Source organism: Mugil cephalus, chromosome 15 (genome assembly GCF_022458985.1).
Source record: "Mugil cephalus isolate CIBA_MC_2020 chromosome 15, CIBA_Mcephalus_1.1, whole genome shotgun sequence".
In the NCBI taxonomy this organism is placed as follows: Eukaryota; Metazoa; Chordata; class Actinopteri; order Mugiliformes; family Mugilidae; genus Mugil; species Mugil cephalus.
In genome coordinates this window covers 2,488,761-2,552,901 of record NC_061784.1, presented here as the reverse complement: position 1 = coordinate 2,552,901, position 64,141 = coordinate 2,488,761, and the positions used below count along the sequence as shown (strand labels likewise).

The window sequence follows — 64,141 nt, the reverse complement described above, 5'->3', positions numbered from 1 at the left end:
AAGGCTGGGCAGGATCCAGTACACTGTGGACTTGGGTGGACTCTCCCTCACACCCTCACTCCAGCACAAGCTCTGTCTTACAAAGATGGGCGCCGGATTATTCCTGATTGTAACACATTTGCGTGTGTGTGGTGGAGGAAGTGATTCAGGCTGATTGTTTGTGGTGGAGATGTGGCTGAACGACCAATTTATTTCATGTGGTCACGGTTACGGCTGTCGTGGATGATGATCTCAAAAAATACCAACTGTCAGACAAAGCGATTCGACCACTTCCAGAAGCCTGACAGGAATGAGTGTGAGCATGCAACTGATATGTAAACTACACAGATTAGTAGATTTATGTTACTGTGTCGTGTTTCGCTGATGCAAGAGGTGAGGACTCTTGTCCTCGGATAAAAAGCATCTTCAGTCCGATGTGTTTTTCCTATTCTCAAAATGTCCAACTAGGAGGTACATGTGCATATGTTGAACATGAATCCCAATGAATTGAAGTAGAATTTATATGCTTTAACAGTAGATTTTTTAAGTCCTCAGTGGTGGTGACATTTTGGGGTTTATCAGTTGTCAAAAAAAACAAAAAACAAACAAAAAAAGAACAAGTGAGGTCACAACAAAACATACTAAAGTACGACAAAATATGAAGTTGTGATTACTGTAAGGACTCTGTGATGCTAAATATGTAAATTGTCCCCAGTATGTGTAAGGTGCTTTACAATATTTATGTCTATCCCCAGCTATGGTGTCCCCTCCACCACATTTAAATGACTCAAAAAGAGAGAGAGAAAAAAAAAAAAAACAGAACGTCAAAGGGGAATTTTTAAAACATGGCCCCAGTAAGTAGCATGCAGAAGCAAAACTGCCACACCTACTACAGCAGCAGCAAAGCTGACAAGCCTCAACTTAGATCCACTGACTTTTTGACCTCATCTGGAAAGACAGGAACTCAACAAAGGCTCTCTAGAGCGCATGTTACTGGCTAGCATGGCAACGCCGCTTTCCAGGGCTTTTGTAAGCAGTGTATTTATGTGCATCTCGGGCAAATAAAAGCATGGATTTTCCTTACTGCTGTGCTCTAAGTGTATATAAGCAACCTATAGCAGATAAATAATACTGCAGTTGACATTACAGTTAAGTCATACTTAACACTCTGTTTGCTAATAAACGACAGAATATAGTAAACAATACATTTCCTATTTAGATTTACACTGAATACATCAGAACCTTTGCTAAATAGTATCATTAGGTAAAAGTTATTTTTTCCTCATTCAGAAAGTTCATATTAACATAATTATGTTTGGATAAAGCTTTAATTGAGGAATCAAGGATTAATTGACTACTAGGAAAATCAGTAGATAAAAATAATTATTTCTTGCGTCCCTAGACGATCAAACATAGATAGAGATGTATAAAAACTCACTGTGGCATCATGAGATTCAGGAAAACCACTCATTAAATCCCTTTAAAGTCATCACTACGGAGATCATAGGAGTCTGCATAGACATAGAGTACAATCTAACTTGACAGACTTGTGGGGCATGCAGCATTCCCATTCATTAAATAAAGATATTGACGGATGATTTAGAATGTGCTACTGGCAGATTGATAGATGCACACCCTTTTTTTGTATTTTTGCATGCCGCAAATGTACTGTTATTGAGCTTGTTAAATAAGTTAATCACTATTTGTTTGCCGTCTTACTTTGACATCTTCCTTTTAACCAACTACTGTCTCATTGATTCAGATCATGGGCTGCTTTATTCCTCCTCCACAGCAGACATGTGTAACAGTCTGGTAATGTCTGTGTAATGTTTGGCATTTTCCAAACCAGAGTTGTCGTCTAGTTGTTTATTAAAGTGACTCAGTGACGCAGCTTCCCGTGAGTGATGTCCAAAATGAAAAAGAGTAAGTTGTTCGAGGTGAAAGGCGTGACCGCAAGCTGTAGACGCTACGAGGATGCAGTGCCTGTGACATCAGCCACATCATTGTGAAAGCCAGGATCTGGGCTGATCTGATCATGGCTTACTGTGAGAGGCTGAGAACCCTGTCTGTCTGCAAACACAAGAGATCCTTTGGTCATTATCTCTCCATTTTTCTATTATTGAGTGTATGTTAAAGACATCATTCCAGCCCAGTATTTAATAGTAACGCTGATCAGATTTAAAAATCTGACAATTCAATATATCTGACATTGTTTTATGACATGGGTTTGATAATGTTTAATAGTGCAGTATGTTTATGGAGGCAGTTGGGTCTGTTGTGATAAGATGGTTTAGACTGTATTCATACAACCTGTGTTCTTCTTTAATATTAAGAAACATGTTGAACAGTCGTCTCGATCAGAAATGGATAAGCCTTCATTTAGCCATTCACATATTTTATGAAAGATAGTTTAGCTTCTGTGTCATTTGAAGAGTAGGAAGTAATCCAGTTCTACTGTGATCATTTTACTGCATGTGCCATTTCACAACATTGAGTTTGGAAAGATAATTAGAGTTTTGACTTAAATTTCAGCTGACCTCCATATTTTGTTATTATTGTGTTTAGTATTCAGCCAAATTACCTTTAATTGTTTGCTGCTCAGTCGCTCAGTCTTTCTGGACAGTTCACTGAGACTTAATGCAAATCAAGCCGTGGCACAAATATGCCCCTAAAATAGTTCTTGAACAGACCAATCGAGATTCAGCCACAGTTGAAACATACTTTGCACACAGATGGAATGGTCTCTCCCTCACATGCTTGGCTGGTTGGCAGCGCTGCTTGCCGAGGTCCTGCAGCAATAATTACAGCCAAATGGAGCAAACTCCACAATGTTTGGAATGACCAGCACAGTAGAAAAAATAGCTCTTGTGTTTTAAAAACTGGCAGAGCTGTCAGTTGACAAAACGTGCAACTGAATATCACGTATTCCATACACGGCACCTCTTTCAGGTGTCTGAAGTATTTTGTAGTGATGTGATGATGTGAATTTAACAGGAGAAATAAAATTAGCTAAGTTTGATTATTTTCATAGGTTCTTCTGAACAAAACGGGCTCATTCTCTGCAGCAATAATGCTAATTGCAAAACAAATAAACAAAACAACTTAAATGTCTTAAAAAGCTGCTTTTGTCAAATGAAGTCTGTCTATTAGACCAGCCACTATGTAAAGGCTGGCGTGAGTCTTGTGGCCAAGTACACCATTAAGTGGGGAATTAGAAATCCTGAGAAGTTGTTAATCACCACCGTCATTCACATTCCACATAGACTCTGCTCCGCTCAGGACCTCTATGAGCTGGGGAAGGGGCATGGTCTGGGGGAAGCAGGGCCAGTGCTATTGGACCCAATAGTCTTTAATTAGAGGGAGAGCTTGGCAGGGACTGATGGAGGAGAAAGGCTCTCAGGATGTTGGTCCAGGGTGAGAGGGTTCACACACAAAACACTGGCTTTTCATCACTGCATGACTCACTCAGTTTGTGTGTAAAGTACGGTGTATGTGTAGATGTGTGTGCGTGTGCATACGGCGGAGAAAGTGAGAAAATGTGTGTGTGTGCTTTTGCTGTTTGCTGATATGTGTGTGCACATGACAGCTCGTGCATGTGTTTCTTACCTCACTGCTCAGGCATTCCAGTAGAGAAAGTGGTGTGAAGTGAAAGAGCTGCTCTCACAGTGTGGGTATTCATGGATCGGGCCCCCGTGGGCCAGTCCGGGCTCCAGTGTTCAGAGACAAAGCCTCTCCAGCAGGACCCAGACACACTCACACAGAAAGGGGAGGAACATAAGGAGAGGAACGCAGGACAGGGGGAGACAAGGTAACAAGGGGAGAGAAAATGGAGAAGTGGCGGGAGGGGCCAACGGGAGAATGTGTGTATGGCAGCTCCTTTTCTCCCAAGAATGCAGGTGTGATGGACTGTTCTCTATTACTGGACAAACCCAAACCTGCTCTGTTCTGTATTATGATATGGAGTTATACATACATATATATATTAGAAAATCTGATTACATCTTTCTGAATATTATTTAGCAAATACCAGACTTAGTTTTTAGTGACTCTCATCTGTGTTGTAACTTTACTTTTGAGAAACTATCACATTGGAAGACACTTGCTCACATTGCACTTATCGGCACCTTTTTTTTTTTGCCTTGCCTTGCTGCCGGCAGAGTACATAAATCTATCCTCTCCTCCACTGGAACGAGCTCCACCTCCTCTTTTAACATCAGCCAATCGTGTCCTTCTTCCAGCCCTCTCTACTCCCTCTAGCATTAAGCCAGCAGCGTGAGCTCTAAGGATTCCATGAGAGTTTATTCCACTTGGCCGTCCTGTCACTGTTCCCCCTGCCCGGCCCCTTCCCTAGATCGGGTAGCCTGGTTCACTGTGTCCTTAAACAACCCGTGTGCATGTACAGGAAAGGGGCCCCAAAGTGGGGAGGCCCATCTCTGATTCTTAGTTTTTGAAGAGACACACTCACACTGTAAAGTCCCTATACTGACTTTTCTTTGTCGGTAACTAGCTTTGGTGTGTGGTTACTTTTACAGTCGTCAAACACAATGTGATTCTAGTCTCTGGAATGCACATGGACATACACCGTATGTATGATGCCTATAAGGCATGTGTACAACAATAGATGGAAAGCATTTGAAATAGTTACAGACAAATCCATGATTTGATAAAGATACACACACGTGTTCTGTATTTATATGGCATACAATGTTTTACAGAATGTACTGAAGCACAGAATCCTGAAACCATTTGTGTGACTTTGTGAAAGTCTGATTTTGGCCATGAAAATCGTGGATTCAAGTTTTGTAGAGAAACTAGGGAAATCATGCATTCATTTCAACCTTAACATGTTGAACTTTTCATTCCGATACATTCCCATGCAATCTTACTATCGTATGGGACTGTAGGTACCTTAAGGTGTCACACTTCTCTGTGTTGAGGTGGATGAATGGTTGACGCCTGCTCGCATGAAATGCTGACTTTGTCTTGAAGGTGTGCAGCTGCCAAGAAGTCGATAGAAGACTGATGATGTTTCAGTTTAAGTTAAGATTAGGTAGTGATATGATATCATTGTTTCACAGTGGAATCCAATGAGTCACACTGTATTTACATTACTGTGGCTAGCTAGGCAGTATGTTAAACTTTTCCATGTGTACATATATGTTAGTTTATGTTGTTTTTGTAATTTATTTTATACTAAATCATATAGTATGAAGTCATCAGTTAGGAGTAAGTGGGAAAGTAAAGGTAACATTTAATCTAGTGGATTTTAAGTAGCTTTTAAATGGGTGTGTGAATGTTTACTGTGAACGTAGTTGGCAATGTGGAAACTCAGAGAGGAACCGGGTCTAAACAGCTAAAGGCACAGGCTTATTCAGTATTCTGCTGAAATGCTCAGTGCACCTTATTTGTTAGAATTCCTTTCCAGTGCAGTTTCTCCATCCATTTCCACACAAATAACGTCTCTGTGAGCCATGAAATTACCAAACTGTTAGAGGTTGTAATACGAAATAAAAAAACAAAAAAACATCAAGGTCACTGCACTAGCACAAAGGTAAGACTTACAGCCTCATGTTAACCATTACAGCTTGAGTTGCACTCACTCACGGCCTCAAACACATTGTAATACGAAAAAGTTTTTAGGGAAAGAAATGAGTGTATATTTGACTAATGATGAATGATGGACAGTCCACTGGAGGATCCGTGTTTATAGTGTTTGTATGGACCAGACTTGTCACTTTTGAGATACAAGAAAGAAAAAAAAAAAACATTAAAAACTTCAGCACTTGAATGTTGTATTCCTTGGCTTTGTAGTGGGACTGGGTGACATGTACAGTTTGAGAAGAAGGTCATTTCTCCCTTTGTCACCCAAACATCAGCCAGAGACGGAGGTTGCTCTAGTTTCATTGGAGTGGACGGTATGTCTGGGTTTTGCCAGGAACAACAGCAGCCTCTGAAGACAGCGGAATAATACCAAATACTTTACTGATATGGAAATGGTTGGAGCTTTCAGTGTCAGGTGTTGAACAGACCACTGTGCTATGCAAAGTTTATGAACAGTGACAGCAATTGTTTCCATCAGGGTCTCAATTTATCTGTAGTTTTTTTATTGTATGTGTTTAGTTTTTCTGCTGCAGGAAAAGGGTTCATTCACTTCTCAAGGCTGAACTGCAAAACAAGCGTGGACCTACTCAAACGAAGAATGAAAAGAGCTGGAGAGCTCCACTTCTGTGGGTTTGATTTGTAGATGTTTTGAGGTAGGCTTGCACTGATTAGATTCATAGTTCTTTTTGATTTGTCATACAAATCAATCTGGATATGTATGTGCAGAAGCCTTGAACTAACTAACAGAAGCCTTGATTTCAAACTCTCAGATCTTAGCTGAATACATATTATAAAATAGGGTTAGGGTTAGGTTAACAGAGATAGGCAAAAAGAAAAATGTGTAATGAGCCTACGGGTGGATGCTGGGGTGGAGGCCCAGCAGTAATGGGGATGGTGCAAATGAGCAAAGATTGTGTTGGTTCTGTGTTGTGGTAAGCACCGTAAGAAACTATGCTTGATCTGGCTTCCAATCTATAAGACATGAATCTCCAAATGCAATTAGAGATGCAGTTCCAAATATGGTGTGTTCTATAAATTCAGTAAAGTCAGAAACCACAATTACAAATCAGTCTATAAAATAGGGATGTTCCTGCCCAGACATTTATTGCATCACTACATAATATCCAACACATCAAATTACGCTAGCACACACGCTAGCACTCATCATCCCAATTTCATTCTTCTGATAAACTAGTCCCATGCGAATCAGTCTTTATTTGTATTCCCCTAGATCACTTGTGTGACTGTATTAAATCCAATAAATAGGGCTGTCAAAGTTAATGTGAGAGGGCAGCTCAGAGCCAAGGTACGACGCCATAAACTCCCTAAGCCTCTCTGTCACGTTTTTCACATTTTTCAGAAACTTTTCTCTTCTTTGAAATGTGGCGTTCAGTGTTTGTTGTTTTTTGTTTTTTTGGTGTTGTGCGGTGCAGAGTGGACATGGATTTAATTTTGTTGTCTTTTTAATGGTATTATTGAAATACAGGAGACATGTTTAGACATGTGATTTTATTTCTTCTTCTTCATCAGTTTTTGGCAGCTTTGATGCTAACCAATCGCCTCTAAAACAGAAGAGGAAGAAGAAGTTTTGGTTTTGGTTAAAGGCAGATATAAAATAAATGACTACAAAATATCGGCCTTGGTTGAAGTCTGATCGGGTTCGATCATCTTAATGTGTTCATCACATTGGTGAAGCTCAGTGGTGGAGCTCATTTAAATACTGCCAGGTAGTTTGGCAATTTTTTCCGGGTATCAGCACAGTCTCATCACATGATGCTTTACTTAAAAAATGTATATTTTTTCTTGTTAGTCCGAATTTGCAAAGTAACTAAAGCTGTGAAAAAGTGCAGAGGTATGAACTGTAGAATATAACCTCTGACATGTAATGAAGTGAAAGCAGAAAGTAAAGACATAACCAGGGATAAAGTCAGTAAAAAAAAACACAAATATAAGGGGGAATTTCCCAATCACACGCTGTCCCCAGGTAAAACTAATCCCGTGTGAATAGGGCTTTAGATAAGAAAAGCTTTATGAATCTCCAGGGGATGAAATTTTGTTTATTTTACCTAATCCCAAACATTATTAAAAGATTGGTATCAGATCGGGGAGGCAAAAACAACTTGATCGGGGACATTCCTTTTTTAAAACAATGGCCTCATGCAAAAGTGCAACTACTGTCAGCCCTTTACACTTTTCACTGGAACATGAATGAACAATATTCAAAATGGGGCTTGCAGTAGTACAGTAGAAACAGTCATATGGCTTTATTTGTCCCTTTGACTCCCCATCCCCTCAAATCCCTGGTGATCTGGAGGCCATGACCCTGGCATCTGCCAGCACTTGCAGAAGGAGCGGCAGCCTACATCTGAGTCACACCTAGACAGATGCTGTGTAAGATGAAGTCTCGGCAATAAAACCGCCTCTACAGGGCAAGAGGAATCATTAAACATTGATCCTGACTCTGCTGGCTCCAAGCCGCGCGTAAGTCTTTGAAACAGATACTTTGCATTTCAGCATCACCATATAAGGCTGCTGTTTGGTCTTGAAATATCTGTCTCAATGTAAAAATATGAAAGTCAAATTTCTCTTCATATTGGGATATTTTTGATTTTAAAAGTTACTCAGAGCAATGTTTTACATTGTTGTGTGAGAACTTAACCTGTGTCAAAATTCTGCGGCTGAGAGTTTTTGTTTTTTACTTGTGAACTATGAGTCCAGATGTTATTTTGTGGAGGATTTGCCTCTGATGGAGTCAAATTTTAAGTTGAGATGGTGTAATATAATTGATAGTGTATGTGTCACAAATGGAAGGAGTGGAACAAGTAAGCATCATGCTCACGCTTAAAATGAGGACTGTATAAGGTGCTTTTGAATGCTGAAATGAGTCGTAACCCCAGATATCTACTGGGGCATCTTTGGTGCTGTGCCCATGATACACAATATACAGCTTCATGTTGTTGGATCGATCAGACGTCGTGAGGATGTCTTTAAACCGACAAAGAGACTTGTTGGGAAAAAATCTTGAATCATAAGATGAAAAAAAATAACTTGAATTTGTATTTAACGTTAGTTTTATCACACATGCTTGCCATTAAGGCACACCTTTGTTGTAGCTGTTTGACTTTTAAGCTCCTGAGGAAAATGAACAGAAATGATGTTATAAGTTCTTGTAAAGGTCAGGACGATTGTAACCACCCCAATGTGTCACACAGCTGTGGTTGTCATCATATTTTAACAGGATTCAGAACAGATTTTTCTTTTCTTGCCAGTATTTTACAGAAAGTTTAATGTACACAGTGTGGACCCTTTGGGCAGTTTTGTATATTGTTCTAAACGTAATGCTAATATGCTGTCACAATTTCTGCTGTCACTCATGAACAATTTGACATTTGACACATGGATTTTGTAAATAGGATGCAGAAATCAGTTTGAAGACAGTCATTAATGTTGTTATTGAGAGTAGCTATGCGTATTCTTAACTCTTGAACTAAGATTTTAATGCACGCTTTATGTTCGTGAGTATTGGATATATTTTTTGTCGTCTTGTGTGCAGTGGTGCATGTACGCAAGCAAAGTTTGATGTGCGTAAGTGAAGCTGTTTGCCTCGCTCCATCCTGTGTGTTCTGAAATCTCCTTTGCTGCAGACAGCAGTGTGGGGTGCAGAGATGGTGTGTGGAGTGGGGGAGGCAGGCAGCGGACATGGCGGCAGGCCAGAATCAATTGGCAGTGTAATGAGATGGCCTGGTGCCAGGTAACCATGGAGCTACCCTCTTTGCCTGTCTACCAGTACAGAGTTCAAAATTAAACTGAATGAATGAGAGAGAGGGAGGAGGGAGGGGAAGGAGGGCAGGGAAATAAGGGTCTGAAATGGCAGGAGTGTAGGGTGAGAGAAAGAAAGAAATGGCAAAAGAGGAGGGTTGCTGAAGAGGCACTGTGGACTAGTTCTAAGCTGTGCTGTAAAATCTAACTTGAGCCCTTATTTGAGAAAAGAAGAGAAGGAGGGGGTGAACTCAAGATCCAGCACGGGTTTTTATACTCTGGAATATCTGGAAATACTGTTTCTGTCCATCTGCATTTTCACTCTGTTGTGTCAGATAAAAGTGGGCATTCAAGGAAAGAACAAGTGCTCTTCACAAAGAAGAAAACTAGACTGCCTGAGTTTTCTTCCTTGATGTCCGCGTTGAGCTGCCAGCTTTGATTGTCTGGTGCCATTGGTTGCCTTAATATCCTGTAAATCTCTGTATTTCTTTATCCCCCTCTTAGACCCCACACCCTTCCTCCTGTCATGGAAGATGTGTTAATATTAAGAAATTGGCTGCATTCTTAAAGCGATTAGTCCAAGCCTGTGGATCCTGCCGATGAATAGAAATTAAGTAATTAATACAGTAGTTAGTTCTTTTTCTGCTTCCTAAAGCCTTACCCCTGCTATGTGCTCGCTCAGTTTTTACCCGCTCATCAGAGCATCTTTAAGAACTAGTGTACTGCTTAATGAATGGATTTTCATTTATACTGATAGATAGAGTTTGCTGGTATGCTCTTGAACATGACAGTACAGCCCATACATATAATATTAATTCATATAAATAAAGGTTATTTAAGTGAGATTAATATAAGTTGGAAAATGGAAACTGATAATTGTATTGTTTTCTTTTGTTTTTGTAGAAAGATTGCTTTCAGAATCTAATCAAAACCTTGATTAGAGTAAGATAAACTTACATGCGCCCTCATTGGCAAAGATTTTATTGTTTTCTGACTCAGTGCCATTGTATTCAGTGCATTTAGAAACTGGTCAAACCTGGCTGAAACAGGGCAGAGCCAGCCTGACATCCCAGGCTGAGCAGACCTGGCTGCAGCAAGCTATTAGTTTGTTTTGTGCTGATTCTCCTGTGGAGTTGAAAGTAAATGTTAAGCATGGATGAACATACTGGTTAGATCCGCTGTGTTTGCGTGGATCTGCTTATCCTGGAGTGACCTTTTGCTTTAACTAGGATGCCATTGCCATAGGTTTTCTAATAAGTGGTATTTAGAGGGAGGAAGTGTGCGATGCACTACTGACTGTACAGTCTGTCTGTAAAGCGAAAAGCATGTTCAGCTGTGAGACTGGTGGCCTGCGAAAAACGCCCAGGCACTCTCTGCTGACACGACCCAGACTTTGAGACTTTTGAGTGCACGTTGACAGAGAGACGAGACAGTGGGCCAAGATGTCTGTGGTTTGGATTAATGGGGAGGACTGGAGAATGGGTGCCGCAGTTGTGCGTGAGCAGAATATTTGATGGGGGAAGCGAGAGGAGGGAACAGTGAGGGACAAGCAACTGCAAGAGATGGGCGAGATGAAAGGGGGGAAAGAGATAAAAATGGACCATCAAGAAGCAACGATGGAAATGTACACTGATAAATACCGTGTCTCTCTTGTTTCTTGTCTGATTTCAGTCCACAGTGTAGCTTTTACTCGTTTCTTTTGTTGCACTGGGTTGAATATGGGGATAAAATCTACAGGAAGGCCCTCATCACACACGTCTGAAGTATAAACCTGAATCAAATTCACTGTATCACTAAATACAGCATAAACTATATGTAGGAGACAACGCCATGCAGAGAATAAACAAAGCAAGAAAATATTTTAACTGAATTTAATCAACTGCTAATTTATTTCCATATGTGCTTTAGACCAGAATATTAATAATACATAGTCATTTTATTTCTATGAGTATTTTAAGTCCCTGTGAGACGTACTGCAGCCTGTACTCCTGTATCTATTCAGTAACTGTGGTCCAGACGGATGCGTACATACGTCAGGCCTTTGTGTTTTCACAGCAACAACTTTACTTTATGTATGGATAAAGTATTAAATACTGTGGTGTTATATGCTGCGTCCTTTATAGCATGTTTTAGTTAAATCTTTAAACTTTTATGCTACTGTTGCTTTTTATTTATTTATTTATTTTTTTTTCTCTTGTAGTTCCTCAAGAAAAGGCTTGTGATTTTCTTTAAAATGTCAGTAGGTGGGAATCATGTCTGACATCACTGGACCGTGTCTATTTGGTGAAAACTTAGCTGCCAAAAAGTCACTTAGTACCCATGACTTGAATCAGCCATGACGTGTATAAGTTTTTGGAACTTTTGGAATTTTCTGCAAATGTAAATTTAACTGTGACTCAACTGTGAATCAGAGCCTAAATACAAGAAGAAACTAACCAAAAAAAATAAAATAATGATAAATATTTATAATAATAATACATATTTGTAACTGACAGTTACAAAAGGATGATAAATTGTTGTTGTAGTAATTTTTGGAAACTTCCATGTGACAGATTCCATATAATTTGTCCTTTTAGAATTTAACTTGCTTAAAGATTTTATTATAAATATAATAATTAAGAGTCCTAAATAGATGCATATTCACATTTTAATCCACTATTTTAATACTATTTAAAGAGTTAAACGCAGTAGCAGAACAGTTAATGTGTGAAATAATTCAAGCTGAAATGATTGTTCATGATAAGAGGTGAAATATAGGATGATAAGAGATTGAATGTGAAGGTAACTGTTATAACATAACATCTCAAGTGTGTATTCTAGTCGTGACTACCATAAGTGATCTCAGTAGTAGATACAATTTGTGATTGAGGAATGGTATTTGATTTATCGTGTACTCTAGTCTGGTGACTACACTGAACTCTGCCAGTCTGTTAAGTGTCTGTCCTAACAATAACACAAACCCTTGTGAGGACATGGAATAAAACAAGAAAACAGAGGCTACCTTACAGGAAGACAGCGAGCACAGTCCTGAATATATTGTAGTGACACCCCAATAATTGAGTTTTAAGACCAGTGAATAACGCGAAATACAACATATTTATCATCGTCTGACTTTACTTCAAAAGGTCATCCTGCCTAAATAAAGGATGATTCCTAGCATGCAAGAAAGGATGCAATCCATTTTAAAGCTCTCATACAGGCAGCTGGCTCTGAGATGATGGCTGCAGGTTTTTGGACCAAGGTTGAAAATAATGAGAATATATTTATTGAGAGAAGACCATGAACAATCATAAGATCTAAATAAAACAATCAAGTGCAATGTTTGTCTGTGTTTCAGGATTCTTCAGCCCAATTGTCATTGCGCTCCTAGGTGAAAAAAACAAACAAACAAATAAAAAAATCGCAGTAATGAATTTTGGCTATTGTTGGCAGCCCTCTTTCTCTTCCCCACTTTCCCAGGCTCTGAGAGTGGCTTTAAGGGGTTACCTTGTTAGAGGTCTGGGGTTATGCCCATGTCGGTCACTCTGTTTTCTTCAACCTTCTGTTTTTGGAGAGGCCCTTCTCTGTGTCGGCACTGTGACATGGTTCTTGGCAATATCCTGAAAGTCAAATCTGTTCATTTAGATTCAAGTGGTGACCATGGAGCAGACTGCAGCCCATTGGCATGCTGAGGCAAAACTAGTACCCAGGGCTTTTAATATCCTGAAGCCAGCATTTGTCCTTTTTTTTGTTACAAAACTTAACAAGCTCGTATTCATGGGTCAGTCTATGTGTTAAGGTGGTCCTTGATTTTCTAAAATGTGGATTTGTGTGTAAGTGCATAAATAATAGCCTAAAATGTGTCTTCTTCTTTGAGGGTCAGACATCAGGGTCAGAAAGATCAACAGGCTGGGACATTCATGTCTTGCTCAAGAACATGATAGTAAGTGTCTGTTATTTCACAATATGAAACAGCACCCAGTGTTGGTGGAGGGTTATTTCTCCAATATAGAAGCAAAATATTATGGAAATGCTTAGAATAAGTTGTGCACTTTATAAAAAAAGAAATCACGTTGCAATACACGAAGGAGGTTATTATGGTCAGAAAAATCAGAATGGAGTTACTGCAGTAATTGTAAGAGCTACCGTGTTGTTTTTATTAAATATTAAATATGGAATTAAATATTTTTACGTTTTTAATGCTGCCACTAGCTTTTTTTCTTCAAGAATCTAGCTTCAGAACGGAAGCACTGCATGTTCACCCACACAGTGTAGTAGGTAGTGTTTATAATCATAATTTCCGTAATTTTGTATCATTTTTAATTGCAGTTGCAGACCGTCTTTGGCCTCGTCTTAAATCCTGTAGGGCTTTGCAGGAATCGTTGCAGCCAATATACAGAATCGGGCCGTGTATTGAGCCTAGAGACACTCCACTAGAAAGACGTTTGTGAAAATGGTGCACAATGGAGCAGCAGTTCCATTGTGCAGCCGGGCTATTGAGGCACATACTGTACTGTTGTGATGTCAAAAGTGATGCTGAGGGTGAGTACAGAAAGAGAGACACCCGCGATAAGAGGCCATTCAGGTAATAGACAAATATTTTATAATGATTTATGCAACTACGAGCTAAGTGGAGATTTAAGCATTTAAAAAAAAAGAAACACGAAATTGTCGAGATTATTTCCTGAAAAATCATAACAAACTGCAAACTCAAAATTAGAAATTACGATGCTGATATGCCGTGCTGAAGACATCCCGAAGGATCGCATTAACGTGATTAACATATTAATAATAAACACGTATCACTTTAAAATAATTATTTTTTCTCTATGTGAATCAATAATAGAAAGAATGTGTATTCTGTAAAGTGTGCAGACGACATTCGAGTAAGAATATAAAACAAAGGCAGCAGTGCAGAGTGTCAGGATGTGAGCATGTGGGAGACAAACAATAAGCCGTAGGAGCCTTACTCGTTTACAGTTGTAGGTCTCTCCTGCCTGGTGGGCCAAGTAGACTTTCTTATGGACTGACAACACAGCTGTACACCATTCGTCGGTCTGAAAGACAGCTAATGGGACAAAAGGCAAGCGTGAGGAGAAGGAAACGAGGGAAAGATGCTTACTGAATCGGCCAGCCCTCCCCTGAGCAGGACGGGGAGCACCTCTCTTCCTCTCTGCTCAGAGCTGCTTTCTCCCGGCCCTCAGCCATTTTGGAGCGGGGAAAAAGTAGCTGCTTTCTCTCTCCCTCTCTCACTACGTGGCATAGCTTTGGAAAGGCTTCGGCTGCTGTTTTCTAGCAGCAGAGGAGGCGCACTTTGCAGCTTACACTTGGGAGATAATATGTTTGCAAAGAAAAAAAAAAAAATCTGACGCGAAAAAACCTTCCATTTTGATCTTTTTAAAGTGATTTTTTTTACCCCTTGCATTCAACTGCCAAGCGTCTCCTCTGTGCAGTTCCACTCATGCTGTTTCCTTTTTGTCTATAACTTGAGCTGTAGTTTTTTTTTTTGGCCGGTCCGTTACCTCTTGTTTCATTTAAGGTATAGGCTCTCTTATCTTTTAATTTGATTTCATGTAAGTTTAAGATAAAAGGATATGTTCAAATTTTGGCAGCACTAGGAAGAGACAGCGCAGCAGCCAAGGATCCTGCTGGGATCCAAAAAAGCCAAGCAGAATGAAGCACCAAAAAAAAAAAAAAAAAAAAAAAAGAAAACACCACCCTTTCCTTTGCTTGGTCACAAATTCCACTTTCTCTGTAGCCAGCTCTGCGCTGCGACTCCTCCTCATCCACATCTTACCGCATTCAACCTTTTGCCATTTCTCTCTTGCCGTACCTTTTTTTAAAGCCGATTTTAGGTTTTTGTACCCCTGAAAAATGGGGACTGGACAGCGGGTTATAAGGGCGTAGCAGGCAGGAAACGAGGGGACGTTATCTTCTTACTTTTTGTTGTTATTTATCCTTTTTTTCACTGATAGTATTATTGAATTGTTGTGCTGCTTGTATTTTGAAGTCGTTCATGTACTTTAAGGGCGATCTCGGATTACCACGTGTTTGTAAGTGTGGTTTTGGGAACGTGTGTACATGGGTGTCTTATCTGTGAATGTTGGACTTGCTGTTCATTCACAATTAGTTTGTGATGACTTGTATGTTTGTTTTTATAGGTTTCTTGATTTATGCTTAAGCACTGGCCTACAGTACTCCTCAAGCCTGACTCCATCATATTCTGGAGGACATTTGACCATCAGGTCCATCCAGTGACCTACTGGTATGTTGGCGATTTAAATGCTAGTAGTTTTCTGACTTTTGGAGTGTTTCATGTTATTTGGTCTGGTGCGATTAGATTCACGGTGCATGCCTTTTGATGGTGTCTGTTGTTTGTTTTGTTGCGTTATATTTTCGGTCCACAAAAACACATTAGGGTAACAGAAAATGTCAGAATTTTCAGAATTAAAGCTGGCATTATGTTCAGTATTGTGCACGCGGCATCTTATTTCGGTTGCATAGTCTTAATTTAGTTCACAGTGTTTGATGTATAATTAAATATTATAGTTTTTAAACCTTGCGACAATAACTGTTCTTGTCGTTTTTTACATTTTTTTTTACCAAGAATATAAATGGTCTCACCATATCGCATTCATATTAGGCTATTTCCTCAAAACAGCATTTTATACAGAACAAATGTATTTTCTTCACTGAAATCATTCATCAGTATCAGCCATTTTATTTTTTTATTATGTTTTTCATGTCCAGTTATAAAACTACACAATATTCTTTTTGATGCCTCAAAAAATGATGTTGACGTCAAAAGCATGTGACCAGCGGGTGAAACATCACCAGTCATGTGCTCTGGCCTGTACCATAGTTTAATTTAAAGATTCGTCTGTATTTGATACATGAAATATGGATGAATGGATTAAAATAAATATCAAATATAAATAATGCAGTACATACAAAGATCAGTTTTGTATTTTATTGCCTTGGTTCTGTCGCGTAAGCATTTATTTATTTTTAAATTTTAAACAGACTCTTGGTTCTTGTATTAGTTGCATAAAGATATAACAAACACTGTGTCATACTGAAAGTTATCAACATTACAGTGTGCCCATTGTAGCACATTGCTTCAGCGCTCAATCAGAGGAGTGGTATGTTGAATGAACGGAGCTAAAGGTTCAGATAGTAGAATGACTCGCTTGTTTGAAGGTTATGTGGGTTTTGTCTTCCTTATCTGCTTTCAAAGGGGTAAAGCCAGCTGCCACAAACCCGTAGATCCGAACTTGTGGTGACTGACTGCACAAGCTCGTATCTATAGGTATGTGTCTTCCTGGCAAATACTGCACCAGCCCGATGCCTTTAAGAAGTGTTGCTATCCACTGGAATTATTCCTGAAACAGGTTTTGGCCGGATAGCTATAAAGACTGGAATTTCTCTCATTGTTCCCGTGATTAAACAACGCTGACCCTGTCTGACCCTGAATCCTGGGATACGAGATCTTGACCGTACTCATCCCACGTGTCCTGCCTTTATGCGGTAACCCCACCCAAAGCTGAAGGGCTGGGCTATGACACGATTGTACGTGACCTAATAACTCTGGCCACTGGGTCAGTGTCGCAATTCAGCAAACAGGTGCTGCTTCATAGTAAAAGTAAGCTTAAGAAAGGACTTTTGGTAAATATCAAGAGCAAGAAATAGATATTCCCGTCACGTTACATGAACTGTAAATTTCTTTTTATGTTTTCATAATATAAATCTCTATAAAACGACTTTCAAATGACATCTAGAGAATGATTCGATCCTTTTCAAAGGAGTCGTCCTTCAGTTTCCTCCGGGGTTCCACAGGTTGAGGTAGTAGGTTGTATAGTTCAGAGTGACACCACAGGAGATAACTGTACAGCCTCCTAGCTTTCCCTGAGGAAACACCACACACCACATTGACTCCTTATTTAACTAAACACTTGATTGTAAATACATTTGGTTCATGTAAGTTGTTTGAATGTTCACAACGTGTTTATTTTTCATGTCACACAGTGTGTTTTATAGGACGCAGGGAGAGATGTACAGATTAGATGACCATGGCACAGACTGCCTTATAATTCGACAATATTTGTGACACAATTAAAACAATCTCAAAGCAGAGGACAATGAGGGAGAAAGGGTCTGAGAGTCGGGGAAAAGCACCAACATGCTGCTGCAGTGAGGTTTGTGGGACGCCGTAATGAAAGAGATGCCACTGAAGGGAAACACCATATAGCCACAGGGGGAAGAACACGGTCTTAGCAGCCAATTATGTACAAAGTTCAGTTTCACTTAACCAAAACGATATATTTCCTCTGTGCAGCTATGTGGTGAAAACTCTGATGTGATCAAAACAGCCAGTAACAACTTTCACTGCTACAAACCAAGAAAACCACAGACCCCTGAAATCATCTAGGTTTCTGACAGCCATCTTGAATACAGTAACTTATTGTTTAGTTTGGGGTGTATTCAAATGAATTTCTTATGCTTTGTCTCAAACCGTGTGATTTTTACCGTAGCTCCTCTTCTGAGATGTATTTTAAACACTAAACTCTTTTTTAGTTATGGGCTTCTAGGAATAGACAGCCTTGCCAAACAGGACATACACATTGCAAAACGGTGCTTTTTTTAAAATATAGATTATAATATTTGTATAGTTTGTAAGTAAAATTGCTCTTCATGGTGTACACAGTTGTGAAAATGAATTCTGCCTTCTACGTCTTTAAGTGCACTGCCTCGTGCATCCAAGAAATAAAAGAAGAAATTGGACGCAGCCCTGGTAGGAAGGGATGGTATCCTAGTAGTGCGGTATGCTGCTGTGTGCAGATGTGTAGAGCAAGGAGTGTCATGGTGATGAAAGACTGTTTCCACTTAAACTCTTTGCTCTCTGTCCCAAGGCCACCGAGTTCGACAGAGGTGGGGTAAAGAGCTCTGTGGGCCAGAAGGAAGAAGGGGCCCTTAGTGTGGGGCAGTTTTTGCGAGGGAGCGAGCATTCAGTTACAGTAGATCCATTTAACATGAATCTACTGTGTTTATTTTTTAAGTGTACAATTACCCCGCTTAGTATTTCTTTATCCTCGTGTAAGTAAAGTGTTTTTTTTTTTTTATTTGCATGTCTTTCCTGTGTGAAGTGTTTTGTTGTGGCCATGGGGTAGTGTATTACAGTATACAGCAGGAGGCATGCAGGAGCTCTCCCTAGTGACACCTCAGCACGCACAGCCCACCCTCCTTGTGGAATCTAAGGTTTTTATCTTCATTGAAAATGTCTATAAATAGTTAAGCTGAAATGTTAGAGAGGAAGTGGAAATAAAGAAGGGCACTTTGTAATACTGAGATCCTATGAAGGGACCTTTCACTTCACTGAAGTGCACGTGATGATGAACACATCACAGCATGTGACGTCTGTAACCCAGAGAGATGCATTTGCCAAAAAAAAAAAAAAAAATGCTGAAAAAGACTAGTCTCTAAAAAATATTTAATTCAGAAATTAAGAAAAAGGTCAATGAGAGCTGAAAAAGAAGGAAAGAAGGTGTCGCTCTCTTTCTGTTTATTATTCTTTAATTGGCCTTGAAATTAAAGAGACTGTATTCTTAGAGGAATCTTTTTAAATCAGCAGAGGGAAAGAAGGCAGTGTGTGGCCACACAGGCCATTTTTCTGCTGTCGCTGATTTCAGCCCATTGTGCGTTGTCCGTAGGAGGGACCCTGTTCCGGTAATTCCCTCTTCTCCTCATTTGCCTCGCTTTCCTACCATCTTGTCTCTCGTCTTCATTTCACGAGCCCTTTCTGCTGCCTTACGGTGACTAATACTGATAAAATATAAGAGTACCACACCACCAGGCTTCCAGTTACATTTCCTTTACCGCTTCCTGAACTGGAGCGTTTTCTCTCCGTTGCTCCCTCCTTTTCTGTTGTTCCCACCCTCCTCCATGAACGCACGCTGTAACACTCAGTCACTCTCACAGACACAGAGGGCAAGCGAGACAGGAACAGAATACTGGACTTGCCGACTGGAGGAGGATTTTTTTTTTCTTTTCTTAAATGAAAAGGAGCATGAAAACAGACATTGTAAGATGAAAACGTGACTGCTTATTTGCCTGTCTTTGCCTTCGCTCTCTCTTCACTACTACTGTATGCTCTTGTTCTGTCTACCTTTCTCCCTCATTCCTCTACCTCTCCTTATCTCTCCCCTGCATGCAGCAGGCCTTTAGAGTCTGAGTGTTTTAAACTGTGGGAGGAAATGAATGGCGATATTTGTTTTCTCTTTCCCCACTCTGCTACTGCTGTTCTGATGCTGTATGTAACAGGCAGAGGGGGCAAGCTGAAGCTCTACAGTTTGTCTGCCCTGGGGACTTGAGCCTGCAATCCATGAAGCGTGCACGGCAGAGGAGGGAAAGAAAACGCAGAGAGACAGAATCAGACAGGGAGGTGTGATCTGGAGAGACTAAGGTGCAGAATAAGAGCATAAAAAATGTGAGACAGCCAGGGGACTGACAGACAAATCGACAGACAGGAAGAAAAAGATGGGTAGTAGTGTCACATGGTGAAAGAGGGGTGAGTAGCAGCAGGCAGAGGCACTACAGCAACAGGCATTACACATTTTTTCCTATTATTCGCTTCTGTGGCAGTTTTGTCGCTCTGTGTCTGAACCTTTTTGATTTGACCGTACGTGTGAAATTTAAACAACAAGAACTTCCGCTGGTTCTGTTTTAATATCTGATGTAAAGCTATGATTCACACGACCTTGTGATATTGTTGGCTTATTGGATGTACAATATGTTTTTAGTCTGATTTACATTGGATGCTACTTTAAATACAGACATGATGCTTTTATTCTGCTCCTTCTGTCTCTTTATCATTTGCTCTCCCGTACTAGTCAGCAGGCGTGTGCAGTAGCGGTAAAGGCCCATTGATAATGTCTCCCCAGTTCATGCTTTGTGCACTACTCTTATGCTTACGACAGATAGATTTTGTGTGCACTGTCACCATTTTCTGTTGATGCTCTTTGTTTTGAAAAGTGGGCTATTCCCCCTTATTTACTCAATTTTCTGCTGTCACTCAGTTTTACTACTATTTTATTTAAACCCATCTCTATAATGTTTCTTGTTCACTTATTTTAACCTAACACCTACCCTCCCTTTCATCTTTTTCTGTGTCTCTCTGTCTCTCTCTCTCTCTCTCTCTCTCTCTGACTGCACATGGTACAGTCTTGCATGTCTGAGCAGCAGACGGCTAGACAGCAGCAATCTGCTAGAGCAGAGCCTCATGCGCTACTCCCAATGATCCATTCAACAAAGCCTGAGCTAGCAACACTAAAGTCTTCCTCTACTTTTTCTCTCCAGTATTTTTTATTTTTTTTTCTCGCAGCTTTCCGTTTTTGTCTGGCCACATCCGCTATTGCTCTGCTAGGCTGACCGGCGCAGACAGACAGACAGAGAGAGAGAGAGGGGACTGCGGCAGCCTCCGCCACCTCGGTCAGCTGGGTGAGTTGTCTTCTTTCCTTTTCTCATTCCTCGCATCTCGGCTCAGCGCTCCACCCAGCCCACCTCTCTTCATCTCACCGGCGGTCAGATTTTATTCTGTCCACCTGACGAATGAGCTTTCCCTCCAGAAAGTCAAAGCCGCATGATTGACAGGTGCAGTCTCAGAGGACTGGCTGTAGCCTGGCGTGTCAGGAGATCTCACTGAGACAGAGTGAGTAAGTGGTAAGGAGCTTTGGATTTTTAAGTATTAGGGATGGATTTATATTCGCGTAAGACCCTGACAGTTCATTTTCAGCCTCTGTCCTTGTCGTCTGACTAGTACTGCTGCATGTGTGCAGTGAAGGATTTTGGTATTTAAAATAAAAAAAAATCAAAGATGCTTTACAATTGATTATCGTACCAGGTCCAACCCAGTTAGTCTGTGACAGTGACTCCAGCCATTCTTATGAACATCATGTGATAGTAAAGTGCTGTCTGTCTGGGTGTGTGTGACCATTGAGTGATGATTATAGCGCAGTTTGTGTAGTATATGTGTGTTCAGTTGAAATCAGATTATGTATGGTCAGCTTTTGTGTTAGAGTATTCATGCATGAAGTGAAATTCTTATGGTTTACGATGAGCGACGGTATTCGACTCATGCGCAAAATACCAAGATACGTAATGTCTTACCAAAGCATTGCTTGGGTGACCAAATGCCGATGTATCCCGACGTTTTACAACTTGCCGAGACCAGACTGGACTTCGAAGCAAAACTGAGAGTTAGGGTACAGCCCAGCACAAAGCCAGGGATAGGGGAAGCTTCCATTGTCTGCTCCAGCCTCAGCCATGGTGCTCATGCAGCAGATGAGTTACTGTATGTTGCGTAGGAAAGGCCAGACAAAAAGCAATCTGTACCTCTCTCATTCCCTGAGACCCTAACTTGTGACGTTTTGCTGTAATGTGCACGGGTTGGGTTCTTGGGAGCTGCGAGGGGCACTCACACATCTCTGTATCCTAAAACAAAAAAGGAAAAGACATAACATGGCGGAATGAGACAAAGCGCAACGAAGAAGGGACAGCTTTGCTTTTTTTTTTGCTAGACACGATGACAGCGAATATGACCCACCCCCAAAGCGAAAAATAGCGATAGGGGAGCGAAAAGGAAGAACGTTGGGTTTCTTTTAGGATATGGAGGGATTTAGACCCAGAGGCAGACACAGCGTGGGGCATGGGTGGGGGAGAGGGGGAGATGGACAGAGGAATGTGGGTATGAAGGACATGTGACCAGAATGGAGGGATGTCCAGACGAGGTGGGGTGACTTGGCAAAACTCTGTCACATTTACAGTATTGTTGCTCTCAGTTTTTGGGCAGGTACAATGAATGAATGAGGAATATCCGTCTAAGGTCACACCCATAGTGACTAATTTTGCACACGCCAACATAGACAAGCCACACAAGGACCTCACTCAGGCTGTAAAAGACAACTGCGAATACACTGTTTTGTATATACTGTATGGTCGTTTACGGAAAGCTGCAGACAACAAAGTCAGACAAGTATAGTAGAAATAAATGCTCTAAGACTTAATGCTAGTTTGTAAAGTACACATTTTGAATGAAATGGTGCTTTACTATATTGCAGTTGTCCTCATGACTCCCTATTTAGACTACTCCGTCTAAGGCTCTTCATGCCTCATCTTGAGAGCAGCACAAAGTACTGGTAAGAGCGTGACATTGAAAGCTCAGTACACTTGTGTTTGACCTCATGAAAATGATCATCTTTCCTTTTTATATGTTACCTATACTGATACTCACTATGTGTCTTGTTATATGTGAATGGAAGGTACTGAATACATTACGGCACTATACACGGTTGAATGGGAATTGTAAGATACTTGTACATGTGTGCTGCAGGGTGCCTCCCTCATCAACTATGGATGAAGGCAGAGCAGCAGTGAGATGCGACATTACATTAAAAGACTATTATTGTGTGAACTACATTTTAATGTGTGCTACAGGAGGGCCGGATCGTGACAGTGTTCGACCCTGGCTTTTGATGCAGTACTGCATATGTGAGGCCACTTAAGGTCTTCACTGGCTGAGTGTGTAGGACTTTGGTGCTTATGGTTCTGCTTAAAACTACCATTCGGTGTGTTGGACTGTGTGTGGATACAAACATCTGTTTCTCTAATTGGTTGGTAATCACAGTAACAGCTTCATTTGCAGCTCTCCCCTCCCTTCGTCCACACTTACAGTATGTTACCCTTTGCATGTCTCCCACTTCTTCCTCAGACACTGAAGTTTCTCTCAGTCTGTCAGCGGCATTTCAACATGTTACTGTTTGATGTTTTTGTCCGCATCCATTTGTTCTTTTGGATTCAAAGTGATTATCTGGTTGACGGACAAGTAGCTTTAAGCTTGGATTTTTGTAACTTAGATGTGAAGGCGTTTTTTAGCCGTATCAGATACAAACATCTGCCATTTTTGGTACTACGCGGCATCCTTAAGGAATTTAGAGATTCATTAAATCGGCATTTTTATTATGTGGTCTAACGTTCCTAATGAGCAATGACTTCTGTAAATCTGCAACCCATTCGCATTGTCACGCACTTCATATCTTATTGAGAGCTTTTCCCCCCAGTCTGGTTTCAGTTTACTTTGTGTGGATGAAGCCGTAAAAGAGGATGTAAGCAGCATGTAATGCAAGCTAACCTAACAACCAAATAATAACACAACTTGCTAACAGATAAATGACGACTGAATGAATGAATGAATGACAGATTTCTGTAAGATTACCAACTCTAAATTCATTCTGCCCAGAGGCTGACAGCCACTTTATGATCATATGCACACTGAGCAGTTGTGCCGTTTATGTCTGTGATTGTAATTCCTCCTTAAATCACATTTTTATTCTCAGTTACAGTACGCTTTCTGAATATTTTTCATCTTCCCTGTGTCTTCATACTATGCAAAATTCTTTTCTTTTTTCTATACGGGTATTTGGCTTTTAAAATGTAAATGGAGTAATGCAATGTTGTCCTACTTCGATGGGCTTTGGAGCAGCAGTTCCGCAGCAGTAGGTCATGGTGTCAGTGTTTGCCTTGTTCAGCAGGACACATCCATACAGACAGTAAGGAGAAAGAAAGGAACGAGTAACATTCTGAATATTTGTCAAACAATTGCAGATCTGATTTGTGTTTGATTTTAAAATGTCACCTGTGGTCAGACAAAAAGTAACGGCTATGAGTCATCAATGAAAGCAGCTAACTCCAGTGTGGTATAACCTTTTCATTTAGGTTTATGCTTCGTCTGCAATTCAAGCGTACACGCTGTATTTCCATTATCGTCTGTTTGTATGTGCACACACACAAGACATCACTAAGACCTCACACTACAGCCTTGCCCCTATGTCCCAGATTTGTTTTCCTCCAGCCTATTAAATGGCCATTAAGACCATTAAAAATACATCATTCATAACATTTTTTGGCTGCAGTATGTCTTTAAATTTAAAAGTCATCACTGAGAAGTGTATGCACATTATTCGGTGTCAGTCACTGAACAAGTAAAGAGGTAATGGAAGTAATGGAAGTGCATCTGACACTAACCAGCCTGTCATTTCATTAACCAGGTTCAGAAAGATGTTATTATAGCCTTTGTGAATTTGTTCAGATTTAATCATAAAGCACGACGGCAGATATTATGCACTAAACGAAGAGGTCATCCTGTGAATTTAACACAATGGGAGAAAACCTCAACATTGTAGATGTATTGTTTTTTTTTTTATCACATCTAAATGTATTAATAAAAACATGAATGTGAGTCTATAGCACATGGCAGTGGTTGGTTTTATCAGCTTCACGTCCTCTTCGCCTGTCATTTCCTGCCCTTCCCCTGTGCTGTACCCTCGCTGATGCTCTCCTGTCCTGAGATGCCATCTGATCGCTGGATGCGTGGCTGGACTCTCGTTTGAATCCAGCCCACCCTTTCTCTGCCTGCTTCTTGCTACTGTAGCTGCTGTTGCTCCAGCAGCAGGAGCAGGTGTGTCTACCTCCTGTGCCGCCCCCCTCCTTCCTGTTCCCTTATCACTGCAGTACGGCAGCTCTGTCTGGGAGGCAGCCATTCCATTGTTCTCGCACCCCCTTCACCTATCGGTGCTCCCGTGGGTGCTGGCGCCGCTCTGCCCACCCCACCCCATAAAAGTGCCTGGCTCCAAACCTCTGTGATCCTTGGCACTTAGGTGCCCTGAGGAGGTTACACTTACGCCTTTCTGTCTCTTCTCTCCCTGGACAGAGCTTACTACACTCACTGCTGCAGACCGCCGCCATCTTGTTACTGCCTGTGCTGCCAGTCTGCCCGCCTCTGCTGCACTCAAACCAAACCCAGCCTCAACTGTTCGCCAGCATCTCTCGCCTGCCGCTGTTATTATGTTCCATGCCAGTCCTGTCTTCGCGCAGCTTTATCACAACACTGCCCTGCACCCCAGCTAATGGACACTTTTTGTTGCTGCGCAGGGGCAGACACACCTGGGATGTTTAGGTGGGCATAAAACTGCCATAGATAGCCTGGGAGCTGTGGACACTGTCGCCAACATCTTACAACACATTTCGACTTATTTATTCCTAAAACAATCGCTCCCCTACAAATGCATGCAAATGTCGCCGAAATATTGTATTCTTATTCTTCCTTGACATGTACCATGCAGCACAGTCATTTTACTAATAACTATGAAGAGTAGCATCCCTTCTTTGCAGGAGATAATGAAATGGGTGCTTCTCAGATAAAAATAGGAACCACAATCTGTGCCTGACTCTGCAAGGCTTCGTTCTGCTCATCCCATATACTGTTATATGCTATGAGTACATACAGTATAGGAGCTCTCTTTGTGAGGCCGCGTGCCTTAATGAGGAGAAGAGAGAGGAAAGGAGGTGTGGAGAGAGAGAAACTGAGCAGTGGTAAGAAAGTGCTCCTAATTCTGTTTGGCAGAAACTGTGCTGTTTACCCATATGTGCACAGAGCAGACTGTCATCATAAAATGACTGCGTTGCACATGCTCACGCTGACTCTTAGTGGACTATTTTCACTGAGATCAATAATTTAAATGATTAAAAAAAAAAAAATGGTGTGCTTTTAACATATTTTGTTGAACTTCAAGGGAAAGCTAAAAGTGGAATGTTATCTCATGGAAACGCAAATGCTGTATTGAACTGTGCTTTTGTGAAAAACAAATGAATGTGAGTAGGTGGAGGCCAGAGTGATACAGCAGTGAGTTCAGAAGGTCCTCGATCCTCTCAGACATGCTGCCAAGAAGACAACATACTAATGAAATCATAAAGGCCTTGAAGAAACTAAGCTGTCCCCTGAGAATACATGCATGCATCTGAGCCGGGGTTTTTTTGTCTGTTTGTTTGTTTTTTTACTACTGTCTCTGGATATACATGTACTGCAGTACAATGCTGTAAAATGAGTGTTAAATTATTGCCACCTTTTAGCTGATGTTCATCTTTTCAGTCCAGCTGAGTGGGACAGAGCTTTTCTGAATGATGAATGTATCATTTTTCTTATTCGGACAAACTCACCACAATAAAGCATGCTGTAAAATACCAAGACACACTGTTAACAGAATTAACAAAGCAACAGGAGTGATTGACGGCATAGAGCTATAAATTCCAGTGGTATGACCAACCCTGTTTTTACATTTGATTGAATTGTACTGCATTGTTAGTGCTGCCTTTTGGATCATCCTGTTGATCATTCAAAAAAAGATAAAGGGAACAGCTTAAAAAAAACAAGAAAACATAGGCCCTGCAATCTGTTTACAAGTGACTGTATCATAATTAGTCAGTTCACAAGACTTAAAAAATATCTTTGCAATTTTTGACGTGTATGGTGCCCTGAAGATTAGTCCTGGTGACTCCTGTAGCATATTCCTGTAGTCTCACGTAGACAAACACAGCTGGAGAATGGCCTTGATGACCTCCTTATTATTAGGAGGAAAATATGCTCTGACTTGGTTTGATTTCTTTAAACCAGCCGCAATCATTTAAGGAAGTGCTGAACTCAAGATGTCAGAAAGCAGCAATGAACTTGTTCACCTGGGGAGGCAAGCACTCTCGTTAAAATGGCTACCTCCCAGCAAAAGAGAAAGGCACGTAAAGATAACAGATGATATAACTCATAAAAAGACCTAGCAGTGAAGTCTACCACTACGGTTCTGTAGCTCTAGTTGAACTTCTAGTTGAAGGATTTGTTAAAACCACGGGCAGTTTGCTAGCTGTTTGTCTTTTTCCCCCAGAGGCTCTGATCAAGCCGAACAGATCAGTACATTGATTGAGTTAAAGAAACTGATGTGTGCTACTGTCACTGCAAAAGCATGAGGCGAGAAAAAAAGCTTTAAATGACAACCGCCATGTCAGAAAATAGATAATCCAAGAACATACACGTTAGATGAGGTGATTTTTAAGTTACATTTGTCAACACATACCAGATGATGATACTCCTAGACAGTGGCTTATTTAACTGAATAACTACAAAACTAGTGACCAGTGGCATCGCTTTTCATATTGTAGTCATGCACAAGTGCAGAGCCTTGCCTTTCTTGGTACTGTAAGACTGTAGCGAACCATCTTCACTGCAGCAAAGCAGACATAGATTGCATGACACGGTGCCGTTTGCACATGGAATGCAGAAAGATTTCAGGCACTCGGTGATGAATGCCAGATGTTTGAGCTATGCATAGGAAGTGGTTGTGTACAGTTGCTACTGGGTACTGTATAAAAACGATGCAGCCAAGCACTAGCACGGGTATAATCAGATTTAAGAAAAGCCCTCTAACTTATTATGGTTTGTATATGACCAACACATGCAGCAGGTTTGAAAGGCAGTCATTAAAGGAAATTACAGAAACAGAATTGCACAAATAAAAATAGACATGGTATATGAGCGAGTAAGTGAGAGGAGCTACTTATGAATCACCTGGTTACAGTTTTCATAGCAACTAATCCAGTTTCTAACATCAATACTAACTAAAGAGTGTTGATAGAGATTGGTTACAAAAGTAAGACATTGTAAAACCTCAGTGGGAGAAGAATGAATTTTGAAATTACTGGGGATTTTTATGTTTTTATTGTGTGATAAAACAAAAAATCAGCAACTGGTATAAAAAGAAGTACATGCTTTGGAAACGTTTACACCAGGACAGTGACAGAAAACCTGTTGACTGCTGCCTTCTTTTGATTTTGCAGCACATTACGGTTATACGTTACGTACGGTTATGGTTACAGTACGACCGAGGAGGAATTTCAAATCTATACAGCAACGGTACATTTTAACAGAAACTCATCTCCTTCTCCTACTGTAGAATGTTTCCCTCATTTCTTCCCCCTGCGTTTTACTCCTCATCTTGCACACACACACACACACACACACACACACAGACACACACCCAAACACTCAGCCTCACACACATGCACGTACGTACACATGCATGCTGTCTTTTGTTTGGAGTCAGACGGCATTGAAGGCAGATCCTGTGGCCCTTCTGAGGAGAATGTTAATATGCCCGCTCTGGTCTCTCTGGGGACACAGGGAATGGACTCTGGCTGCTAATGCACTGTCACACTAACCCTGCTAACTCTTCTCACACAGTTAGCAACAGCAGCACTACCGCCAGCGCTGAAATGTATTTAACTACGCTCATAGCTTATTGAATCATTAAGAGCTGCTTTAAAACAACTTTTCATATAAGCGGCTAACTTGCCCATGCATGTGTGTCCGCAAACAGTTCCATCCAGTGGGCTATTTATTGTGTGTAATTAGGCTTATTTTACTTTCATTAGCATTATGTCTCTGTGCACTCATTAGGGGCAATTTGTTTAGTCATAATAACATAAGCTTAATGGATTATATTAACAACGTCATGATAAACATACAGTTTTAAGCTACATTTAGGGCTCAGCCGAACGGTCTTTGCAGCGATCAGACTCAGTGTCTTTTAAGCAATTCAAATAATTTTCAGTTTAGGAAACGTTTGGCTTGTTGTTCAGTGGAATTACTCCACTTTAACTGTGATCACCAGACTGGAAGAAAAATGCAGCCCACTTATCAAGCCAAACTGCTCCGTGTATTATTATCACTTCATTCAATTATTTCATTCTAAACAGAAAATGAAATAAAAGCTTTCCTCTTTTTTTTTTTTTTTTTTTTCTTACAGTGAGTATCCAAAATTGGAAGCACAAGAAATGGGAAAATAGTAAGAGTTTAGCTCTGCTGAACAGACGTTGATGTTGAGGCTGTGTTGGAGACACTGAGGCTCATTCACTCCTCTCACACTAGAGTCAGTCATGCAACAATATCCAAATGAGCTCCGAGGAACTGAACATGATTACTTTTGCACTTAAAGGATAGTTTTACACAAGTTTTGATTGAGTGAAAACACTTAATCCAGAGACGCTCTTTGATCAAGTGCAAAATAAAATCCCAACTGTCATCAGGCTCCACTTATTCTGGAGCGACACGATGCAGTCTTCATCAGCAGACAGTGAAAAGGATGGGCCATTGTTTTATTTTCCGGTGTCAACCTGCATCATCATGGGTCAACGCTTTAGAAAAGCAACATTTGCTCCCTGGGTCTTGACTACTTGTCCCCTCTGCGTGGCACCTGTTTGTCAGACCTAATTTAGCACTGAAGCTTCTCAGACAAATCAACGTGAATATGAAGAAAACAAAACAAAAAAAAAAGACACATTTTTACATGGGCATAGTGATCATTTCACTATGTCACTGAACTATGGCGAATGGATTTTCAAATTTTTAGGCCCTCCTGTAAATGCTGTACAAAATAAATCAGTAAGTCAGGAGAATGTGCAGCTGAAAAGTGACTTCCTTGATCAAACAGAAGAAAAGCAACTCTGCCAACCTACAATCTTGCTCTTTTATATGTCCTTTTACTAAAAGCACTACCCAAACAAATGACTGCAAACGCTATTAAATACGGTTGTAGGTTTAAGACACTGTGTTTTGTTTTCAAATTACCCATTAACAGCTCTGACTGACGTAGATGTAATGGCAAACATGTGAATATGCACGTTTAGCTTTAAATTAACGTCATTAAATCTTTTTCAGTCTCACTCCTCTTATGTTATACCCGCTCAGTCATGGCTGAGCAACAGAAAATCCCTGGCATTATTAAACTCTTATGCTGTGTCAGTGAATTTGCCTGCACTACGCTGCGGAGTTTTTCTTTACACCCATTCATTACTTTTCCTCCTGTTTCACAGCTGAGTGCAGGGAAATGCAGTGTACTGTCCAGCCTTCTCCCCACCTCATCTCGCTCCCCATCAACTGTAATCCTTTCATAATGAAGGGCAAGGTACGATAATAGCATTCAGGTTGCCATAGAAATGAGGCCGGGGCCCTGCATGTGATTTTTTTCCCCCCTCTTTTATTTTGAAGCATGAAGACAGAGGACTCTGAGAGAAACTCTTTTCCCCCATACTACAGTAAGCTCTGCTTCCAACTTTTCCCCATCTCCTGTATTTCCCATATTATTGTTTCCTCTTTTTTCAGGCTCATCTTGATTTATTTATATAAAATAAATAATAAAAAATGGGAATAGGTTGGCAAGTATTTAAATGGTAACTGGTCTTGTACTAATACCTACTTGCACTCAAAATGCTTTACATTCACAGTGTACGTATGTACCCATCTGCACACACAATCACACACATTCACACACTAAGGTCATGCACTGGGAACTACTGGGCGCTCAATGTCTCGCTCGAGGACACTTTGGTATGTGGTATGTCGGGATCGAGCCCCTAACCTGCGCTACCTACTGAGTCACAGCCACCCAAGACCCCAAGAGACCCCAACAGCTCATGTGGTTTAGCAGGTGTCCCATGACCTAGTGTAGCAGTGTAAGCTTGGGTCTGGCCTTTTACTACTTCCTTAAGGAATTAAAAGGCTACAAAAAAATATTTATACAGTATATAATGTCGTTAAATAGCAGGTACACTAGTGAAAATGAGACCATTCATTAAATGTAACAGTCCAACACGTAAACAGCCCTTTAATGTTCTAATGTCCAGTTTATGCTGAAAGAATTTAAATGGTAAATGGTCTCTGTTTACCATATATTTATTTATATATTTCTACTTATTGGTACTAATACACGTGTCACCCAGACACATATACCCATTCTCTCACACAAACACACATTCACTAACCAACTACACACTGGGAGAACCTGGGAGTTCAGTGTTTTGCTCAAGGACACTTCTGCATTTGGCACATTACGGGGATTGAACCACTAACCGCTCTACCTACTGAGCCACACCAAGAAAGGTGGTAATTCAAGTGGATGATAATTCTGGAGGATGTAGATTGTGGTGCTTTTAAACTGAGATGAATTAAACGGTGTTTCTGTTATCTCGCTGACGGCAATGGGTTGTTAAAATAATAAAAAAAGTGTTGGTGCAACACAATACAAGTCAATGGTACTACAAACCACAGCCTTTAAACCATTACTGAATATGATTTAGTCCAGAACTACTACATCAGTATTCATTGGTTTTCACTAGTGTACATAATGATGTGGCAAATAGTCGAGAGACTACAGTCTGAGAAGGACTGCAGTGGTCCAAGGATGAGACAGTGTTTGTCCACGTCTGATAGTGGCCAGTCTACCGATACAGCTTTTTGTCTGATGTCGAGGAACAATCGAGACTCGAGGGTGCAGACGGAGCCTTTTCACCACACAGCACAGCAGCCCAGCTCTGGAGCTTCTTGCTGCAGCTGTTAGTGTGGTCGCTGAGACTGAGCTCTTGTGATCTGGCTTCAAAGTTAACAGCTGCTTTCAAGTTAAACAAAGAATTCATCCAGTCTGTCATTTAACACTTGTGTATCTGGAAGCTGCTGATGATGTCTGGCATGTTCATGTCATGTTTGTGGTGACGATGGTTTACTGATACAGTGATGGTTGTTACTACTAGTACATGTACCCCCATTACACATTATGTCCTGTTGTAGATATATATGTCATTTATGGGTTGGATTAATAGGACATATAAAGAACAGAGTAAAACCTTCATTACATACATTCTCATCCATATCTCAGTTGTCATTTGCTGGTCTTGGCCTTGTTACAGTGAAGTTTGTTTAATTTAAAACTTAAAGCAGAATTCTAATATTTGAACATTTCTAATATTTGCTAGTGTTATACAGAAATAAATGTGTGAACTTGTTGAGGTCTAATTTTTTTATTAAATGTTCAGTGCTTTGTCAACAGAAAAATATCATAAAATAAATATTAAACTATGAGTATGTAAATTAAGAATTGCATTTACCAATTTGACAATGTGTAAGCAGCATACAGAGCTGAAGCACAGTACATTTCAACAGAAATTCCCAGAAAACGGCAGACAAATTAATTATATTTAAAAGGTCATTATACATGGCAGCCAGTATTTCTAAAAAACAATGTAAAATCCTATAATGACTATACTTAATGCTTGATATCAGATACATTATCATGGAATTAATACAAGGGTTCATTTATCAACCTGTTTCACTCATTCATAAAATGGCAACAATTTGTCATCCAAATTATTTTCACAGCAAACATTTGGATAAATCACTGTAAAAGGTGGTAATATTCTCATTTCATTCTCATCTCATCTCAGACATACAAGATTACTGTTCACTTGCACCACTACTGAAAACCTTAGCAAAACGTAATTAACCCTAACTCGTAAAGTCGGACCTTATCAGAAATGTGCAGAGGGTCTGTCATATATTGACACGACAAATACAACTACTGTGAGAAACTTTTTATATTTGACGAGGACATGTCCTTTAATTCTCACATAAAGAAAGTGAGCAGGACTTCTTTCTTTCACCTGTGTAATATCGTCACAATTAGGAACATCCTGTCTCCGAGTGATGCTGAAATACTACTTCATGCATTTGTGTCTTCCAGGCTGGACTATTGTAACTCATTACTGTCTACCTGTCCAAATAGAGATCATATTACTCCGATTTTAGCTTCGTTTCATTGACTCCCTTTAAAATCTCCTCTCCTCTGGAACCAGCTCCTAGTTTGGGGTCAGGAGACAGAGAACCTCTGTACGTTTAAAGTCAAGCTTAAGGCTTTCCTTTTTGATCAAGCTAGGGCTCGACTGACTAAACCGTATGCTGCTATAGGCCTAGGCTGCTGGGGGACGATGGACATGACCAAGCTCCTGTCCTCTAATTTATTCTCTCTTACTACTCATATATTTGTGGATGTGTGCTTCTCCTATGTTAACTCATGCGGGTCCATCCTCACCTCTCCCTTCCTCCTCCATCTTCTTGTGAGTGTCTCTGGTCTCGAGTTGCGGGTTTCTGACCTGTGGAGCTCCATACTACATCTGTTGTCGTGGTCTCATCAACCTGCCCAGTCTTCATGGTCTGCAGTTATGCACTCGGACCTGGATGAACAGTTCTCCAACCTGCCTATCTCCTATAGTCTCAAACTGTCATGTAACATCATCATTAGTCAGGTGTATGTATATATGACAGTTGGATGTTTATCTAGTTTCTCCTGCTGTTCTCTATCGTCTCTGCCTACCTGGCTGGCTTTAGGCAGAGGGGTCCCTCCATATGAGCTGAGTTTAGTTTTTTCCTTTACCATCATCACCTTCGTGCCTGTTCTGGAGGTTTCAGGCTGGGTTTTGTAAAGCATCTTGAGAAAATTTGTATTGTTATTGACGCTATATAAATAAAATTGAATTGAATTAGATTGAATTGAACTGAAGCCCACTTGAATGCAGCAAATGCCTCGTGTTTTTGGTAACCACACGAATTACTGACTGCCCTCCAACCCCCTCTCTGTCCTGCAGTGTTTCTCAATTGTACTTTTAAGGTTTGGTATGACGTAAGATTATTCAGTCATTGATTTTCATGTGGCATTTTGGTTGTTCACAGCAGTCTATGAAATAACACTAGACTACTTTTATTCAAATGCAAAGTAATTCAGCTGCAGTACCAAGAAGCTTATAACAGAGTCGTCCAGTTCTGTTCCTCTCTGAGGCAAAATGTCCGTCTTACTCACTGCAGCTATTTTGACTTGTCACTATTTTGTAGACCTTAGATGAATAATGGTTATTAATTAGTGGGACACGTAATGGGACTGAGCCATCACTGACACACCTGTGCTTCCTTAATACTGACAAGTCAAAATGGCTGCCATGAAAAAGGTCCATGAACGAAACTGAGCAAGCAAATGTCACTTTCTTTGGTGGATGTCAGTGTCTAGATGAAGTGAATCTGTGACTTTCAATGCTTTATCTATTACTGTTATTACATGACACTGGGTGTTCATGAAACACCCAGTTCCTGGAACTTTTAGCCACCCCATTCCCCGCCCCTCGGCTGTGAAGATAAACCATTTGTAGCTGTAGCAAAACTGGCTATTAACACATTTGCAAATTACCGAATAATTGATCATTTATGATTCTTTAATGTTCCCTTTGCGAGTTAGCACATTAGTTTCAGTGTAACTGTCGCATTATTGAGCGAGAGCAGTAACTGGCTGACAGCATTGACCAATCTTGTGACGACCACTGCACCTTGGACAGAAACACTGAAACTGGACGTGATAATAAAAAAACAAAAACATTCCTTGCACTTGCTGAAATGTGTTTTTTTTTTTTTTTTTGTCAAAAAATTCTTTTGAAGATTTTTTTTTTAAGTCAGCCTTAGAGTACAGTAATCACAGAGAGCAGCAGAAGGAGCCATTAATAGAAAACTGAAACCGCAGCCGTTTGCTTGACTACAACACAAGTTTTCCACGTAAGTGGTTTGTCTTTAAAGCAAACATTTTCAGGTGTACTGTAGTCTTGCTGAGCAGAATGGCTCAGCCCAATGTAATTCTGAATCAACCAAGGTTGAAATGTCAGCCACATAAAGAATCTGATACATTGTCTGTGTTGTGTTTTTGTTTTCTCTTTATTTTATTATTATTATTATTATTATTATTATTTACTGTCCCTCTGCTAGCTCTCATTTCACATTCCCTGGTAGAAATCAAGGAAATTAGTTAAATGTACTATGAAATTAAAATGTATTGTCATGTTGATGATGTCCCTCAGTGCAATCATCTGCTCCTCAGCACAGCTAAAGGATTTGTTTCCATTTGTGAGTTCCTGTAACTAAAGCAAAGAACAAACTGTGGACTACAAAACAGAGAGAGGATGATGCATGTTTAACCTGTGTTGCATGTAAATAATTGGGTTTGCTTTGGTGTTCCAGGACTGCTTCTAGGTGAGTATATTTAATAATGATATTATTAAACACTAATACTAATACCAATATTAATACTAATGCTAACACTATTATTAAATCAGATCAGCACTGGCTCAGGAAGGTTTGTCTTTATGCGTTGATAAGTAGCTAAAGCTGCTTTTGTTTCAGTTGAGCTTTAAGGATTTGATCACACGTCAGGTGTCATCCTTCTGAAGACATGTATGCAAAGTGTGCAGCAACACAAACAATCATTCATTGAAGAGATCATTACATCCTGTTCTGTTCTTCCAAGACAAGATAAGATAAGCTAAGATAACACTAGTGTCATATTTTTTTCTTCTTTTGGGTTTTAACTGTACTGAAATTGCCGGCTAGCTCACATTAAGATGTGCACGCCCTGGAGTCTCCGTCTTTCTGTCACCGACCTGTTTTTCGCAGGTCCTCGCGGCCATTACAACCGAAGGCTCTTTTGGCTGAGGTCCACGTGGCACAAAAAGGCCGCGGCATTCCTGATGTCTGTGGCTAATCTGCGGTGTCAGCTTGTGTTAACGCCGCACCGCCAAATTTGAGGGCACACAGGGCCGGGGGAATATTAAAAACTCCCATCAACAGCATTCCTCCAGAGGAAGGCGGGTCTGACGAGAGCAAGGGTCACCTAAGGTTGAACAGTGGAGTGTGAGAGCTGCTCCTACTGTAACAGTTAGATCCGCTGGACAGGAGGTGGGGCCAAGGCAGGACGGAGGGAACACACTTCAAAGAGGGAATGCTTTCTCCTTGTCTATGTTCATTGAAACTGGGCTAAATGAGCTTCATGGGGGATTTTGTTCCTGCTGTTAGACAATTCAGTGACTTGATGGAAGATGCCGAAAAGGACAAGGGGTCATATTGGCAGTTAATTATCTGCTTCTCAACCTGCCAGACACTTTCTGCATCCCACCCCGATTGACCTATAATGACTGAGATATTGTTCTGCTAAATTTGAGAAGTCTAGCAAGTGTTTGGTCGAACTGCGCCTTCAATTGCCTCATGTCAAATTTCACACGGCCGTGAGACTGACTTTGTATTTGAGTGCAGGCATTTCTCTTCAGATATCCAAGCCTGCTGCTTCCTAGTCTAATTTGAATACAGTAGTATCCAAACTGCTCACCACTTCACAGGGGCAGAAAAAAAATGCAGTCTTTCTTTGTTTTTGTTTTTTTGTTGTTGTTGTTGTTGTTTGTTTTAGTTTGGCACAGCATACCCTCTCTCTACGAGTCGTACTCTGTAATATTAACTGTATTTCTGGTTGTCTGGCGCTGCCGTGCAGACATGTAACATGTGCTCTGATCTCCTTAACTCCCATGGGGGCAAGGACAGGAATGCATTCAGGGTCAGGGGTCGGACAGCCACGTGGACGTGCATTGTTGTATTCTGGCAACAGGTGCTGTACAAGAGCTGCAGACGAGTCATTAAAAAATGACTAAAAGCTAATTTTTCCTCTATTTTTGCTTATTTTCATCAAACATGACATGCTGTCATGGCTCTCTTTCATTTGTTGTATTTCTAACTTGTGTTTTAGAAGAATACCGTATCTCAAAATATTCTACATTCTTTCTTTGTATGTATATATATATATATAAAGAAAGAATGTAGAATATTTTGAGATACGGTATATATATATATATATATGTATGTATATATATATATATATACACACACACACATATAAATGTATGTATATATATATGTATATATATATATATCTATACACACATATATATATATATATCTACACATGAAATCTTTTTAGGCTGATAGAGTTAAACAAGTTGGACTGCGGCTGGAACATCACAGAAAGAAAAGCTCATAGCGAAGAGGCTGGTAGTGTCTCGGGGAAATGATAGCTCTGTGCCAAGGTATTCCTTTTCCCTCCTGAGAGAGGCCCCGCCATTCAGCACTGTGAGGTCAACAAGTACGGACCATTACCCACAATGCCCCTGAACAGAAAAAAAAAAAAAAACTTAAATATGCAGGGCTGTTCCTTTAAGATGGTAAGACAGGAGCAGGCAGAATGCACTCACAGTCACTGCTGCAGCCAAGACGGAGAAGAGGAGGGGGGAAAAGGGAAGGACAGAAAACAAAGATGTTCCAGGGATGTGAAAAGGGATAAACTTGGGTCTCTCTGCTGCTGCTGCAAAGCTATAAAGTTGCAATTATTCATATTGTAAAATTATGGGTGTCAGTTTGCGGATTGCACCGCTCAGAGAAAAGGAGTCTTGTTGCTAGGAGAGGAGAGATTCAGGCTTCTCTTATTGGCTGCTAGGATGCGTAAGATGGCCCAATGAGAGCCCTCCGCTGTACAGCAGCGCAAAAGTAGAGCTCCCCCACATGCAGACCTGATTAATATGTCAGACATGTTTTATGGGTTAACATGAATCAGGCTGGATGTATTGAAAAGACTGCAGCGGGAACTCAGTGTGTGGATTTGTGCTATCGATGCGGGTGTAAGCGCATGGTGGGTGGGGTGGGGGGTGTGGGGGGTTGGCAGGGGGGTGGGGGGGCATGCTGACATATCATACACCGTACGCAGAGGTCAAATGATGCTCTTTCTAAAGAAACTACTCAGAAAATGCTCACGTACACAGCATATTCACCGAGGTAATGAACTAACTGAAAACAGACTAGACAAGAGTGGAAATAGGAAATAGGATTCCTCACATGTGCATGATTATCAGGAGAATGCAGCGCACAAAAGAGAAACAGGAGTGAAAAACTTAACTCTGTTTTAGTAGGCTGGTGTTACTTGAAAGGGTGCGCATGCTGGAGCAGATTTACGACACACTGCACAGTCGCTAGCATGCTGTTGATCTCAAAATAAATCTGTCAGGAAATGTAGTTTCTTTTATTTTCTCACAGAGAAAAAAAAAATCTCAGTATTTTTGTTCTCAGGGTCAGTAAGGCTTCTCGCTTTGGAATGGTTTCTATAATTGCCTATTTCTCTCTTGCCATCTAAAATCGGAGCTGGAGTTTAAAAGGACAACCAACGTTTTGAGAATAAGATGTATGACTTACAGCCAGATGAGAGACAGAAAGGCACAGGACTCTTCACTGGACAGTTAATAGTTAAGTCAGATTAACACGAAACTGGGTGAGAGCAAGTCCGCCGTCTCACTGGAAGTGAAATAAATCCTTACTCACATGATGCATTAGCTTGATTATCATTTTTAATTAAATTCAGTTAAATTCAACCTTTGCTGGTGCCATCACTGTTACCTGGACTATAATGATGTGGCACGCATAACACCAAAGATCAGATGACGCGCACAAATTCAGCAATCATTCATTTCATTATTTACATACTATACTTTATAAGGTGGACAGTGAATCCATTATGATTCCAGTTCCAGTGATCTAACACTGTCGTCAAAGGAAACACTGATCTATGTTAAATCTGAGTACAACATGTCTTATTTTGCAGAAAAAAACAAAACAAATATGTGACATAGACTTTTTTTCTGTTTCCATCTATGAGAGCCTACCACTGGTTAAATGACGAGGTACTTTCAGCATCACATACCGTCTGTGTGCTTCTCCACACTATAAATGAAATGTGTTTTATATTTAGACTATCGCGTGCACATGTGGATTTTGGACCCACTTTCACTCATTAGACCTCTCGTCAGGGCCGTGTGGCCGTGCACCCTCAGCCTCACCGACATGTCCTGACTCCCTCCCTCCGTCTTCTTGCACATGTGAGCTGTCCCAGCATTTATTAAAAACTTTTGAACTTTTGCACATCAACTCTGGCCTCATCGTTCTTTTTCTTTTTCTTTTTTTTTTAAACATTTTTGACTTTTAGTTTTATTGCAAACTTCTGTCATTACTTGAGCAGTTACATTTATAATATGTAACCTGAGCAACAGTGTATCAGAAGAACACTAGTGTTGGTGTGCGGGCCCACATTTCATGCAGTTAGCTGTTTTTTCTTGGCGTATCGTTGTTACATATATTAATGTATATTAAATATATACATGTATATTTATCAGTTTCTGAATGGTGCTAGATGATGTAGCGCTAATACCACTGATGTTGTAACCAGCTGTACATCACTACAAACAGGACTTGTCCAAGCAGTGCCCAAAAAGCTCTTACACTCTTCTTCTTCTTCAACTCCAAACAGTACAGAGATAAAAGTGTGGAAAACAAACCAGAGCTAAAAAGAGAATTATAGACTTCAAGTGAGTGCAAACAAATAGTAAAAAAACAAAAAAAACAAACAAAAAAAAACAGAAATTTGTGACAATTTATCAGTCTCTTACAGCAGAGTACAGTATAGGACTGCTGGGATATTGTAATACTCCTCCTACACCTTCTTAGACTTTAGGTCAAGAATAAGACTCAGATAATAAAGTATAATTCATTATTTTTGATGATGGCAGCGTTTCTCTCAGCAGTGTCTGGCTTCAAACATTCAAACAAAAGGCAGCTGCTTTTTGAGTTATTCATATCACCGACAAGAAACAAGCTAAAAATAAATGTTGTGCTTCTTATGCCACAGCTGATCACAAACTGCTATCCTGCTAGAAAATCACCAATCCTGACCTGAGATTCTTCTGGCAGCTTCTGTCCATGTTATCCCTCTGTACTCTTTAGCACCGTCAGACAATGCTAAAATAAAATAAATCATGATCTCTGCCTTAAAATGTGTGTTGAAAGGCGTTCTGTAAATGTTTAAACTGCAGGTGAGCAAACTGAGCTGGAAAAGGAATCACAGTTGCTGTTATTTTCTATGTACTCAAGTTGCATGTTGAATAACCAGCCGTCTGTTTTGAACTGACAGTAACGGGGGTGTGTTTGCCTACCGATTTTCTGCAGGGAAGATATCTGTCAGCACTTCCCTTTCTAGAATAAATTAAAAGAAGCAACTGCTGGATTCAGAGAGTTGAAGTGGATCAATTCTCTGATTTACCACTGTAATTATTTTGATTGGCCTACCTGCGCACGTTCCTGTGGCTTTAAAGAGTTTCCTAGTCTACGAACGCATTCATCTGTAATCAGAACACAAGTTACAGGAAATTTCTTTCTGTCGGTGAAATTCTTTCAGATTTTCAGACATACTACCATCTGCAGTCCTGGTCGTAACCATCAATAATTCATTTCCTGAACTCCAAAAACATCCAAGAAAATTTAAAAAACTGGAAAAGATTGTAACATTCGGAGTGTTCCTTTGATTCCTGTTGCTTCAGCCAGCTGTCAGGAACACACACACACACACAGAAAGTTTTTTTCTTTTCCCTTTTGTTCACTTCTCTATGGAAATGTGCATCTGTTCTCTGGCCACACACGCAGCCTTAAAAACTCAAGCTGCAGTTATTCGGCTTTAATCCATTGTTCTGATTTAAATCAGCGTCAGATCTTTTTTATTTCCTTTTTTCAACCACCTTTCTTTGCCGTCTTTCTCCTAATTTTTTTCTCCTTTTTTTCTGCTTTACTCACTGTCTAAAGTTTTCTGCAAATGCAGGTGTTAAGGTCTCAGATTTGGAAATAACCTGTGTGAGGTTCAATGCCAGGCTCCTCCATTGCTTCCAGTGGTTTTTGAAGTGGCGGGGTGGGCTGGCAGTTACAGACTGTCCCATTGTCAGGGGGTCACAGGTCTGATCCCTCTTATAGCCGGTGTGCCCGTGTTGAGCCCGCCTCCTCCAGAGACGTTGCCCCTGCCTCAACCCTTCGTGGAGAGAGTTGTTTGAGCCAAAAAGTGCATCCGTTAAGATTCACAAGCTGAAAGCAGAAAGAGAGCTGCTCTTCACAACGGCAACAATAGAGAGTGTGCCAGATGCTCACACTGTACTGTAGCAGCTCACAAAGCCCAAGGTCGTATTGTTGCACAGTTACATACAACACACTTTAAAAAGCAGCTTCTCTATTCTGTGTTATTTCTCTATTTTCCCAAAAAATGAATTAAACCTGGTCAGGTAGTGAGTGTGTGTCAGATTCACATAAACACTGAAGGCACTTTAATGCCGCTACATGCTGACCTCTAGTGGATGATTAGTAGCTCTCTTACGGTAGATAAAACACCTCAGTCACGTTAGGCACATGATTTTGCAATTATTTTTCTGACGGTTTTTATGTTTTCATGTTTGCTTTTTCCTTAATAACCCACCCACTGCACTGGACTTAGGATCAGTTATTTAAAAATAGCAACCACTGTCATCTGGTCAGTGATGCAGTAATTCTAAGGATTTAATTCTCTCCTGATGGGGTCTCCTGTACCTTAATCATAGAAATACAGTTTGCTAATGATTGTGTTTGATTTATATATTTGTGAAGTGCATGCGGTAAGAGGGCATCCCATGGTAAATAAAAAATAAATCAGTCTTATTATTTATGAATTCAATTTAAAAAAAAAAAAAAACGTTGTAAAAATACAATAACTATAATGTTGATTACATATAAATGTTTAATATGTAGTTTAAATCAAAGTATAAATCAGAGGAAAGAATCTGTGAGTAAAGAATGAAGAAAAATGTTGTCCCTGGCCATTCATTATTAGTTTTATGTTTTTCTTGGTTAATTAATAGTTTTGTAAATTACTAATTATTGCTGTTTAAATTACTATGAATATATATTTCTCTTTTATTATTATTTGTTTTTAAGTACCTTCATTTGTAAAGTAACAAGTAAAACCAAAAGTTAAAACCAATTTAAATTTAACTCACAAATGACAAATGAGAGAATGAAAGGAGTGCAGAGAAGCCCAAAAAGTGTCACAAAACCCCTTGAATTGGGTATAAAATAAAAAATAAATTAAGAGGATTTGTGCCTGAAAACTTTCTTTGCACAACTTTTTGTTGCAACAAAATGTTTCATGAGATATTCCCAGAATACGAACCAGCTGCTTTTGAATGTGAACACATTTCTGGACTTTATCTTGGCACAGGCTCTGCATGTAAATGATGAACAAACAACAGCTTTTTCCACAGAGGTGCAATTTAATGAAAAAGGTCACATATAAATGTCATTTCATCTGTAGAAAAAATATTGTTTGAGTGCAAAAGATTAAAAAAAAAAAAAAAGAATACGACAGAGTGTGTTTAAAAAAAAAGTCAGTTTGGCACTTGGGTGACTTGGCAGATGAAACATTCTGCAGTCAGAAGATTACATGTTTGATGTAAACAACAGTATATAACGTAAGGAGTTGTCTCCTGGCTCAGGCGAGTTCAGGTGTCAGTTTGAAGTTCATGCAAACAAAATGTAATTAATAAGAATAATATGAATACATTTGAGAATTGCTACATTACTCAGCAGTAACTCAGTACCATCAGGAATATAGTGGTTAGAAGCTTAACACTGAATTTAGCATTCTTCATACTCAATGCTCAGTCTTCAGTATCACAAACACTTTAGTTTTGGCAGAAACTGGTTCACGCAGAGGCATTGAAGGTACCATGGAAACCATAAGCCATGTTAACAGGCACATAGGCTTTCCCCAGCTCTTCGAATGTCTTACCATCTAAAACCAGGAGGAATGTCCCTTTATCCTGAAGAGAAAAGGTTTGGTTCACACCATGAAAAACTACTTATAGCTTATTACCACAATCATATCAATACAAATGCATTTAAATTAAAAATGCTGTGCCGAAGCTGAAACAGTTCACAGGAAACCAATCAGGACCTGTGTGGTGAAGAGATGCTTACATTTTAAAGTGAAGGTTATTAATAAAGTCCTTGCGTTTGGCAAAGTAGAGAAAGACAAAAAGGAAGGTAGGTACTGTAGGTAAATGATTTAGGAAAACTATACACACCGTGTAATGTGGAAATATTGCACAGTTCTCCATAGTCCCAACAAGCCATGTCATGCAACTACTACTATACACACATCGTTTTATTTTAGCTTGGAAAAAAAAGAATGTTTTCACTCTTAAGTCCCCATTACCCAAAAATCCAAAGGTGCATTTGGAATTTCCAATTACTGACACCACGAACACGGCCAGAAAAAAAGGGCTTTCTACCATTCAGCTTCTACGCTGTCTGTTTACAATTTGAATCTTCAAACTATGAAAGTTAATTTTGTGTAAATTCATCAATGAATATTTATGATTCTGCTCCATGCTCTCATGAATATTTATGACAGATTATGTGTGCAGACGATAACAGAATTGGAAGAGAAACTAAATCAAGCTCAGGTTGACTTTCATCCCTGCAGCCTGATGCGAACTAAGGCTGAAGCAACCCTGAAACCTTTAACAACAACGTGAACTATCGACACAGTGTCATGTGGATCAACACACATCGTGGTTTGAAAATATACACAACTGCAGCTCTGAGGTTAGAGCTTCTAACTATAAAGACACTCAACAATACAGTGAAGGATCTCTAAAATGACTAGTTCCACCTCTCCTCTAAGAAATCAAGTCAGTTCTGGTATGTGGGCTCTCCTACTACTCATGCCCAATGACAAAGAATAATCGTGAGACACTGGCATGTACTGTACTCCAAACTGAAATGTGTGGGAATTTCTCCTGTTATAATAATACAACGAACACAAAATTATTAATCCGCCCCCATACCAGAAGAAGAATCACTACTGAGGAATTTCTAACTTTAAAACAACCCATGTGATTTACATGCTACTGTGTCCAAGTGGACAAACCAAAACTCCCTGACACCACGAATGTCAGAGCACAAAACTGCATTATATGCAGGTAACATGAATTATGCAATTGCAGATCATGTGCAACCTTTTTTTGGAATACTCATGCACAACGCCAGCCTTACCTGGGAGGGGGTTAGAACCACAGAGAGGATGACACCGTCGTCCTCCTCCACGGCATCAGGGGATGGCACAAACACTGGCTCTGATGGGTAGAAACCCTTCTGGTACCAGACCTGTGGTTTATCACAGTCACACATCTCTAGTTTTTAGTGTTTGACCTTTATTATTATTATTATTATTATTATTATTATTATTATTATTATTATTATTATTATTATTATGTCAAGTCAGTTAACTGTTAAAGAAATTTTAAGTGTATCTAGACTACGCACGTGATAGATAGATAGATAGATAGATAGATAGATAGATAGATAGATAGATAGATAGATAGATAGATAGATAGATAGATAGATAGATAGATAGATTAAATCCAAACACAAATACTAACAACACTGATCAGGCATAACTTTATGACCACCTTCCTTATATTGTTTTGCCTCCAGAACAGTTGTGGCTGATCAGAGAATGGACATGGGCCTTCTGAACATGTCCTGTGGTGTCTGGCAACAGAATGTTGTTAGTGGGGGCCTTTAGGTCCTATAGATCATTCAGGCTGCATCCTGCTGGGGATGGCTGCTGCCATCAAGGTGTGTCATTGCTATAGGGTGGGGGGGTCTGGTCTGATCTGGTGTACGTGGGTGGTACATGTCTGATTAACAACCACATGAATACCAGGTCCAAATGTTTCCCAGCAGAGCACTAAATGGTCTCAAGATGCATTTACTAATGCTCTCAGTGGTCAATGTTGTGGCTGTAATTTTCTGACAGGTAGTGAACATAAACCAACCTTGAGCGTCTTGTCCTTGAGGTCCATTTTGAGCAGAGAGTCTCCAACCAGGTGTCTGAAGCCGCAGCCATAGAAGTAACGGTACGGACGCGTGTTGGAACGGCCATAGTTGATCTGAGGGAACTCCAGGCCTCCGTACTCGTGGAGGTCATCTCCATGAAGATCCTCATGCTGACAGAACACCTGTAAAGAAAGAAAAGATCAGAGGCCTATCAGTTCACAGACCTATACTGGTTTCATGACCTGGATCTTATGGATCTTAATTCTTTAACTTTGTAAAACTGGTTATGTTTTACCAGTTTTCTGTCTGTTTCAGTTTTAATACATTTTTGCATTGTTTATACATGTCCTGTCTACCCAGTTACAACCTGCATACATATACCTATCAAAATAAATCCTTTATAAATGTATGTAATAATCCTGTATTTAAGATAGTTGGTAGTAACTTCATTGCATTTAATAATCTATAATTAGATATAAGTTTACCATTTTTTTTAACCACAAGTTTTTGTTTGAATGATTCAGTTCAGTTTGCTACTTTTACTTTCTGTCATGCCAGTAGGCAAATATAGCACAATTTGCTCCACTACTTTCTAACTGACTAGAGTCAATGTCAATTTATTTATGATGTACATTTAAAAACAAAAAATGTTGACCAAAAACCTGTACAGAGTAGTCAAAGCATGTTATGGAAGTAGATATGATTTAGAACTTGGGATTTTTTTCACTTTCAATGAATTGTTTTTATGCATTACCACATCTACTCAAATAGTGTACCCTCATACTTCTTCGGTCTTGATGAGGTTGATATAGATTATAAGAAGAATAAAGAATAAGATAAGATTAATTACACGGTCTACTATAACCGGTTTTGTACTGCATTCTTTGGGATGTAAAGACCACAGACTGTATATAATAATGAACTACGCATCCCCACTTCCTCCCATTGGTCAAACTGACACCAATTTCCCAGGGATATGGACGGCACCATCTTGCAAATTTTGGAGTCTGCGCAGTACAGTTTGAGAGTGAAGCCCCATGGTGTTGCATTATTGGTGACCCAGTCACACTTCCACTTTTGTACTTTTGTATTTTAGTTTGGCCCAAGTCCCATCACCCATACTGTAGCCAGCCACCAGAGGGAGCTCTACATGCTTTGGCTTCACTTTAAAGAAACTGTTCCATCATCCAACTTTATACAGTCTCTGGTCAAGTCAGGACCCATTTCACAGCAATGCATCCAATTTAAGTGTTCACACTGGAGAGGTCACTATGTACAAATGCAGCTCACCTTATCATTGCTGACTTTGACACATGATGCTGTACTGGAGGGTCGAGTGTTCAGGTTCTCTCCTGTTGGGGTTTCGTTGGTCACGTGTAGGGGCAGGACAAAGCGGCGAGGGAAAGTCCGACACAAGGTGTTGTACACCTGAGGGAGGCACAGTGCAGGAGCATTGCAGTGTTTTACGGGATTCAACCTCTCCTGCTGTATTAATACAGTGTTATCTCCTGTTTTTAAGTAAGTGGATGGAAAGGCACTGAAAAAATGCCACATGAAAGGCAACAACACCAATGAATATAGTCTATTATTCTTCCCAAATCACTTAGCCAATGTGAATGGATGTTACCATTGGTTACCCCACTCATCAATGGGTAACAGTATCTGAGATGGCTTTTCCCTTTAGTAACTGCAAAAGGAGAGTTAGTGTGTGCACATAACTGGATCCTGACCTCATCCAGAGCGTCCCCAGATGCTCGTAGGTTCTGGATGAGGTAGTTGTTGATGGCTTGACCGTCGTCCGAGCAGCACATATCAAGCATCAAGAATCCATCCTCCTCAAAGGCGTTGATCTGATGGAAGGTGGAGATGGCTTTGGTGTGGTACTTCGCTGGGCTGACCTGTGGTGAACCACAGCAGTTAACAAGATAAGCTAGAGTGACGCATTTCTCTCATGCACTTCTCGCTTTCCTCTTTCTTTTCCCACCAAGGCAGTCGCGTCTCATCTCACCTCGCCTGTATGCTTGTTGACGAGATGGAAAATCGTCTCCTGTTTGGGATCCCAGTAGATTCCTTCGCTCAGAGCCTTCCCCCTCAGCTTGCACGTGACTATCTTCAGCAGGTCCATCTTAATCGGCTGCTCGATGAACACCACATAGTTCTCAGACATGGCTGGAAGAAGCGACAAGGTATTTTTGAGCTTTACAGTATAGCTGAGGACAGCTAATGACAGAGGCACACAATACTTAACGAGTGACACCCAGGAGTGCTGTCTTACCGAAGCTGTGGTAGTACGAGGGATGAGACTTGTTTGCAGGCACAATAGAACAGAGGACTTTGGCTCCTTGCAGTGTGTCTTTGGTGTCAGTCTTCTCTGGAGGTACTCTAATGATGTTGTAGAGGGCACCTGGAACAATTAGGGTGGTAATGTGTCTTTTATAGACATTTGATCTGAGATGATACACTCATTTGTCAGTTAAATTGGTACACTAGTGAAATTGAACACATTCAAATACTACAGTCTTGCTCTAAATCTTAAAGCTTCATGACAGTGACAGAAAGGATGTAGTTGCTGGTGCTGTTAAACTGGACAGAATTAAACAAAGAAGTGCTTCTGTTATTTAGCGTAACCCACTGATTAACTCGGGGTTGTCAAAAGAAATACCAAATCGCAAAACTTGTTTTTATCATAAAGGGACGACAAAAGCATGTTATCCACTGAGTAATGCAGATCTAACCTTTGCTCCCATACGAGTTGCCCATGTTATATGCGGTACCATCTGGGTCGTAGTGTGGGTGAGCGGTGGCTCCATTTACGGCAATGAACTTACTCCAGTCCACCTGCAAAACATAGCAGACAAGTATCCACGTGTAAGTCCCGTCCTGTTGCAGGACTGGGAAGACGATGTTTATGCACGTAGCAGCCTGTTACATAAAATTAGCACCCATTACACAGTGACATGTCAGTACCTTTTCCATAGTTTCTAGGCTCTCTGGGTTCACTTTGTGCATGAAATTAGTCTCCGTGCTGACATAGTAGTCACCTTTGTATTTCACAAAGCTCACACTGGCATTGTCTGTGGGTTCTGTGACAAAGAAAAACACAGCGAGGCTATAATGTTAAGCTTTGCTACTTTACAAGAAAACATTCTGCAACATGGTTTGGAGCTTGTAGTTACTTTAAAAAGTCCATGTGGGAACAAAACAGTCTCCCCTTTCTGGTTCCCCCCAGTCATATATCATTATGTAACCGTGGTATTCACAGAGTGCTTAAAAGTCTCCACCCCTGGTCTCTCTGGTTTAAAGTTTGAACAAAAACAGAATCTAAACAAACGATTCTTTTCTTCCATCTGATCTAGATTTTTTTCCTAATCGTCCTGGTTCTTCTGCTCCTTCTCAAATTACCAAGCCGGTCTTGCGTCACAACAATCTGTAGTCCATTTAAATCAGTCAGAAACAATATGCAGCAACATTTTTGCACAATACCTCAGAAAACCAATAGGACATTTTTTTGTCATGAGCCCTCTCCTTCCTTTGACACACATACTTGAACTCATCTGTCCTTATTTGGCCTACTCACCGATCATCTCGAAGCGAGAAAGGAAACGCTGGAAGAAGTTTTTGCAGGGATCAGGCATGGCCAGGGTGCCAAATTCTGACATCATGATGCGGTCCCTTTCACTGTTCTTCTTGTAGGCATCACTGTCCAGGAACCGACTCCTGTACGTCACCTGGCCGTTCTCTATCTTGAACTGGTGTAGCATGGCCATCCCATCAAACCAGTGGTTGTAGCTGCCACGACACACAGGAATTAAGGCTCGATAACATGTATTTGGAGGTTATTTGTTTTTTACAAGGGGTTTCTAACTCACTGTGTGTTTCCAAACTCAAACTTCCCTGGGCCATTGCGGAGGAAGTTGCCATTGATCCAGGAGGGAATGGTGCCTTGTACCGTGGTAGTGATCGGCTCTGGAGTTGCTTCTACGGAGCGGACAAGAGGAGCTATTGTTTCCAGTCCTTTCAGTCCTGTGGTGATGCATTCCTTCGCACTGCCATTGTCAACAGGTGGGACCTCACCTGTAAGAAATTAATATGTACACAGTCTCATACCCAGGTTGTTTTTATCTAAATCAAGACAAACATTAGTGAATGTTAGTAGTTAATGTCAGGAAGGATAATTTTTGCTTTGTCTCAAAATCAACATAATGAAATGTGTAAAAGTACTTCCTATTGAACTACTAATGCTGGTCTAATAACTCCACTCCAGCTACATTCACTTAGGTCTTTGTTTACAACTTAAGAGTGTTTCCTTTATAAGGATTAAGTTCCATTTGATACTTTGCTTACTGCTGTTGTTCAAATTGACCCATGTCCCACTGAATGAAAGACCATTTGGAAATAATGAAATTATATCTTTGAAAGTGAAGCTGTCGTCTTCCTACTATTAACAGTATATGAAGCCCTGGTATAAACTGAGAGACCTGAGCCTCCGCTACTGACTGTAAACTGAAAACCAGCTAGACTCCTGTGTTTACAGAGAAGCCAAAGTAAACATGAACATATTGCACAGTGGTAGGTTTTTAACTCGTCAATGACAGATGTACCCTGACCTCAGTGTCAGTTTGGTCTGCACAACAGCAGTAAGCTGAAACCTGCTACCCTCCAGAGGCTCCAGTGTTAACAGAGACTTGTGACTTAAATTATTGATTTCTGCTACCGTCAGCCCTGCTGACAGGGAGGGGCATATCTTTACAGTGCATTCATTTGAGTGAGAATTTACATTATTGCAGTAGTGAAATTATGACCGCAATCCAGAGATGGGAAGTTCAGTATATTAAAGAACAACCCAGTGCAGGGAATGCTCAGTTTGATGCTGTAATAATATAAGAGCAGATAAAGTCAGTGTATAAGCACAGAGAAAAATATCTTTTGTGACTTCGCTAGAGTATTCTGTGAAACAGAGAAAACTAATGACAACAATGGCAAGAATCTGAAGTCTAATGCTGAATTTTGCAAAATGATGTCCTGCAAAAACAGCCTCAGGGTGTTTCTGTTATTCTGCTCTGCCTCACCTTGACGTTTGAACACAAACTGTGCACAGAAAATGTTGAAGGCTACGCCAGTGCACAGACTGTGAAAAATGAACATGTTGTCTAGAATTTAAAAGCACTTGATGCTCAGAAGTCAGACCTATATACTACTGAGAAAAGCAGCTTAAAAGCAACTTAAATGGTGACACGGTAGTTCCTCTCTGCTGGCCAGTGCCATTGTTATCTCACTGCTGCCAGTTGCTCTTCCGGGGCCAGCAGCGGTTCTCGGTGTCACTCATGACGGCTTAACTGCGCTCCACGCCACTCAGTCCCTCTACATTTAAAGTATAACGAAGTAATGACGACAGTCTTTAACGCGTTTACCTTTGTGGACTTGAAACCTGACACTGAACTGAGCTGAGCAGAGAGAACAGTTTGTTCCGCCACCACAGTCACCCATCTCTCAGCTCCACAGTCAGACCTGCCGCTGCACACACACAGCCCTCAGCAGCTTTAATACTCGAGTAATCGAGCAAAATGAAATATGAACTATTCATAAGACGCCTCTGTCTTTACGTGGGTTTTCAAATGCGCCGTTGGCTGCCTGTATGTGTTGCTGCTATAAAGCAGGAGCAGGTGAATGTGGCTGTTTTTCTCTTTGTAGTAAAGCATTCATTACACATGTGAATACCTTACCTGGATTCTCAGTCTTCAAAGGTGACATGGCAGAGGATGAGTTCAGCTCCTGATCTGTATCTCTGACTCCTTTAAGACCATAAAGCTCCCAGCACTGTAACTAACTACATGAAGCTGCAGGAGCTGCGTGCAGCAGCGCTATTGCGTAAGCCTTTACGTAAGCCTGCTAACTACTTCAACACACCCCGGGCTGCTGCAGCGCATACTGCTCCGGGGAACAGTATACATCCGGGGCCGTAATACGTAACCTTACCGTTATCCCTCACAAGACACATTCAAATATACATTTACTATCACAGTTAAGCATCTTTCTGACATCTGTTCTCTCCAGCTCATGATCTTCGTTCCTTGACTCCTTTTTTACGGTGATACTGTATTAGACTGCCTGCCTCCAGCTCCTCTCGGTGATCTGCTCCATCCTTCCGATGTCGTCCCTTCTTCAGCGTCAATACCGCTTCTGCGACTATTACTAACACTAACATATCTCATTATGTGCCATCAATCACAATATAAGCAAATATTCTACTTTTAGGGATCAAATGAGTTTAATTAAAACGAAAGCAACATATTAGCAACACGTAGAACTTAACTTGTAAATGATTTAAAAATATATACCAAACTATCATGTCTAATAGTGATTCATTAATGAAATGTATTGCTTTCAGAAAACTTCACAGAGTAACCTACGAAGTACATTTTTGAGCCTAATCTCTCAGACATTTTTCCTCTTAATGACTATTTTATCACGTTTATACATAATTATTACCAACTTAACTTTATTCAGCACTTCCATTTAGATGGGCTAGAACTGATTTATTTCAAACCACATTTTTTTCCCCCCCAACCGCAGACACACTGATGCTGTGACACTCTCAATCTGCAGAACATCTGCTCAACAGGTTTTAAATCTGACAAGTTGTTGAGTGACTCGGATGTTTTCTCTCACAAACTTAAGCAATAAAGGGCTTCACACATAAGTTGATCATTTCGATTCAAGATTCAAGAAGTATATTTTCATATAAAGTTTACATTTACACTAAATTGTCTACTTCACATTTTGCATCAGCACAGTCTGTGAGAAAAACAGAAATAATTGCATTTTGTTTATGATCTGGATTAATTATGTTGTATATTGATGTGCTGAAGAAAAAAGTGATCACTGACAAGTCTTCTCTTGCATTCAAAAAGGTTTATTACAAGAAAGATAAGTGTCAAACTCTTGTCGAATCTGGGAGAGCTTCCGGCCAATTGTCGAATCCCCTCTACCATTCAGCTCCTACAGTCTCCTTATATATGGTTCTCAATTTGTCTCCTTACGTCTAGTAGTTTTACGAGTCATCAACTGGTAAATGACCTTCTAACCTTTAAACTTTGTACACTTCCCACAAACCCAAAAACAGAAAAGAGACACTAAGAGAAAAACGAGAGGACCATATACTACAATTACAAACTTCACTGTTAGATTCTTTTATATAAGAATAAAATACTGGTGTTGAAGAAGCCCATCCCATCTAGCCTCAATGACTTCAGTCTCTTGGCTCTTCGGTCTCCATGACATCACAAGTCTTGAAGGTCCTAGAGAGACTCGTCCTGGCTCAGCTGAGACCCCTGGTGGCCCCTGTCTTGGACCTTCAGTTAGCGTATCAGCCTCATGTTGGTGTGGATGATGCTGTTATCTACCTGCTGCAGTGGGCTCACTCTCACCTGGGTGGTGGGAAGGGCACTGTGAAGATCATGTTCTTTGATTTCTCCAGTGCTTTTAACACCATTCAGCCCTTTCTGGAGGACACCAGTGGAGCCCATCAACATCCAGGGCCTGGAGGTGAAAGTAGTGGACCGCTACAAGAACCTGGAAGTCTACATGAACAACAAGCTGGACTGGAGGGACAACAGTGATGCTGTGTGCAAGAAGGGCTTGTCTAGACTTTCTTCAGAAGCTCAGGTCTTTCAGTGTGTGCAGTGTATTACTAGAGTGTTTCTACCAGTCTGTTGTTGCGAGTGCCCTGTACTTTGCTGTGGTTTGTTGGGGAAGTAGTACCAGCAAAAAGGGTACCAGCAGGATCAACAAACTGATCCGGAAGGCTGGACATGTGATCTGTAGGGAGTTGAAGTAATTTGTCTCAGTGAGGGACAGGAAGACACTGGAAAAACTGCTCTCCATTATTGACAATCCATCCCATCCACTACACCAGACATCTGTGGGTCAGAGGAGCTCATTCTCAAGCAGACTGATTCGTCTCCACTGCCATAGTGAATGCTATAGAACTTTTTTTCACTCCCAACTCTATCCAGCTGTATGACAGCTCATCTTTTTGTGGCAATTAAGCTGCTATGATCAATTAATTTCCCTTGAGAATCAATCTAAGAACCTGGATATGACCCCACATGTTAATTTATTAGCCCCACCCATTTATTATACCCCTACTTGGACAGTCTTCCTGAGAACTACCAACTGACTTTTACTGATGAGAAAGTTTGTCTGGTGAGTAAGTGATTTGTTTTCCATATAATGCTATATTTGATGTTAATATTGACTGTTCTAGCATGTCCCATACAGTGCTGTATCAGAACACCAAGCTAACGCTAACATTTGATTTCTTCAGCCATACTAAAATCAGTAAATACTAATTCATGGACAATTAGACGGTTAACATAAGTAGGCTATTACAGTTGTTACGGCTGATGATGATTTTAGAGCATAGCTTGATTAATCTTTGCATGTAAACGTACTGAATGAGTCCTGATTTGCATTAAAGGCCGCATACACAACAGGGGGGCTGCTATGTAGGCAGTGTTTTGCCTCATTCATTCACTAACATCAGGTTGGAGATCAATAACTAATAAGTTAGTGTGTGTCCAAAGCACACGCACACTCATAAAACAGGGTTTATTTACATACAGAACACGAAACTGAGATGGGATCAGGGAAGGTATTTAAAGATGATCTAAAGCTGGTCACTTGCAATCTGATAGTCCAGATCTCAATGCAAGGTCTGAAGAGGCCCTAGGGAGTGCAAGACATTATGGAGGTCATGACCAAATAGGGCTGGTAGTATAGTATAGTGGTATAGTATAAAAATACTATAAGGGCCACTAATTGGCTAGAAGTTACACCGTAAACGTGAGCTTGGTATCTTCAGGAGGCTGAGGCCTCCACCTGGAATTGGTTTGGATTTTCCCCAACTGATGAAGTGCAGGCAAATGTTATGTGCACAGAACAGGTTCGCACGTCAAACCTGTTCAATCATTTGAAGAGGAAGCATCCCAAACAATATGCTAAGAGCCAAATAGCGAGGGGCCCGGCGGCGCCGGTACTGCAGGCGGAAGCAGTAGCTAGCGTAAGACCAAAACAGTCAACATTAACACAGGCATTTAGCAAAGGCACTCCGTATTACAAGTCAAGCAAGTGATAGAAAGAGGTAATAGAAGCAGTTACCTTTTATCTTGCAAAAGATATGGTACCGTTCAAGACAGTAGAAAACTTTCTGTTACTACCTTTGCAAGAGTGTACTTAATTAGACTGTTGTTGTTTACCATACCTTGTTACCTTGATTGTTTGCACATGCAGGCAAAACTGCGACTACTTAAAATAAAATCTATTAAGAAAGGTTCTTTGGACTAAATTGTCTGTTTTTCATTTTTCAATTTAAGATTCATGGTATGATATTTTTGCCATATCGCCAACCCCTACTCCAAACCATTAGTGAGAATGAGAAACAGGTCTTATTTAAAGCCTCTTGTTGGTGGGTTGATGGTGTCATGATGACAGCACCGAGAAAAAAAAACAAATGTGGCTAATAACCACACCCCTTATGACACCCGAACATGCCCATAATGGCATGGCATGGCTTACGTAGGCGCACCCCTGTTAAGTGTAGGCCTATTGTGTTTCTATAAGCACGAGTTCTGCTGTGACCCAGAGGCCAATCTTGCATGCAGGCTAGAGACAGTTCAACACCTGCTGTAGGAGCTACAGGACTCATTCTCTCTCATTTTACCTGATGTTTGATGTAAAGTGGAATCTAATGTCTTACAAACAGTTACATGATTTAAATGTATCTGTATGTGCATTTTGCACTTGTTACTGTGGTGCATTTTAAAATAAATGTTTTAAGCTTATCATCAACATTTTTATTTAATCATAACATATTTCACATGTAATATGTAACCTAAAAAAACTATTTACACCATACAGTGTAAATATGGAGTAAACACTTGTTAACAACTGACAATATGAGGAAGTTGATGTCTAGCACTACACACTAATGTTGAGAAAAGTGAACACTGGTTATTGTTGAGAAGTGTTCAATTTTAAATATAAAAAAAATCTAATTAACACTCTGTGGTGTGGACAGACATAAAGACACTTCAAAAGTGTTGACATTAACTCATGGTGATTTTGCTGCATATACTGACCTCCTTTGCTTTCAGCAGCAGAGGCCTGTGCTGCTCTCTCACAGATAGACAGGCAGGTCAAGTGGACACCTAACAGCTACAGCAGTGCCTGTCCATATGGGCGTGCGTGTCTATCCAGATAATCTTTGTTAGAGGATTAAAGCATGTCCAGGAGGAGGAAAACATTCTGTATGGCTTGTGTTGCGCTATGAGGCTCCTGTGACCTCCCAGGTACTGTATGTTTTATTATTTCTGCCTGACTTTATGACTTGAATTCATTTCATTTCATCGACTGCTGTCCCAATGTCAGTAGACCACAGGCCAGCTTTCTACACTATGTTTTTACTTGTCCAGTGACCTCTCTGTTGTTATGGTGTAGATTGCATTTGTGAACAAGTTTTCAAAGTGCATTCCTCTTCGGAAGATACCAGTAGATTCAATGCTACAGGCTGTAGTGTAACAATCGGCAGCATTTAATGTTAAGTGAAGTTTACAGAGCCAAATGGCAACATCAGGCTCAGTGAGAACTGTCCTAGTGCAGTGAGCTGTAAGCCAAAGACTCTAATCACAATGTCATGTTTACAACTATTATGCTGGACTGCTTACCCAGTCACTTCAGCCCATAGCCTATATTTTACTGTGCCATTCCTCAATTTTATTTTCTTATGTGGATTGTAAATATGAAGCAGTCTCCCTCTATGTGATTTTTGTGTTTGACAATATTGTCCAGCTTGTATGCTTGCTAGTTTAAAGACTTATCACACCTCGATTTCTTTTTTGTTTTAGCATGAGACATTGGTGGTATTTCATACTGGGAAATACTTGAAATGATGGTGATGATTATACACCAAATATGAATAATCTGGATGACACACCTTCTCTGTTCCATCAACTCTATAAAGGTATAAGTGGGAACAGCTCCTCAAAAGTGAAGGCATAGAGCTCCCATTAGTGACTGGTTTGGTGAATGCAAAGAAGTGGGGCCGTATCGTCCATATTTATATATAGTCTATTCTCCTTCATTTAATGCCTCATGGATGGATTCATCAATCTGTGAATTGGCAAAAAAGAAAAAAGGATTTGTCACCTTTCTACACCCAAGTAGCGCTCCATGCATTTCGTTTTTTGACTGAGGACTTGTCACCTTTTTTAAAAAACTGCTTTTTCATTATGAGGACACCATCTTATTTTGCTTCGATAAGCAAATGTATCTCTTCATTACAGGTCCTGTTTCACTCACGGTTTACAATGCCTTCCACAAACTGGACTTTATCAGAGCTAGTTGGGCAGCGGAGGCTGTTGGGGCTGGGAGCACTGCTGGCATGGCTTGTTCTCTTCCATCTCCTTGTGAACGTTTGGCTTCTCTGCATCTTCACCAGTCTCTTGGTGGTCCTCGGAGGTTGGCTTGGGTCCCGGGCCTTACTGGATGCCAACAGCCTTCTTCACCTGGAACACTTCTTGCCTCTTGGCAAAGTTAACCCACCGCTGGATTCACCTGAGCATGAGTGGAGACTGAACCATGAGATCCACATTGCTGTCCACAAAGCAGTGCGCGACTTTGTGTCCTCGTGGTATCGCACTCTGTTGCCTGATGTGGAGGGAGAGTTTGAACACGCGGTATGCAATTTGATGCTGGAGTCAGTGATGGAACTAAAAGAGCGTGCACGGCAAGTGGACAGAAAAGCACTGGTTCAGCGTTTGCTAGAGCTGTATGGCTGTCACCTACAGAGCTACATGATAGTAAAACAAATACAGTCAGCACACAAGGATAGCATTAGCCTCTGGAAGCTCTACACAGAAGTAGACTCTCCTCATCCAGCTGTGAGCAATGCAACCACTGAGCTTAGCTACTCCAGAGCTCTAGTTAACCTGGTGTTACATGTCCTTGTTCCATACCCCCAGATGGAAACCAGGACCGGAGGATACATGGTAACAGAACTAATCACCTGCAATGTACTGTTACCACTCATAAACAGGGTATCGGACCCTGATTGGCTCAATCTGACCATTGTAGACATGTTCACCAAATCCAGAGAACCACAGGAAATTGATGTGTTTGACCTCCCAGCAGAAACATTGTACAAATGCCAGGTCCAACAGGAATCCTGGACCACCTGTAAATCACTGTCGTCTTCTGATCCAGCCAGCCTCTCTGACAGAAGCATGTCTGACCTGGATGATGTACAGAGCCAGAGCATGATCAGTGAGAGGGACTCTTCACAGAGCAGCATAGCCAGTCTGACGTCTCCTGGGAACGTACAAAGTTGCCGCACAGGTTTGGCGACACCATGCAAAGTGAATTGCTGTTCACTTTCACCTGGCCACTGTTCCAACTTATCAGTGTCCAAAATGATTTCACTGGACTCTCTAATTCGGACAGACTCAGGAGATGACTTGACAGGAGGCTTTTGTGAATGTGGTCCTCCAGCTAACTTGTGTAACATGCTCCCTTCAAAGGATGATGAAGCCTTTGGCTGCTTTGGTCCTCTGAGAGGTCTCGGGCCCAAGGTGGTGCCTGAGGACTCCCAGTGGCCAGCAGGCATCGCTCAAGAAAAATCTCCAGTGTCTCCACCCAGAGGGCTTTGTCTGACCTCCTACAATTTTGATGCATCCAACAACCCAGCTGCACCCATCAACATCCAGAATGTGCAAATTTCTGGTACAGTCTCTGCAAAGGAGCAGCGTGGCACAGGAACACATCCCTATACTCTCTACACTGTAAAGGTGACACCACTTATTTTCTCTTTGACTGAGATTTAAATATGTCTATTTGCTGATCTCACGTCGTCCTCCTATTTCCCTTTCACAGTTTGAGAAGGGGGCTGACACTGATAATGCTGGCTCTCGGCAACCCGCAGCCTGTCACACTGTCAATCGCAGATACAGCGAGTTCCTCAACTTGCAGACTCGTTTAGAGGAGAAGCCTGAAGTGAAAAAATTAATCAAAAGTAAGAATTTTTCAAGAACTTATAATCTGCTTGGAAAATTATTAAATCGTGCTATGCAGAGACAGCTATGTATATGTGAGTAATTTGTATTCATTTCAGATGTCAAGGGCCCGAAGAAAATGTTCCCTGACCTCCCATTTGGCAATCCAGACAGTGAGAAGGTTGAAGCCCGTAAAAGTCAGCTGGATGCCTTCCTTAAAGTAGGATTCAAGGTCAAAACTTCAGCCTCTACCATTTGTGCCATCTTGTAATGGGTAGCTTTTCTTTTTCTAGCAATTAAGCAGCATTCCTGAGACAGCCAACAGTGAAGACATGCAGGAGTTCCTAGCTCTCAACTCTGATGGCTGTACATATTTTGGAAGAAAGCCTTTTGCCAAGTCAAGAATTGACAAGGTTAGAACAAATTCACAACACATTTGCTGATCTTCAGACCATACACGTTTAAAGGATGTACTGTAATTTTCAATGAAATCTCTAAACATTTCCGTGAGCAAATGAGAGAAAAACAGAGACGAGATAAAAGTAGTCAGATCTTAAAAACAGCCTCAAGTGAATCATTAACTGTCTTTCTAATCAAATTATCTTGTGTTTCTGTGGTTGACATTAAAGATGATGGAAAACGCTTTAGACACCTTGAAGACCGCTTTTCCTCATCCAGAGCCTCTCAGTCCTACTGAGGACGTTGAAGGAGATACTGATGGAAGAACAATGGACAGCAGGAAGTACAAGTGAGACCTCCATCAGTCTAGTGCTCTGGTTACCACAATCTTGCATTCACTGTGGATCTCTTATTACAGTTTTCATTTGAAAACTGTAATAAGACAGACAATAAGTAACTTTGCATTTCTTTTAAGCTGGGTCACCTGAATGCATCTTAAAGGAAAAAAGATGATCCAAAATAATTAACCAAATTTTGTAAGCTGTGATGTGTAAATGAGTGCAGGTTGTTGCTTTCTGACTAATGGGGGGTTTCTGTTATTTTGCTTCAGGAGGCTAATGTTCCCAAGCAAAATGTCTACATCGCTCAACATACCTGACCTACATCCTAAAGTGACATATTACTTTAGTGAAGGCAGCGCTGTAAGTCACCATGCTGCATTCCCCATCTTAATGAATGTGTTTTCAAACACAGGATGTTGTCTTTACAAACTATTTGTTCATTGGTACTGTTCAGGTCCTCAATGGCATGTCACTGTCGGGCCTGGAGAGCTTTGTCAGAGAGCAGGAAAGACTTTTATGTGGACTGAACGGGAAAGAGACAGACAAGGAGAGCGGCAAGCAGCAAGGCAAAAACAGGAAGACTTCAGGGAAAACTCATGGGACAGGTTGAGATCCTCCAACTTGGATTTGATTTGTCTTCCTTGCAGTCATCAACCTGCAGCAATACTGCATCACCACTTGGGTGCAGCAAAACTCTAAGTCCTAGGTCTAAGTCCTAGCTGAGTAGTCCCATTAGTCCCTTTCCACAAATGGTATGCTTTGTTTTAGATGTGTCTTGAAGTGTCTCTCACACAGTTGAAATTAAAATAATGTTCATATAATGTTTTATATGTGGACTGCAGATACAGCTGTGGCAGATGTTGCTTTGAACATCTTGTGTCTTCTGATGAAGGATCAGTGGAGTTGGTTGTGCACTGAGAACATACAGAAGACCATCAGACTGCTCTTTGGCACCTTCATTGAAAGGTCAGAGTTCTATTTCTCCTGCTAAGTATATATCTACTTATCTGTTCTTCCTTCCATCAGCTGGAATTCTTTTCAGTCTAATGTCTTTATGATTTATTCAGTGGTGAGTGGCACAGTGGAGTTTATCATGACATTCTCTTGGATTTCCCCTTAAAATACTTGGTAAGGTATGTTTATACCTTACTAAACAAATACTTATCCTGGTTTACCCCATGGTCTGTGGGAACTGGGGCTTTTCTAATCACTGGTGTTCTGCTTTCATCAACTGGCCTCCATTTATGGAGCTGATGTCCGCCTCTGGGAATTTACGGTTCACAGCATGTCAGTAAATAATGTTTGAGCTCCTCCCGTGGGTTTATTGAATGTTTATTTCCTACACGTGTTTTCTCTTATCTTCGAATGAGTCAAAGCATGTTTACATTTCTGTTTTCACTTGATTGGCATGATGGCTGATTTAAAAAAAAAAAAAAAAGCTCAATGGAAAAATATGCACTAAACTACAGATTTTTGCCTTAGATGGTTGGAAATAGGTGTCGCCCACCTTACCAGTGCCCCCTGCTGGGTGATTTACCTACAAGTACTGCAGGAAGCTGTTTGGCCGGGCGGCACGCTGCCTGCTCAATCACGGCCCGAGCGAAGCGATGAAGAAAGAAAGGAAACAAAGGAGCAATGTTTGGATTGCCTAATGCAGCTGCTCCCAGGTCTGCAGCAGCTGTTAGACACAGGATATAGCTGTTAGAAACACTTTTCTGATTTGCACAGTTTCTGAAGGTGTGATTCACTGTTTGTGCCTGAACAGAACTCATCACTGACATGCTGGGCAGCGAGAAGTACAGACTCACCTTGGAGACAATGCTGGAGTCTTTACAGGACCATCAGATAAACAAGTGAGTCAGCAACCAAACAGCTGAGTGCTTTAATTCGGCTTTTAACAAGAGCAACAATTGGCCCAGATGTTCAAAAAGCTGGACCTTGACCACCATTCTCCTGCATTTGAAATCCCAATGTTGTGCTATCTGTTGTGATCAAGTAAATCATCTTACTTTTGTGGCAATGTTTCACATCAACATTGGATTGGATTACCCACGTCCAGATACAAACATTTGAAGAGGAACAAATCCTGATTATGATTTCTCTGAATAAGCCCATTGTAGTAATGAAGACTATTAACCATGGTAAAAACAACAGATAAAGTCTCAGTATGGATCAGTTTTAAGAAAACATCACAATAGAACATAAACACCTTCTTCCACTTTACCCAGCCTCAGATGGCCATTTGAGGAACTGCACTTTTTGACATTTCTGCGTTAGCTTATTTTTTGGGGACCGATTTTGCAGTTTTTTAACAACAAGAAGCAATAAGAAAATTTCCAATCCTTTTTTTTGCAAGAAAAACAAACAAAACAAACATTTGCAAGATTTCTATCTCAAAATCCAATAATGAGGCTCTAGAACTGTACTATTGTAACAGTACTAGTGTCTGGTTACTAGAGTCATAATACACTACTAAAAAGTAACATGTCAGAGTTGTCTGGAAACTGAACACATATCACGCTGCATCTGAATTACAGCTGGTGTCTTAATCCGGTTTGTGTGTCTGCCTGCAGGCATCTGATCTACTGCATCTGTGACCTGCTGCTGGAGTTTCTGATCCCCGAGTCGTGTGATGGGGCTTTCCAGAGGTCTCTGCTCCAGAGCCTGGCTAGAGACACAGAGAGGGAGACACAATCCTCACACGTGATCAGCAAATCTAAAATATGAGTTTTTAGTATTTCTAAAGCATGATTTGATTTGGTTCGGCAACATTAACATACATGCATGGCTCTGTTTTTTTAGGACTGTTTTTTATTCCGTCTTTTGTTCCTCTCCATCTGATGGTTGGACTCTATCATATCACCTCCCACTTATCTAAGGAAAGTATACGCTTAACTCTGTGTCCATCCTGAGAGGATTTGAAAAATACACATAGTATCACTGTCAGTTTCTTTAACAAGGCTAGAATTAATGCCTTACTTTACCAGCGTTAAAGCAAAATCACCAGTATCTGTAAAGTCCATAACACAAAGTAACACTTTCGCTGCAAATCAAAGGAATGCCTTGTAACTCAGTTCAAACATCAATGCGTGGATGAGGTCTACATTACTGCACTTCAGTCATGGCAAGTCATTTCAGCACTCTTCAAATAGGGAGATTATTATAGTATCAAACAAGTAGAAATAAACATAAAACTCATTGTCTGTGCAGATGTGCAGCTTATCAACTGGCAAGCAAGGTAATGCCTTGGGGCCAGGTCTGTGAGGGCAGACAACATTTAAACTACAGCAGTGGTAATGTGCTAAGTTTTCATTATCAGTAGGATACCTCCCTAAAACTCTGCACACACAATCAATTTTGCATTAAGATGCTCTCTGTGTAAACTTCAATGCAATAGTCTATTCACAAATAGAATAAATCGTTTTAGCCATGTATAAAAGTTTTAAGTTGTACATGAAATGATTACAATAAAAACATAGTGTATGTGCTGTAGGCTTGTCGTTTTCCTGCTGCAGACGTTCACATACCCAAACTTGTATCAGATGTCAGGGCGTAAATCCACTCGCTTTGTTTCCACTTGGACTTCATAAACTGGATCTTAGGAACTTTTAGCACATCTCACTTCCTTTCTCATGAGATCATGGGCTGATACTGGCGGGCTCCCACCTCCTGTCTCATGCTTTGGGATTTCACTGGCAACCAGAGAAGACAAAATGCTCAGGCTGCATTGACGGTGGCCCCACACGTATCAGAGTCAGAGCAGCTGTATTTCTACCACAAATCGCTCACTGCAATAAACAGCTGTGCAAGTTCACACCTTATATTCATCACCTATAAATATTGTATTTATTGCCTCATTTCAAATGTCTTAAAATATGTAAAGCAAATGATTCATTTGCACACCTTAAAAAGACCCATCTTTTTCATAGTCCACCTTTACCTGAATGTGGGTAAAACAAATAATGTATCATTTTTACAAAACCCATACTCTTCCCAAGCTAGGTTAGATAGCCCAAGTCTAACCAGGTCTAACCATACTCAAGATCTTACATTACTTAAAAGCAGCTAGACAGTATGCGCAAGTGGAATTTTATCAAACTAGATTTTTCCACAGATCATACAGCAATGGAAAGGTTTTCAAGCATCTTGTGAAATATCCTTGGATCTAACGTCTAGGATTCACCGATGCCAATGTTGTACAAGCATTCAAGATTCCCACAGTCTGAACTAAGCTGACTCTGATAACTTCTAGATTCTATTGGCGTTTGGGATAACACCATGATGGTTGAAGCTATGATCCACTACTGAAAGTTTGCATTTTGTATATACAAGGGACATGGACTCGAGTTACTGTTCTAATGACTTGTGACTTGACTTGATAAAAAATAAAAAAAAATTGCTTGTAAATGTGTTAATATTAATCTGTTAGTTAACATAGTAGCTCATGTAGTCAGCTAACATTAGCTTGATATGAGCACGGATACAGCATTTTCAGAACTTAAATATGGTTTTAAAAGGCAGTAAAATTTATATGTGCCATGGCTCGAGAGGTTGGGCAACACTGAGTTAGGTAAAGTTAGGTGAAGTTTTCAGGAGATGTGTTGAGTTTCACCATATGCTGCTATTTGTCATCACAAATGCATTCTTGACACTTTTTTTAAGGGTTGAGATGATCAGAGATAGACAGAAACTCAGCTATGTCTGCATGATAAAAGGCCAATCATTGCCTGACCTCTTTAAATTGATAATATTTGGTTCTCTACCTCAGAATTTTGTGAGCTGTAGTATTAAACCGCATGTTTAACCATTTAGCATGTTAGCATGTTATTGTGAACCAGTTAGCATTTAACTCAGAGCACTGCTGTGCTATAATACAGCTTCACGGAATTGTTAACATGACTGTAGACCCATATTTTGACTTCGTTACCAAATTTACCAAATTTCTGGTCCACATATTTACTAAGAAGTAGAAACACATAGTGGAACTGCTACCATTACCCACTAAAATTAGTTTCTTGCTTTACAAAAACAACATTGATATAAGTCACTCATCTAGACACATGACACAGTGTCTAGATGTTCTGTGGTCTATCTACTGCCTGCATTTTAAGCCATAAAAATATTATTTCTTGCTACTGTTAAGAGTTATTTGGAGGCTTGGTTGAGGAAAAGACTTTGGACCAGATGGCAACGCCTGTTGTGTTCACTGCATCATTGGTCTGGAGATGAAACAAGATACTGCCCATGATGATGATGATGATACCCACAGACACATATCATTCACATGATGTTCATATTAAACTGGTATTTTATCATCAACCTCATGGTTCCAAACAACAGATGTTCTGTATATGTGTGCAATAGTTGGGATGCCAGCCATAGGTAACGGTTTGCTCACTGACCCTGGTGAGTCCAACCACAGCTCTAACAATCCAAGAAAAGCAGACCAACAGCTCTTGGAGTGAGTAAGTTTCATGGCACAATTCCATCTTTAAAAGACGAATACATACCCACTGCAGATGTAGTGATTACTCAGAGCAGGGGAGGATCACTAGCTGAGGTTAACTAGTGTGCACATTCTGCATTTGAATGTCGAGATCTATTTTTCATCTTGCGATGTAATTAAAAGCAGCATTATACTTGAGTCTCACCAGCGTCATCATTTACGATAACAAAGCAACAACAATGTCGGAATATGACTGACGCAGAATCCCTCCAACAGCTCCTAGTGTGAGCATTACTCA

General features: G+C 40.6%; 2 protein-coding genes and 2 long non-coding RNA genes across 6 annotated transcripts; 2 read left to right on the top strand and 2 right to left on the bottom strand.

Moving 5' to 3' along the window:
- Window positions 1–3,657: 3,657 nt before the first annotated feature.
- LOC125020793 lies at window positions 3,658–16,907 on the bottom strand. 2 transcript variants are annotated; one of them, XR_007114267.1, is made up of 3 exons: window positions 14,289–16,907; window positions 12,826–12,938; window positions 3,658–5,929 (listed from the first exon to the last, which is right to left on the bottom strand). It is a non-coding gene; the product is annotated as an uncharacterized LOC125020793 (long non-coding RNA). The 2 variants fall into 2 exon arrangements; XR_007114266.1 differs by lacking the exon at window positions 3,658–5,929 and adding an exon at window positions 12,575–12,705.
- Window positions 16,908–18,853: 1,946 nt separating this feature from the next.
- Window positions 18,854–26,392, top strand: LOC125021331. Its single transcript, XR_007114323.1, has 2 exons — window positions 18,854–20,811; window positions 25,079–26,392. It is a non-coding gene; the product is annotated as an uncharacterized LOC125021331 (long non-coding RNA).
- A 15,625-nt stretch (window positions 26,393–42,017) lies between these two features.
- LOC125021675 (carotenoid-cleaving dioxygenase, mitochondrial-like) lies at window positions 42,018–50,499 on the bottom strand. The gene is made up of 12 exons (XM_047607805.1): window positions 50,335–50,499; window positions 48,481–48,685; window positions 48,189–48,400; window positions 47,579–47,694; window positions 47,347–47,449; window positions 46,887–47,015; window positions 46,620–46,780; window positions 46,342–46,509; window positions 45,902–46,039; window positions 44,611–44,793; window positions 43,826–43,936; window positions 42,018–42,588 (listed from the first exon to the last, which is right to left on the bottom strand). Exons 1-12 carry the CDS (start codon window positions 50,360–50,362, stop codon window positions 42,472–42,474), a joined length of 1,671 nt encoding a protein of 556 aa, XP_047463761.1. The 5' UTR covers window positions 50,363–50,499; the 3' UTR covers window positions 42,018–42,471.
- A 4,387-nt stretch (window positions 50,500–54,886) lies between these two features.
- snx19a (sorting nexin 19a) lies at window positions 54,887–62,723 on the top strand. 2 transcript variants are annotated; one of them, XM_047607216.1, is made up of 12 exons: window positions 54,887–54,960; window positions 55,954–57,453; window positions 57,539–57,677; window positions 57,777–57,877; window positions 57,951–58,070; window positions 58,287–58,405; window positions 58,667–58,757; window positions 58,852–59,002; window positions 59,240–59,363; window positions 59,880–60,064; window positions 60,163–60,250; window positions 60,971–62,723. In XM_047607216.1, the coding sequence occupies exons 2-12, from the start codon at window positions 55,978–55,980 to the stop codon at window positions 61,122–61,124; spliced, it is 2,748 nt and encodes a 915-aa protein (XP_047463172.1). In that variant the 5' UTR covers window positions 54,887–54,960; window positions 55,954–55,977; the 3' UTR covers window positions 61,125–62,723. The 2 variants fall into 2 exon arrangements, with proteins under 2 accessions (XP_047463172.1, XP_047463173.1); XM_047607217.1 differs by lacking the exons at window positions 60,163–60,250; window positions 60,971–62,723 and having other exon boundaries at window positions 59,290–59,363; window positions 59,880–60,025.
- Window positions 62,724–64,141: the final 1,418 nt, after the last annotated feature.

Bases quoted from the DNA above. Each gene is read 5' to 3' on its own strand.
- snx19a (XM_047607216.1), top strand. From the start codon at position 55,978: ATGCCTTCCACAAACTGGACTTTATCAGAGCTAGTTGGGCAGCGGAGG. The intron at 57,454-57,538 runs GTGACACCACTT...TCCCTTTCACAG, and splicing joins ATACTCTCTACACTGTAAAG to TTTGAGAAGGGGGCTGACAC. The intron at 59,003-59,239 runs GTTGAGATCCTC...TGTGGACTGCAG, and splicing joins AGGGAAAACTCATGGGACAG to ATACAGCTGTGGCAGATGTT.
- LOC125021675 (XM_047607805.1), bottom strand. From the start codon at position 50,362: ATGTCACCTTTGAAGACTGAGAATCCAG. The intron at 48,401-48,480 runs GTGAGTTAGAAA...GTGTCGTGGCAG, and splicing joins TTTGAGTTTGGAAACACACA to CTACAACCACTGGTTTGATG. The intron at 47,450-47,578 runs GTACTGACATGT...TATGTTTTGCAG, and splicing joins GCCTAGAAACTATGGAAAAG to GTGGACTGGAGTAAGTTCAT.